General features: G+C 35.3%; 2 protein-coding genes and 2 pseudogenes across 2 annotated transcripts; all 4 read left to right on the plus strand.

Annotated features, from left to right (window-relative positions):
• The first annotated feature begins 4,645 nt into the window (after positions 1-4,645).
• On the plus strand, positions 4,646-5,605 carry LOC114082028 (olfactory receptor 6Q1-like). Its single transcript, XM_027923473.2, has one exon. It carries the CDS (start codon positions 4,646-4,648, stop codon positions 5,603-5,605), a length of 960 nt encoding a protein of 319 aa, XP_027779274.2.
• A 19,704-nt stretch (positions 5,606-25,309) lies between these two features.
• LOC114083660 (olfactory receptor 10C1-like) lies at positions 25,310-26,248 on the plus strand (annotated as a pseudogene).
• Positions 26,249-34,133: 7,885 nt separating this feature from the next.
• Positions 34,134-35,069, plus strand: LOC114083659 (olfactory receptor 2G6-like). The gene has a single exon (XM_071613845.1). It carries the CDS (start codon positions 34,134-34,136, stop codon positions 35,067-35,069), a length of 936 nt encoding a protein of 311 aa, XP_071469946.1.
• An 11,785-nt stretch (positions 35,070-46,854) lies between these two features.
• Positions 46,855-47,793, plus strand: LOC114083651 (olfactory receptor 2G3-like; annotated as a pseudogene).
• Positions 47,794-72,089: the final 24,296 nt, after the last annotated feature.

Here is a 72,089-nt window from a genome sequence, read left to right on the forward strand (position 1 = left end):
CCCAACATCTAGGCTGAATATAGTTCCAAAAGAGGGGCACTTGGAACTTCTTTCCAAACTTTCTTCCTCAGTTGATCTTTCTCACTGTTTTTCTATGGCAAAAACTGTGCCCTTTCTTTTTAAACCAGCTGAGCATTATTCTGGGCTCATTCTCATCATTGGTGAGTATTAACCTCTCCATTCCTGACCTCTGCCTAAAGCCTGTCCTTGATCATTCAAAACAGATTAGAAACATAAAGATGGAGTGTAATTAATGAAGGTGAGCCAGATAGTCTCTCCAATAGCTCAGAACTATTTTGAGCTATCCCTATTTTAGAAGGGAGGGAGGAAGAGAGAGAGCCAACTGAAGCCCAGAAAAGTCAGCATAGGATGCTTTCAAAGGATATTTGGAGCTTCACTGAACTGAAGAGGAGTTTGGAGTACTTCTTCCCCTATCTAGAAAAAATGTGAGGTGATTAATGAGAAAGAAAAAATCCCCCCCCCCATCAGTTGCTGAGGTGAGGGAGAGGGCTAAATTATACTCAGAAACTCCTTGTGCCCCACCCTGTCCATTCTCCAACAGGAAGTTGTACTTATCATCACTTGCACTGTAATATTCATGCCTAGAATCTGAGCTAGTAATTAAGGAATTGCACTTTCAACTCTCTCACGTTAGAGAATTCACTTTTTCTCTCATTCTAGTTTCCCTCTGAAACTTCTTCAGAAGTATAAAATAGATTACTTTTTATTTTGTACTTTCATTTACTATTTAATTTTTAAACCAGGTAAATATATAATTTTATTAAAAATTAACTTTAAGATATCTCTGAGAAAACAATTGATTATGTCACTTTTCTTTGCAAAACTGTGAAGAAAGTCAGATTAGAAGAGATACACATGAAAGCAACCACTGTTGAGCAATATAAGGTAAAGATTAAGCCATAGTTTGGTGGGAGAGAAATGAACAATGTAAATTTTCACATTTTTTTGCCATCCACAGAATTCTCTATGTGAGTTAACTCAATGGTTAGAGGTGAATTTTGGGTTGTTCCCTGTAAAACCACCTGACCTCACCCATTCTATGTCTGTACCAATCACTGGCCAGCAGTATCATTAAAAAGGAGAAAAAATATATGGAAGTGAAAAAATATAAATGGGGAAAAAAGTAAAAGTGTCAGGCACAAATCTATTCCTCCCATCCTGACTCTGGCAGCATGCTGAGAACCTGTCCCTGGAAAAAGAAGGGTCTTGTGAGACATGGATGCTGAGAAAATTTCCCAGTCCCATAGGAAAGACAAAATCATTCACGTGAGAATTAAAGATATGATTAAAAATAGAAGCCAACAGATAAACCTGGGGACCAGAAGAACAGAGGGTTCCAATTCTCACGTTAGTACACACCACTTTTATGACTCAAAAAGCCACCTACTTATTTCCTCTCTGGGCTTCAGGCCACTCAATATAGATGAAGTGGTTGGCTTAGAACTTGTAGGTCCAATTGCCAATCTAACAAACTCCATAGCCCTTTGTAAACACCAGAATATAAAGGTCATTGCATTAAGACAGCTGGTTAAGTCTTCTTAAATAAATCAAGAAAGATGGTTGCTATTTTACAAACCAAAGGGACTGAGGCTGGAAGGATCCTGTTGGTTCTATGAAGAACAAGAAAAGCTGCCTTTGACAATTATGCTTGCTGAATGTTAAATGTGCATCAGTGTGTGTGTGTGTGTGTGTGTGTGTGTGTGTGTGTAAAAATATGTAGGGTTTTTTTTTATTAAGGCATTTCAAGGTATGGGTTGTAAATTTGAAACAGTTTTATGTTTGTAATAACTGGCATAAGCTACACTCTGCTTGTTCCCTCTCTATCCATTGGATAGCTGATTTTCTTAATGATCCTCAGTCAGATTCCCTCATTTGTGAGTCACCTTTAGTTTAAAAGTATTAAAACTGTTAATAAAGCTGTCCTTTTCCTCTTTTTGTTAAGGTATAGTTTTGCACACAAAGATCTGTTTATTTTTAAGTTTCAATCACAATTTTTACTTTAAATTTCCTTTTTTTTTTTTTTTTCAATAACACCAGTCAACAGCCAGCACTAGCAGCTTGAGTACATAGGAGAGAATTGACCTCTCCTACCAGCTCCCCACACCCGCCTGGTCCTGGGAGTGAGGGGGGACAGGAACAAAGTATTGGTAAAGCTGCATCTCTTCTCTGCTGATGTCAGCTTCTGCTTTAGCTCTTGGGATGATTCACTTAGACAGTGGTAACCAGCTCCCATAGTCTTGGCCACCTACTCATCTTCATCTTCCAATTAAGTCTCAGCTACAGGCCTCGTACCAAATTCCTAATGCTTGTACTCTTTGATCTAAAATCTAGCACAGCCCTGAACTCATCTACCCTTCCTGACCCTAATTTTGGCCTATCCCTGTAGATAGAATTCATCTTCTATAACCTTTCAGACCCTGAAAAAGCAGTAATTCAAGGAATCAGGGCCTGTCTCTTTCTTCTCTGCCTTAAGGTCCCATGACATCATCTCCCATATGGCTCCTTTCTTGTTAGATACTGCTGGTAAGCAAGCCCAGTGGCTGAATGGTAAGAAACCAGGTAAGAAACCAGAAATCAGGCCTCCTTTCTCCACAGACTCCCCTTTTCTCTGGCTGGAAAGAAAAATTGAAAATTAATTCTCTTACCCCTTTGGAAGGGCAGAAGAAGGGATAGCCTGTCTTCACAAACCTTGCCTTCCTCATAAGCATAACCAACTTCTCTCCTCTCAACTCCCTCTTTAACACTTGGGGTCTGGAGAAGGTGGAGTCTGGGGTCTGGAGTTTTGTTTCTACTAACATATCACTTAGCAACCAATGCCAGGAGTGGGCAGATTGCTCAGGAAATGTGAATTTAGAATGAGCTTTGGGAAAACGAGAAAAAAATCCCACTAGTAAACCTAAAGTTACATTTTTATGGACATACAGGGTGAGGCCATATTTGCAGGGTCTACAAAGGACTACTAAACAAGGGAAACTGGTTGAAGTGCTCACCAAATTGGTGAAAGGAGAATTGAAAGATAATGAGCAATTAAGGTAATGTCTTTTTATGGTTTCAAGTGTGCATTTCTGTGTGGATATAAGCATGTTTAAATGCATGCATTCAAATTAAGTAGCCTGTAAATAAACACTCCAAATATAAACATTGCCAGTCACTGAATATGAAAATTTCAGGTGATACTTTTTTTTTAAACACTTAACAATATCTCTAGTCTTTTCTCTGTTAACAACAAATCTCTGACATCAAAATAAATAGTTTAATTAAAATAGACTCTGATGATATAAAAATGTCTTTATTATAAGATATTTGGATACAGAAACCTACATTTATTTATTTATTTATTTATTTTTTTAAATATTTATTTTTTAGTTGTACTTGGACTCAATATCTTTATTTATTTTTATGTGGTGCTGAGGATTGAACCCAGGGCCTCCCGTGTGCTAGGCGAGCGCTCTACCACTGAGCCACAACCCCAGCCCCCAGAAACCTACATTTAAAGTGACTGGTAATCTTACAATAATCTGACACCTTGAGAATATATACCAGATATTGGGTTTTGCATTGTATCACTTTTTCTCTTTACATTGTGTCAGAACAATTACCCATGATTTTTGATGTGTAGCATATAAGCCTAACTCCTAATGATGAATACTTTTCATGTTTCCATTTTTAGAGGCACTTCAAAGAAAGAAAATCAAGAATTGGAAATCTGGGTAAAACTCCTACTTTATAGTGTCAACACTATTATCTCCATCCTTCCCAATGTTAATGTTAACCCAAAAAGCCTGTTTCCTCTGAGTTTGCATTTCTGGTCTCTTTGAGTTTGCTCTCACATCAGTAATAGTTGTTTTCCCTTTAAAGACCCTAATCCATCCCCAAATTCCCACCTGAGAATCCCAGCCTGAATTTACCCTCTCCTCTTGAAACATGTTCCTCTTTTTACCCTTAACCAAGCAAGATCCTTTCTATTCCACCTGAGAGATCCAGAAGTCTCTCTGAAGGGCCTCTATTCCATCCATATTGAAACCTGTACAAAGGGCAGACACACTCTCCATCTTTACCTCAGGAGATCCAATGGCCATTGACAGAACAGGAGAATAACAGAACAGGAAGATTCCACATCCTCTACAAGCTTGATGGTGAAAGAATCTTAGGGTCAGAGAGGACACAAGGGTATACAGTAAGCAATATGTAGAGATTTCAGGATAATTCATAAATTGCTGGGGATTTTATGCCAAAGAAGTTGGCATCAACATATCAGCATATGATTCAATCTATATGTGGAAGTAAGGCATGTCACATGCTCAGTCTAGAAAGATCCATAGATTCAGAGCCTTCTCCTCTAATTTCTGGGAATTATGGGTACTCCTGGGAAATGTGGCATATCTATTTCAATTAGGGGAGAGAGATGGCTTTGAATATTCAGTATTCTACTTTTTAAGAAATATGGTACTTGTGACTGTTTAGAAAGTTGTAGGTAGCCAAGGAGTAAACAGAAGGGAATATTGAGAGACTGAGCATCCATAGTGGTTGACCAGAGATAACTAGATAACCACATAACCCAGGACATCTAAGATCTTCAAACACTCCCCTCCCCTTTCCTTGTCCAGTTGACTCAACTGGCTAAATGGAGAAAGTCAACCGCACATTGGTGACTGAATTTGTTTTCCTGAGATTTTCCAACTCCCCACATCTCCAGGTGCTCTTCTTCTCCCTCTTCCTCCTGGTCTACCTCTTGTCCTTAGTAGGAAATGCGCTCATTGTGCTCCTTGTGGCCCTGGATGGGCGCCTCCACACTCCCACGTACTTCTTCATCTGCAACCTCTCCTTAGTAGAGCTCTGGTATACCATAGTCACTCTGCCCAAGATGCTGGCCAACTTTCTAAGTGTCCAAGGGGTCATCTCGGTTCCCAGCTGCATTACTCAGTATTACTTCTTCTTCTTCTTGGCTGCCACTGAGCTCTTCATCCTCACCACCATGGCCTTTGACCGCTATGCTGCCATTTGTCGCCCTCTCCATTACCCACTGCTGTTCAGTCCCCAAACGTGTGCGACCCTGGCTGGAATCTGCTGGTTTGTGGGATTCCTCTGTCCCATGTTCCCCTCCTTCCTCCTTGCACAAATCTCTTTTTGCACACCAAACCAGATCAACCACTTCTTCTGTGATGCAGATCAGATTTTCCGCCTTTCCTGCACAGACACATATGTCATTCAAGCAGTGGGCTATGCTTTTAGCACTGTCATTGTCCTAGGAGCCCTGGCCTTTACCATGGCTTCCTATGCCCAAATCCTGGCCACAATCTTAGGTATGGCCTCAGCTGCAGCCCGACGCAAAGCCTTCTCTACCTGCACAGCCCACCTCTCCATAGTAACCATCTACTTTGGTATCCTCATCTTCATGTATGTCTGCCCGGCAGTAAAATATGAGTCAAACATCAATAAGATTGTGGCTATTTTCTACTCAGTCATCATCCCACTTCTTAATCTTCTCATCTATACACTCTGTCACAAGGATGTCAAGGAATCTCTGAAGGTGTTGGTGTCCCAGATCCAAAGAATCTGCCAGGCAAGCAAGCAGTCTCGGTGATGGGGCCACATAGGTAACCAGATGAAAGCAAACCTGGATGACTATCCAGAATAAAATCTTCTTTATTCATTTTCTTTGTCATGTAGCCTCTTTAAAAAATATTAAATTTATTTATTTGCCTTGTATGAGTTATCTGGGCATATTTTAAATGAAAAAAAAAAGTCTTCTCCTACAAAGCATACTGTCCATATGCTGCCTGCTCCTTCAGTTGGTCAGCTGTTCTTAGGGGGAAAGAAATGGATAATTTCACATTAATATTAGCATAATAAAATGGAAATGATGTTTGTAGTCCTTCCTCAGTAGCTTGCATCAGTTATCAATTCGTGAATCTGATAAGACTTCTGGGGAAGTAATAAAAGAACAATTTTAAAAAAGTAATAAAAATGTAACAAAAAACAATAAAAAATTCCCTCAGAAGACTGTTCTTGACTTAATAACATGTAAAGCAATGAACAAGTATTGATTCATTTGATTACATTAGTCTCCATCAAGCATAATTACAAAGATCAGCCCAAATATTCATTTTTTAACGAAATGCAGTTCTTTCTGGATATAAAGATAAAAGATGCTCATTATCAAGAAGTCAAATGATGCACACTGCATGACACAGAAAATAAAAGAACATCTTCTAATTTAATCAAGAAAGATTTTAATTTTTCAGTAGCATCCATAATGGTGACTGCAGGATTTTCAACTACTCACAGTAGCCAAGAATCAACCAAAGGATCCATCAATGGATAAATAAAATATGGTTGGTGTGTATGTGTGTGTACACTTGCGCATGTGTATATAAATAGTATATAATATATTTATACATATACAAATATTATTCAGTCCTTTAAAATCAGAAAGTCCTGTCATTTGGGACAACATCATTATGCTAAGTGAAATATACCAGATAAATACTACATGATCTCATTTATGTGAACATTAAAAAAGTAAAATTCACAAAAGCAGGTAGTAGAATAGCAGTTGCGAAGGCCTGAGGGTAAATAGGCAGAAATGGGAAGATGTTGGTCCAAGGATACAAAGTTTCAGTTAGGCAAGATGAATAAATTCTGGAGATCTACTATACAGACATTGACTATAGTTAATAAAAATGTAATGTATAAGTAAAAGTTACCAAGAGAGTAGATATTAAATAGTATAATCACAAAATTATGTGAAGTGATAGATATTAACTTCATTTAATCATCTCACAAAGTATATATTTATGTCTCAAAATATAATGTTATATACCATAAATACAAACAACTTTTATTTGTCAATTCTACCTTAATAAAGCGAAAAAAGAAAATAAGAGATAGTAATTTGAAAGTCTTGATTAGGAATTGCTTATAGCCATTTCAGTCAAAAAGAAAATTTAACTAAACAGTTTGAAATTTTTTAAAACTTGCAAATAAATGATTTTGTATTCCTATGTATAGTTACAAATATCAGTCAGATGAGCCTGAATTATTGAAAGATCTCTGTTCCAAAGTTTTCCAAACTTTGGAGTATGTTTATTAAAATACTAAACTTTCATTGAAATACTAAACTTCTGAAAGCCAGACTATATCACAGATAGGCACTTAATGTTACTATCCTTATTTCTTGACAAATTTTTTTTCTTAATTTAGTAATACAGAGCCCTGCTTATGCTAGCCTTTGATTGACTTGCAGATGTTGTGGGAAACATCTGCATTTCCAGAGCAGGCTGGTATAAAATGCAGTGAGTGACAAGAATGTGGGAGCTTCCTTCCTCACTAATTAATATCAAATGTCTTGTCAAACATCACAGAACTTCCTCCCAGCAGTGTGAAGCTTTCCTTTTCAACCTTTATTTAGGAAAAAAAAACTTACCATTTCCAAAACATCAATAGCCTTCATTTTTTTTTAATTATAATTCTCTGATAGCATCAACATGAGCAAGGCCAAAAGAAAAGAGCACATTGAGAGATGGCTACAGTTTCACCAGTTGTACACAGAAAAGCAATGTTAAGGTTGCTGTTCCTGAATTATCTATTTCAAAATGTTTAAAGAAAATGGCCTACACCAGGATAAATCTCCTCTTTAACAACTGAACAGCTACAAGTTGATATTCAGTTCTTACTCATAATCTGTCTCCCCATACTCAGATTAGGCAGCTGCACTAAAGTACTCCAAGTCAGGCTTTTTTATTGAGAGATCTGGAACAATCTGTGTGTGCTAAGAGAATGTTGCAATGAGAGCTGGTTGTGGCTCAGTGGTTGAGTGATGGCCTAGCATGCTTGAAGCCCTGGCTTCCACCTCTAGCACTGCAAAAAAGGAAGTAAATAAATGATTTCATCAACACGCATAAATCAAAGGCATTCCTGTATATCAGCAACAAAACTTCTGAAATGGAAATGAGGAAAACCACCCATTCACAATATCCTCAAAAAAAAATAAAATACTTGGGAATCAACCTAACAAAAGAGGTGAAAGATTTATACAATGAAAACTACAGAACCCTAAAGAGAGAGATAGAAGAAGATCTTAGAAGATGGAAAAATGTACCCTGTTCATGGATAGGCAGAACCAACATCATCAAAATGGCGATATTACCCAAAGTTCTCTACAGGTTCAACGCAATGCCAATCAAAATCCCAACGGCATTTCTGGTAGAAATAGATAAAGCTATCATGAAATTCATATGGAAAAACAAAAGACCCAGAATAGCAAAAGCAATTCTAAGCAGGAAGTGTGAATTGGGAGGTATAGCGATACCAGATTTCAAACTGTACTACAGAGCAATAGTAACAAAAACAGCATGGTACTGGTACCAAAACAGGCAGGTGGACCAATGGTACAGAATAGAGGACACAGAGACCAATCCACAAAATTACAACTTTCTTATATTTGATAAAGGCGCTAAAAGCATGCAATGGAGAAAGGATAGCATCTTCAACAAATGGTGCTGGGAAAACTGGAAATCCATATGCAACAAAATGAAGCTGAACCCCTTTCTCTCGCCATGCACAAAAGTTAATTCAAAATGGATCAAGGAGCTAGATATCAAATCAGAGACTCTGCACCTGATAGAAGAAAAAGTTGGCTCCGATCTACACATTGTGGGGTCGGGCTCCAAATTCCTTAATAGCTCGCCCATAGCCCAAGAGTTAAATACAAGAATAAACAAATGGGACTTACTTAAACTAAAAAGTTTTTTCTCAGCAAGAGAAACAATAAGAGAGATAAATAGGGAACCTACATCCTGGGAACAAATTTTTACTCCTCACACTTCAGATAGAGCCCTAATATCCAGAGTATACAAAGAACTCAAAAAATTAAACAATAAGATAACAAACAACCCTATCAACAAATGGGCCAAGGACCTGAACAGACACTTCTCAGAGGAGGACATACAATCAATCAATAAGTACTTGAAAAAATGCTCACCATCTCTAGCAGTCAGAGAAATGCGAATCAAAACCACCCTAAGATACCGTCTCACTCCAGTAACATTGGCAGCCATTATGAAGTCAAGCAATAATAAGTGCTGGCGAGGATGTGGGGAAAAGGGTACACTTGTACATTGCTGGTGGAACTGCAAACTGGTGCGGCCAATATGGAAAGCAGTATGGAGATTCCTAGGAAAGCTGGGAATGGAACCACCATTTGACCCAGCTATCGCCCTTCTCGGTCTATTCCCTGAGGACCTTAAAAGAGCATACTATAGGGATACTGCCACATCAATGATAATAGCAGCACAATTCACAATAGCTAGACTTTGGAATCAACCTAGATGCCCTTCAATAGATGAATGGATTAAAAAACTGTGGCATTTATACACAATGGAGTATTACGCAGCACTGAAAAATGACAAAATCATGGATTTTGCAGGGAAATGGATGGCATTAGAGCAGATTATGCTAAGTGAAGCTAGCCAATCCTTAAAAAACAAATGCCAAATGTCTTCTTTGATATAAAGAGAGCAACTAAGATCAGAACAGGGAAGAAGAGCATGAGGAAAAGATTAACATTAAACAGAGACGAGTGGGGGGAGAGAAAGGGAGAGAGAAGGGAAACTATGGAAATGGAAGGAGACCCTCATTGTTACACAAAATTACATATAAGAGTTTGTGAGGGGAAAGGGGAAAAAAAAACAAGGGAGAGAATTAAACAACAGCAGATGAGGTAGAGAGGGAAGATGAGAGGGAAGGGGAGGGGGGATAGTAGGGGATAGGAAAGGTAGCAGAATACAACAGTCATTAATATGGTATTATGTAAGAATGTGGATGTGTAACCGATGTGATTCTGCAACTTGTATTTGGGGTAAAAAATGGGAGTTCATAACCCACTTGAATCAAATGTATGGAAGATGATATGTCATGAGCTTTGTAATGTTTTGAACAACCAATAAAAAAAATAAATGATTTCAATGAATCAGCAAATCTATGATTTTAAGTATTCCAGTTTTTTCAGTTTGAGTGATCTTCACACACACACACACACACACACACACACGCACACCCCAAAATTTTATATATCTATATATCTATCTATCTATCTATCTATATATATATATATATATATATATATATATATATATATAGATAGATATAGATATATATATCCATTTTTGTGTGTTTTAAAAATAAACAGACCTGAGGTAGTCTTTCAATTTGTCTGGCTTCATGTTTCTATTCAAAAGAAATTTTCCACACTACACTGTGGCATTTGTATGTCTTTACCTATTTGTTAATACAAGTGAAATTCTAAAATGCTAAATTTTCATCAAACTTTCTTTAACATTTCAATTTAATTAAGTCTATAAAATATAAAATAGAGCTAAAATAAAATATTTATTCAAATCACTTTTGGACTAAATTTTCACATGGTTTTATCTACATTGAATAAGAAATTTCAATGCCAAATAAAACTACAGAATATTTTAAGTATCTTCTTAGAATAGTTAAATTTAAGCATTATCTTTAAGTAAGATATTTTAAAAATCAAAATAGGTACACCAAATAAAAGTAGTTTCATAATTTGTTTAAAGTTTAAGTTTTTTTATGGTTTAAGTGGGAGTTAAAATTGGGTTATATTATTTACAGTAGTTTACAAGCAGTGCCCTGAATGAATTTAAGCTACTGCTGCACATGCTTCTAAGTCTCTCTAAAATTAATGATCTCTATTTCTGGTGGTTCTCCATCTGCTCATGAGTTTATTTTTTAAATACAGGAAATTTTTAAAAGTAATATTGTAAGAACACAACTTGTACCAGTGGAGTACTAAGGATAAGGCCATGGGAGCAAGTTTGCTCAGATGTGGGCAATGAGGGAGTGCATTTTAAAACAATAACAAAACCAGCTGGAGTCAGTCTACTATGTCTTATATCCATGCAATGACAAAGATGTCAGTAACAAAATATTCCTCCCCACCTAGGAGCGCCAGCGCATGCACATATACATGCACACACACACGCACACACACACATGTTTCTTGTTGGGCCAACTTGCTACGACTTCTATTGAGTTTTTTCATTTATTACAAATTTTTATTAGAGCATATAATTATACATAGTATTTGAGTTCATATACACTAAAAATGATTTTCTAAAAAATTCATACTGTGTTGACTCCCCTTTCCCATTCCTCCACTCTGTCTCTCTCTCTCCTTTTTACGAAATTCTATCCTGCTATCCCTCTTTCCTTTATTTTACTCTTGTTTCTACACATGAGAGAAAACATTTGACCTTTTAGTTTCTGAGTGTGGCTTATTTCACTTAGCACAATATTCTCCTTTTCCATGCATTTAAGGGCAAATGCCATAACTTCATTCTTCTTTATTGCTTAGTACAACTCCATTGTGTGTGTGTGTTTTGTGTGTGTGTGTGTGTGTGTGTGTGATGACTTCTTATTCCATTTATCTATTGATGGGCACCTGGGTTTATTTCATAATTTAGTTATTATGAATTGTGCTACTATAAACACGGAGGTGGCTATATAGCTATAGTATGCTGATTTTAGATCTTTTGGAAAAATAACAAGGACTGGGATAGATAGGTCATGGGTGGTTCTAGCCCTAGTTTTTTAAGGAATCTTCATACTGTTTCCAGAGTAGTTATACTAGTCTGCTATGGGAACAAGTGCATGGAGTACTGCATACATGGCATATGTTAAGGGCCTCTGAGTGGCAGGCCACTCCCCTCTGCTAAGCGCGTGAACATCAGGACGCTCACCCCATAGGCACAGCCTTGGGTGTGAGGCCATGTGTTGCAGTCCCTGCACTTGCTCCATAGCCCACTCCTCATTTGGTCAAGGACAAGGACAGTTAGCAAAAATTGTATTGGTGGCTTTCTATAATCTTCCTAGCTACTGCCTGAGTATATATACATGGTAACTGTGCTATAAAATTAGACCTGCTTCCTGCTTGGTCTCCAGAGGTCTTGATTAGTTATTCCACAGCCATACTCTCCTTGTACCGTGCACCTCCTCCCTGGATGAGAGAAAGCCCATGCAGCCTGCAGATCAATCAACAGTAGACAAGTGTACATTTCTCCTCACAACCTCACCAGCATATTGTAGTTTGTATTCTTCATCCTTGCCATTCTGACTAGAATAAGAAGAAATTTCTAGAGTAGTTTTTGATTTGCATTTTCCTGTTAGAAATGTTGAACTTTATATATATGTATATGTATGTGTGTATATATTTGTTGGCCATATGTGTTTTGTTTTGTTTTGTTTGTTTTTTTGAGAAGTTTCTATTTAATTCTTTTGCCCACTTGTTGATTGGATTATTTGGTTTTTTGAGTTCTTTATATCTTCTGAATGTTAATCCCCTATCAGAGGAGTAAATGACCATGATTTTCTCCTATTCTGTAGGCTCTTTCTTCACCCTCTTAATCATTTCTTTTCCTGGGCAGAAGCGTTTTAGTGATTTTTGGAGTCTTGTTGAGGAAGTAGGTGCAAGCACCAATATGATGGAATTTTGATCCTGTTTTCTTATAGCAGTTACAAAGTTTCTAGTCTAATTCCTAAATCTTTGATCCATTTTGATTTGAGTACAGGATGAGAGACAGGGATCTGTTTATATTTTTCTACATATAGTTATCCAGTATTCCCAGCATCATTTGTTTAAAAGGCTGTCTTTTCTCCCAAATATATTTTTGGCACTTTTATTAAGTATCAGATGATTTTTAAGTATGTGGATTTGTCTGGGTGTCTTCTCTTCTGTTCTATTGGTCTTCATGTCTGTATTAATTCTAATACCATGCTGTCTTCATTACTACAATTTCAGATCAGGTATTATGATACCTCCTGCTTCACTTTTCTTCCTTAATATTGCTTTTGCTAGGGGCTGGGGCTGTAGCTCAGTGGTAAAGTGCTTGCCTCACATGTGTGAGGCACTGGGTTCAATACTCAGCACCATATTAAATAAAGATGCTGTGCATTCATCTACAACTAAATAAATATTTTTTTTAAAAAAAAATTGCTTTGGCAAATCTGGTTTTCTTATTCTGCCAAACAAATTCAAAAATGTTTTTTTTCTAATTTTGTGAAGAATGTTATTGGTATTTTGATGGGGATTTCATTGAATCTGTATATTGCTTTTGATAGTATAGCCATTTTGACAATATTAATCCTGCCTATTCAAGAACATGGGATGTCTTTCCATCTTTATAGGTCTTCCTCAATTTCTTTCTTCAGTGTTATATAAATTTTATTATATGGCTTTTTCCCTCCTTGGTTAGATTAATTCCCAAGCTTTTTGTTTTGCTTTGTTTCTGTTTTGGTTTTGAGTTATTGGGAATGAGGTGGTTTTTCAGATTTCTTCCTCAGCTGAATCACTGTTGGAGTATAGAAAAGCTATTGATTTATGGGTGTTAATCTTATATCCTGCTACATTTTTTAACTCATTTATCAGCTCTAGAAGTCTTCTGTGGAGTTTTGTGTGTCTTCTAGAAACTGGATAAAGTCATAGGTACACAAGGATATCTTGACCTCTTATTTTCCTATTTGCATCCCTTTGATTTCCTTTTCTTGCCTGTCACACTGGCTAGAGTTTCAAAGAATATATTGAGTAGGAGCGGTGAGAGTGAATAGCTTGTCTTGTTCCTGAATCTAAAGGAAACAATTTCAGTTTTTCTTTATGCATTATGACATTAACTTTGAGTGTCATAAATGGCCTTTACATTATTGAAGTAAGTTCCTTCAATCCCTAGATTCTCCAGCATTTTTAATATGAATAGATGTTAGATTTTATCCAAGGCCTTTTCTGTTTCTGTTGAGGTGATCATGTGATTCTTGTCCTTAATACGGGTAGTCCTTAAAAGTGAAAAATTACGTTTATTGATTTTCTTATGTTGAACCAACCTTGCTTCCTTGGAATGAAACCTACTTGATTGTGGTGTATTATCTTTTTGAAGTATTTTGTAATGCAGTTCGTTAATATTTAATTAAAGACTTTTGCATCTATGTTCATCAGGAATATTGATCTGTAATTTTCTTAAATTGATGCATCTTTGTCTGGTTTTAGTATCAGGGTTGTACTGGCTTCATAGAATGTATTTGGGAGTGTTCTCTCCCTTTCAATTTCATGGAATAATTTAAGAAAGACTGGTATTAGTTCTTCTGTAAAGGTCTGGTAGAAATCAGTTGAGAATCCATCAGGTCCTGGGCTTCTGATTTCAGGGAGGCTTTCAATTGCTGTTTCAATTTTATTACTTGATATTGATCTGTTTGGGCTTTTTATATCTTCCTGATTCAATTTGGGCAGGTTATATGTGTCTAGAAATTTGTCAATGTCTTCTAGGTTTTCTAGTTCATTAAAGTATAAATTTTCAAAATAGGTTCTGATAATTCTCTGGGTTTCAGAAGGGTCTTTCTCACCTCTAATCTATTTAATTTGAGTCTTCTCTCTCTTTCTTTTAGTTAGTTTGGCTAAGGGTTTATCAGTCTTATTTATCTTTTTGAAAAAGCAATTCTTCATTGCATTGTTTTGTATTATTTTATTATTCTCAATTTAATTAAATTTGGCTCTGTTCTTAATTATTTTGTTTCTTCTACTGGATTTGGAATTAGTTTGTCCTTTTTCTATGGCCTTGAGGTGGCATATAAGCTTATTTATTTGGAATCTCTCTGCTTTTAATGCTACTATTGAGTTTTAATAATATCTGTAAGCTTCAAATTAGTACATTGTTACACTTAAACTTTAGTAAACATTATATACTACATGGAAGTTAATTCAAATAATAATTACCTGCTAAATAGTAACACTGGTCATTTTGAACTCAGCTACCAAGTACTGGCATTAATTTAGAGTAAGTATGAAATGATTTGGAATCTCTAGTTCATTTCAGAACTGAGTCCATTTCTCTAAACCCCATAGTACCACCTTCTTACTTTGAAAAATTAGATTCTAAATAAACAAAGATGGTATAGTGACTTAAAGACAAGGGCAAAAACAAAATGTGACTTCAATTTCATTCTCTGCTGTCATTTGGAGTTTTTATTTGTGGTTAAAACTTAAATTAGTGAAACAGCATGAACTGTAAGGTGTAATTTTTGTGTTTCTAAAGTACAAATTCGTATGTGAAATAAGTATTTTCATTGAATAAATTTTACTAAATAATATCTTTTCAATTGAAATGTATTGTTTTTAATTGTTATTTTTTAATAGTTATTAAACAGAGGTTTTATTTCTCATTACTATAATAGATCAACATGTATGTACAAGTTTTTGCAAAAAAAATTAATATACTTCTTTCTATATCATTTCTTACCTTTTCCTTTTTTATTGTTTGACATGAATACATATTCAAAGTTCAGTAAAAGGACATTTCTCTACCTGCACCTCTTTTCTGAGCATTATGATGTGTGGGAGTCCAACCTTATGGGTGACTGAGTTACACTCCCCAGCTGGGTGCTCAGGCGCTCAGTCACAGAAATGGGTGTGTCTTGCTACAGCCCCATGGATGAAGCTATGCTCACTTGTTTCTTTGTAATATAACCCCTTGCCCTGTTTAGGATAGAATCTTCCATGGAAGTGCCTTGTGTGTGTCCCCTCCTCTTACTGTGCCCTTGGGTGTGGCCTACCCAGGTGTCCGTCAACCTACTGACAGTGGACATCATGAAGATAGACTCAGCCTCCTGAAACCTGACCCCTTGCCTCATTTGAATAGCTTCTCCTCAATAAAAGGGGTCAGCGCATGCTCTTGAACTCTCTCTCTTTCTGCAGACCCTTAAGGTCAGAGGAGCCGTCACAGCAACCCCAAAGAAAAAAGGTATTTGTGTCTCTTGTGTGGTTATTTCGTGCAGCCCAGTTATCCCAGTTTAACTAGAGTGACCCCTGAGCCTTTTAGTCGTGAGAACAGAAACCCGGCAATGATGAATTTAATTTCATGATTTTTACTGAAAATTTAATTGTACAAAGGGGAAGTATAACAATAATCCATTCTGATTAATTAATAAACTGTGTACATTATCAATTTTCATAACCAATGTCAACTTTATATCAAAAATAATATCAAAAAAGAATCTAAAAATAAATAAATAAATAAACCTCTGTTACCTATAAAACTTCCAACATTTTAGATAACCAATATAAGATCTGTTTTTCATCAGTTAACAAAAGTACAATGTTCCTTTCAACTATTTTCTTCACCATCAAAGTGTTGGAATTGGACTGGCACACTGTGACCCAGGAATCAATTACACAAGCCTATACCACCATCACAAAAAGTTAGGAATTCTCATTTAAACTATAACATTGGGCAAACTTTTTCTTAAACTCTGTACTTTTTTTAAACTTTGTATTATTTTTAAGGTAAAATACATCAACATTAAGTCTGCCATTTTAAATATCTTTAAGCATATAATCCAGAAGCATTAATTACATTTACAATATTGTGCCATGGTCATCACTATCTACTTACAGAATTTTCATCACCCAAACAAAATCTCTGTACCCATTACATCATAGTTACTCATCTCCCCTCCCTCTTGCCCACAGTAACATGGAATCTATTTTCTGTGACTATGAATATGCTAATCCTAGATATTTCACATAAACAGAATTATATAATATTTGTTGTTATTGTTGTTTTCTGGCTCACTCATTTTACTTTTTTTGACATCTTGAAGGTTTGTTCATATTGCAGCACATATCAGAACTTTATTCCTTTTTATGGCTGTCTAATTTGCTATTTTTATATTAGTCTAACAAACTTTAACAAACAAAAGGTGTACTTCTGTTCACATATTGATCAATAAATAATACTCAATTCAGAACATTATAAAATAATGTAAGTATCTCAGTCACTACCAATGTAGTATCTTATCACTCTGAAATCACTTGCAAAGTTGCCTGACAGCTAGCCAGCTTTGTACCTATCAGCAGCAACTCTAATAACTGCTAAAATTTTGAGTTAATACAAAAGAAATACAATTGATCAACAAATATATGAAAAAATGTTCAACACCTCTAGCAATGAGAGAAATGCAAATCAAAACTACTCTAAGATTTTACCTCATTCCTGTCAGAACAGCAATCATCAAAAATACAGGCAACAACAAATGTCGGTGAGGATATGGTGAAAAAGGTACATTCATACATTGCTGGTGGGACTACAAATTTGTGCAACCACTATGGAAAGCATTATGGAAATTTCTCAGAAAATTGGGAATGGAACCACCATTTGAACCAGCTATCCCACCCCTAGGTTTATACCCAAAGGACTTAAGATCAGCATACTATAATGACACAGCCAGAACAATGTGTATAGCAGCTCAATTCATAATAGCTAGACTATGGAACCAAGCTAGGTGTCCCTCAATACATGAATGGATAAAGAAAATGTGGTATATATACTTGATGGAATATTACTCAGCTTTAAAGAAGAGTGAAATTATGGCATTTGCCAGTAAATGGTTGTATTGGAGAATATTATGTTAAACAAAATAAGCCAATCTCACAAAATCAAAGGCTGAATATTTTCTCTAACATGTGAATGCTAATTCACAATAAGGGGGCGAGGAGGGGGGGCACTAGAGAAGAATAGCATTACCTTAGATTAGATAGATGGAAGTGATGGGAGGGAAGGGGAAGAGATGTGGGGATATGAAAGATAGTAGAATGAAACAAACATTATTACTATATGCATATATGTGAATACATGACCAATATGATTCTGCAACATGTACACTCAGAAAAATGAGAAATTATATCCCACATATGTATGACATGTAAAAGTGCATAAATGCATTCTACTGTCATGTATAAATAATTAAAACAAATTTTAAAATTTAAAAAATAATAACTATAAACAATATTTTGAGATATCTAAGTAAGTCTAATGGGATAAAAAGATTGTACTTTTATATTGGTAACAAAGTTACAGGTACTAATACTAATGTGTTTTTTTTTTTTGTCAAATTCATAAAGAATCATTAAATTTAAATAAATTTTAATAAGAAATAAAGATGTAATTTTCCCTGTTCAAGTTCATGAATCCTTACATCCAGTTTAATTGTTGTTGTTTTCACCATGCTAGGGATTGAAACCAGGGCCTCCCACATACAAATCAAGCACTCTACCACTAAACTACATTCTCACAGGGAGAAAGGAAGGGAAAAGTGAAATACTGGGGAGTAATATTGGTAAATTATATTGTTATATGGAGTAATATTGGTTAATTATATTGTTATATTGTGTGCATGTACAAATGTGTAATGATGAAGCCCACCATTATGTGCAACTATAATATACCAAATAAGAAATGAAAAACAAAACTATACCCCAGGCCTAGAATAAGTTTTGAGAGAAGCACTTTCTCACTTATGTAGCACATTCATAGTAATATAACAAGACTAACTTCAAATTTCAAATTTTTCTGAGAGATATATATATATATCTATATATCTATATAGATATATAGATATATATATATATCTCAGAAAAATTTAAAGTTTATAAAACACAGCACATTCCTGGAACACAGTACCACTCCAATATTCACTACAAGTATCCCTCTCAGTTTTAAATTAGTGGACGAAATAAGGCAGAACAAGCTTCAAAAGAGGCCCATAGTAAAATTATTTAATACAAAGACATATTTACAGAAACACAGAAAGCAAAATGCTGGATGCACCAAACGAAGGCCTGAGAGGGTGCTGCATGGGCTGTGGACTGCTGCTCACCATTCCCATCATGTGGCAGCGCTCACACTGTTATAGCCTCCTGATGGAACATGCAAGTGTGACCTGTTATTTTTAGCTTGTAGCACCTTTTGCAAGGGGTTTGAAAAAAAAAACCATAGTGAAAATAGGACTCATTTTAATTTAGCGTAATTAATATGCTACAGCTAATGTGAATATAGGATCCAACCCTGAAAAGAAAAAAAGAACAGAATCAGAGTGTATTGTGAATACACATATATGAGTCTTTCAAATATGAGTAAAGATACATGTCTCAGTTTATATCACAGATGAATAATATCATAAAAGAAACACAGATATTCTTGAATAAGGAGGAGGATAGAGAAAGAATGTTAACTGGCATTTGCTATGTCATTCTTTTTTTTTTTTCTTTTTTTTTTTTTATTGGTTGTTCAAAACATTACAAAGCTCATGACATATCATCTTTCATACATTTGATTCAAGTGGGTTATGAACTCCCATTTTTACCCCAAATACAAGTTGCAGAATCACATTGGTTACACATCCACATTTTTACATAATACCATATTAGTGACTGTTTTATTCTTAAGTCTTCAGTTTTACACCTGAAGTGTTAGTCAAAGTTGAAAGCAATTTTGTTTGATTCCAAATAGTATGCACTTTCTACCATCTCAAGTTGCTTCTTTACCTTTCAAAAAACATCATAGCTGATGCCAAATACAGGCCTATGTTAGTTCTGTAAAACATTTCAGCCCTCTTTTTACTCAATCTCTGACTTCCAAATTGGTAAAAATAGTTTCCTGCCCACTATCTCTACTTCCTCTTCTTTCAAATATTCTTTAATACCCTCAAATCTAGGTTTACCCTAAGAGTCACTGATAAGCAAGATACATTTCCAAGTTTTTTTCTCTCTTACCACCTCCTTCTATAGTGGATGGACATATATAAATAAGTGGTAAATTTAAAAAAACTCATCTATTTGAAATAAAAAAACAAAATTTTTTTTTTAACAAAACAAAATACAGTTCTACTTTTTAAGAGAGACAAATCTAAAACAAAGTGATTCAACAAGATGGAAAATTAAGGAAGGATCAAATATACATCAAGCAGATGAAATAACAAAAATTACAGGCACCATACTTCTATTGTTAGATAGATTTCTTCATATCATAGCAGAAGAGCACTTTATAATCCTAATGGATGAAATTTATAATGAAGTTATGGCAGAGGTGAGTCCCAAATCAAAAATATCAACACTCATAATGCAAAAAGGACAAGAGGATAAATTCATTAAGTTCCTAAGTTTTTTAAAGCTATAGAAGAAACAAAATAGAATTGTTATAAAATTTTTGTATAATTTGTCATAATATACTTATAATTTTTCATAGTGTATATTTAGTGAGAAAACATATCGTTGGTCTTTTGTACCCATGGGTTCCACATCTGGAGATTTGACTTAGTGTAGACAGAAAATATTCCTCTTCCTCCCCAAAATTGCATCTACATTGAACATATAGAGGCCTTTTTCCTTATCATTATTCCCTAAACAATAGAGTATGACAGCTATTTACATGGTGTATAAGCTATTTATATAATACTTATACTATTACAACTATTTATATTTTAGTAGGAATTATATGTAATCCAGAGATCATTCAAACATATAGGGGAGATATTCACAGTTTATATGCAAATACTGTGCCATTTTGTACAAGAGACTTTAGCATCCATGAATTTTAGTATGCAAAGGGAATCCTGAAACTAAACCCTCACAGTCACCAAGTGACAACTATATGATCATTGCTTCCATCTTCTGGCTCTTTCGTTTTACCTCTGAATCATCCTTCTTTTTTCAGACAGCTTCTGTTGTATCTAAGGAAATTTCTCAGCCTGCCTCCCACATAAAATAGTTCAGAGATCCAAAAGTTTTCCTTTGTTTAGTAATATATCTATCTTTTCAGCTAAGTTGATACAATTCCTTTAAAAACTTTATAGGCTTCCTGTGTCTCAATTTGTAATCCAGTTTTTATTGTATAAATAGTACTTAAACAGAAGTCCATCTCTACCTTAGGCTCCTTGTTAGACTGATGGACAACATCTCTACCCTAAGATATTTTGGCATAGATTAAATCTAAAACCCTACAAGACCTAGATACTGTATTTTAACATTTTGCTTGAAAATGGAAAAATCCCTTCTTTATTCACTTCTCTCTGTACTTTTGGTTAAAAGAACCCTGCAGGCACTTTCAGCATTCTAAGTAAAAAACTCTTAACCAGGCCTATCAGTTCACAAAGTCCATTTTTTTTTTTTTTTATTTCCACAGTGCTACATTTTCTGCTGCTACATACAAGGATCTTTTTCCTCCAGCTTCTGGTAACATTTCCCTCACTTGCCTTTAATATTTTCTCCACTGTCCTCAGTAAGAGTCTTCCAAAGCTCCTTGCTATTTCTTCCTGAAAACAATGCCACTGTAGACAGGTTGACAGGTAGGGTGTGGCTGGTGGTGGGTCACTGGTGTTAGGACAAATGATGCACACATGATGAAAGTGAGAGACAGGAAGCAAACCTGGGATCAGCAAGATTTTCTTTATTCAGTATTTAGCTGTGGATTCAATTGGTAGAACCCTGGTGCAGCTCATTTTCAGAGCAGAAAATGGCATGAATTGGAGAAAGCTTCTGGGTTAAACAGGCTTCTTTTAGGATGGAACTGGAAGGTAATTCCTGGGGTTCATTGTATTGGGGTCTACCTGATTCATTAGGGTTGGACAGGAAGGTGAACAGGGAATTTCCTGGGGCTTATTGTATTGGGGTCAGGTGACCCATGGGGGGGGTGTCAGTTAATTGTCAAGTGCAAGTTCCTTTTATGTTCCTATTCTGGCTGAGGCCTGGATTTTAAATGACAATAACTTGGGGAAAATGCCCTTGGACTTATTTTCCATATCTTTCAAATGAGGGCATGCCTTTGGGGTTTGCATTTTGTTCCTGATAAACTCTCTTGTGCTCACTCCCGAAACATTCCCCCCTGCTGATTTTCTCCTCCACCAATTTCCTCCTTCACATCTTTTCATCTTGTTGTTCTGCCTCAAAATTGGGCCCAGAGCATTGGAATTTGCCACATATGCATTGCAACCTCTGAATCCATGAGCTGCAAAATAAACTTCCCCTCCTGTAAAATTGTTCTTATCAGGTCTTTTGGTCACAGTGGTGAAAAAGCTGTCCACCACTCTTTCATAAGGGCAGCAATCCCACTCAGGAGGACCCCATCCTTATGAACTAATTGTTAGATCAGGACACAAGAAAATACCACTGACTTCAATTAAAATCAAATTAAAGCAAGCTTATTATTTCTACCAGCTGGGCTGCCTCTCCCCACAGAAACTGCGGGAACAAGACAGCACTGAATCTTTCTTACAGCCTAGCTTTATAGCCCAAAAAGTTACACAAAGGGGCTTACAGATAACAAAAAAAAAAGCTAGTTTACATTTTTGCTGGCCCCGGCATCACAATTTATGAAGGTCATCAGAGCCTCAGAGAGGGTCGGTATCTGGCCAGGGAAGGCCAAGATTTATGAGGCATCACTAAAGTTTCAGAGAGGACTTCAATCTGGTCAGAGAGCCTGGCATGGGTGAGTTCAAGGCAGGGGCAGGCATTCCAAGCTAGTTCAGGATTTGTAGTAATTTATAGTAAAGCTGGAATTATATTTTCATGGGTTTGTGGCAAGATGGCTCCCAATTTTAAGAGAAAATCAGGCTGGGTCTATCACTAATCACATCCCAAAGGCCCCACCTCCAAATCCTACCACACTGAGAGTTAGGTTTTAACATATGAATTAAACCGAGAGGAGAAAGAAAATGTCTACATAATGTCATTCTACAACAGCAAAGCAAAATGCCCTGCAATGTATGAGACATCAACTTGGAAGACTCAAAGACTTCAAAAGGTGGTTTGACAGCTGGGATCTAGAATCCTCTGGTTGGAATCATCACTCACATGTCTGGTATTGGTCTAAGATGATTTTTAAATTTGCTCACTGGAGTACCTCCTGTGGACTCTGCATGTGTCTTGGCTCCTCACAGCTGGACTTCTTACATGGTAGGTAAGGGGGTCCAAGTGTAAATATTCCAAGACACAAGGCAGAAGTGGCATCACCTTTTATTATCCAGCCTCAGAAATCACATATCATCCTATCAGTCTTGCTCTATGGGTTGAAATGATCAAAGCCCAAATGGATTTACACAAGTTAGGGGAAATAGGCTTCACTTTTTGATGGAGAAGAAACAAGGTGATATTATAGAACAGTATGAGGGTAAGAAAGAATTCTTATGGGTATTAAAAGATGAGTGACTCACCCAAGAAGGAAGTTCAACCAAAAGATTTTATTAGGGGGACTTCACAAAGAAGAAGAAAAGGAAAGGAATAGAGCAGCAGAAAGGAGAGGAAGAGAACAGAGAGCAGAGAGGAAGAGAGCAGAGAAAGAGAGCAGAGAGGGTGAGCTCGCAAGCTTCAGCTTAAGAAGGGTTGCTTGGCGACTTGGTGGGTGCTGATTGGCAGGGTGACTCAGGAACAGCAAGTGGACACTGTGTCTCCCAGGGATTGGTCCAGAAAACTTTTGATTTTGCACCCTTCAAAAAGGAGAGGGAGGGGTAAGGGATTATGTGATGTTTCTCTGCGAGACAGAAACTTAAATTCAGCGGGGAGAAACCCAATGGGGGAAATAAAACCAAAAAGGCAAGGTCTCCCACACACCCAACAGTATCTTTAGAAAGTACAATCTTCCACAATCCCTTTGAAGTTAGGCGTAGCTATGTGACATGCTCTGATCAGTAAAATAACTATTATCAATCAGCTCACTAGTCAAAATATGTTTATTTATCATCTATATTCTTAACTCTATGTAAAATAACTGAAATACATGAGATTCTGTGTATAGCTAAAAATAAATTTATTATTAAACTATATCAAATTCCGTAAGATAGGTAAAGTGGCATTATTACTTTTTGTGGGTGTAGTAGGACATTGACAGTGACAGAAGAAAAATTTGAGAAAGAAAAAGAACATAAAAATATCAACCCAGAGGTATTATGGGAGAGTTAAAAGAAACCAATATTCCTGGACATTGTCTCTGAAATATCTTGACAGGTCATCCTATACTTTTGGTGATCTAAGGAACTAAATCTAAAATAACAGATTAATTAGTTATTTCCCATTGGAAAGTCAAATATACTGGAGACTCAGGTTGTCAGAGACCTTACAGAGACACCAAACCTACGAGTATGTTTCTCATGAGGATCTGCTATGTAAAGAGAGGATAAAATAAGCAAATCATCAAAGCCACCTGCCTTTAGACTACTTATTTCTCCAAACAGAAAAACACTATTCCAACAATATCCTGGAAAACAGTGAACAACATGGAATAAACCAGAGATTCTCAACTGCAAAAGGATATCAATGTGTGCACTTGTATTTCTAATATGCATTCTTAAATATGGTTATTTTGCACAGAATTTGGATTTATGTATCTATTTATGTGTGTCTTTCTGTGTTAATATTTTTATGTTTAATGAGTTTTGACTTTCATTGTTATCTGTAATGAAATTCGTATTTGTATACAGTGTGTGTATTTGACTTTAAGTGAATCTAGCATCTGAGGATTTTAGGTTATTCACCTGTGCTTATATTTAGAAACACAATATGTTAGTGTATGCATATGTAGAGTTTATGTGAGTGGTCTGGGGATTTGCATATGTGTTATGATATAAAGGGATGAAGTTTGAGAGGCTATAAGATACAGAAATAAGCAACTAGAAAGGTCTTGTTATCTCCTTCCAGAACATTTTTTTAAAACTAGAAAGATCCTCTGGAAAATTGAACTGCTTAACTGCCTTAAAAGAAATGATCTATCCAACCCCTTCTCTCCCCACTGAAAACCGTGAAGTTCATCTCATGGTGAAATGATAGAAAAGGAAGAGGTTGAGGGCATCTGGTAACTGGAATAATAGCTGGAAAGGGGCAGGAAATAGAGAGGAAGAGGTAAACATTAGGCCAGAGAAAAGCCAAGTTGAGAGAAAAGAAAAACATGTGAAAAAAAGGAAAAGAAACACAAAAGGCTTCAGGAGAGAGGAAAGGAAAGGAAATCCTCTTTACTTGGAATGGGTTTTTTCATGTCCTGAACACAGAACAAAGTCTGGCTTTGAGCAGAAAAACATCTGCTGGGAGGGAAAATTCCATCCCCAGCCCTGCAGCAAGGCTAGGAAACGGAGAAAAGGGGGCTAGAAAGATCCAACACTTCACCCAGGAGAAACCAAACCAAATTCAATGCTTCATCTGAAGGTAGGCACCATCAGGAAGAGATCAAGACAGCTGGGCTTAGAGAGACAAATATTTGCCCAGGGTTCCAAGAGTAGGCCAGGGTGGAGGCAGTTGGGCTGCCTCATTTCAAAGACACTGAAAGCCTAAAAGAAAGGGAGTCCCAGGGCTTTGATCCAATGCAGAGAGAGGTCATTTTTGACCTCGTCACAATTCCACGGTGGCGACTCTTCTTTGCAGTGTCTTTTTCTTCCCATCAAAAGGGATGTGAGCAGGATGAGCATGAATGCTTCCATGGTGGTAACTGAATTCGTTCTTGTAGGTTTCTCCCGCATGGCCCACGTCCAGGGCTTGCTCTTCTCTCTCTTTCTCACGGTCTACCTGCTCACCTTCACAGGCAACCTCCTCATTGTGGTGCTGGCCTCACGGACCCTGCACTCAGGTCCCCCAAGTACTTCTTCCTCCGAATCCTCTTGGCCCTGGAGATTGGGTACACCTCGGTCACGGTGCCCCTGCTGCTTCACCACCTCCTCACTGGTCAGCGCCACATCCCCCGCTGGGGCTGTGCCCTCCAGATGTTCTTTTTCCTCTTTTTTGGTGCCACCGAGTGTTGCCTCCTGGCGGCCATGGCCTATGACGGCTAAACAGCCATCTGTGAGCCCCTCCGCTACCCGATGCTGCTGAGCCGCGGGGTGTGTCTGCAGCTCACTGGCTCAGCTTGGGCCTGCGGAGCCATGGTGGGGCTGGGCCTCACCTCCTTCATCTTTTCCTTGCCCTTCTGTGGTCAACACTATCCCTCACTTCTTTTGTGAGATCCAGCCTGTCCTGCAGCTGGTGTGTGGAGACACCTCACTCAATGAATTGCAGATTATCCTGGCTGCTGCCCTCATCATCCTCTGCCCCTTTGGCCTCATCTTGAGCTCCTATGGGCGTATCCTGGCTACTATCTTATGGATCCCATCTGCAGCTGGCCGCCACAAGGCCTTCTCCACTTGTTCCTCCCACCTGGTCGTGCTCTCCCTCTTCTATGGCACTGCCATCTTTATCTATATTCGCCCAAAGGCCAGCTATGATCCAGCCACTGACCCTCTGCTGTATCTCTTCTATGCTGTGATCACCCCTATCCTCAACCCCATCATCTATAGCCTGAGGAACACTGATGTCAAGGCTGCCCTAAAGAGAACCATCCAGAAAATGGGGCCTGCAGAGGTTTGACAAGGAGAGTGACAATGATGACTGCAGCCAGGACCCCTAGTCAATCTGAAAACACGGAGGAGCAAAGGAAGGGGTGGAGCAAAGGAGGCATGAGTCTCACCTGGGGTAGGACCACCCTGTCAAGAAGACAGACTTAGCCTGAAGAACTACTTGGAGTCAAGCCCCTGAAAACCCCCTTGGTATTCACATAATCTAAATAAACATGAAACTCAAGATAGAGGATCAATTTTACAAGAAGAACAATCTGAAAACTAAGAGAAAAGTTACAGCTCCACCAGACTGTCAAGGTAATAAAATTTTCAGCAATGATCCTTAAAGTCATTTAACATTTATACATTCTAGGGAAGACATTTGTTTTCTGGGTAATACTCCTGGCTAATATGGTAGCAATATGTAATTATCCCTAATAAAATCTATCACCAGGCAAAAAAAAAATCTCTTTTCAAAAAATTTTTATTGGTGCATTATAATTATACATATTAGCAAGCTCTCTTGTCACATATTTAGACATGTACACAGTATGATTTGGTCTATTTCATTCATCAGTACTTTCAATTTGCCTCCTTTCCTCCCTTCCCAATTCCCCTTCCTCTACTCTTTTGAACTCATCTATCTTCATGAGATTCCACCAACCCCCTTCCTTTTTCTTTTCCTTTTTTCTCTCTAGCTTACACATCTGAGAGAAAGCACTGGCTTATTTCACTTAACATGACATTCTCAGGTTCCATCCATTTTCTTTGCAGAAGACATAATTTTGTTCCTTATGACTGAGTAGAATTCCATTGTGACTATATACCACATTTTCTTTATCATTCACCCACTGACAAACACCTAGATTGGTTCCATACTTTGGTTATTATGTATTTTGCTGCTATAAACATAGGTAAACATGTATCACTATAGTATGCTGATTTTAATTCTTTTAGATAAATGCTGTAGAGTAGTGTAGCTAGGTCATATGGAGGTTCGGTTCCTAGTCAAAAAGCAAATCTCCTAAAATGTGAAGAAGGACCAGAAAACATTCAATGAAGGTAAGTTCATGTGAAAATCAGCAGGACACAGTGGTTAAGAGAATAGATTCTGATGTCAGATAGATTTGAATTTAATTTCTTCCAACAAGCAAATGATGTAATCTGTTTGAGCCTTAATCTCCTTATGCATAAAATCAAAATAACAATGGAGTCTATTTCTTTGTGGTTTTGTGAGAATTTATAGACTTGTAAGCACCAAGTTTAGTATGTGGCACAAACTAGTATCTCAAAAACTTCTCAACAATGAGTCAGACAGATCAGCACAGAGCATAACATCCAGCTCATATTTCATGCCTTCACTGGAGAAAGAAGGATATTCTTTGTATCAGTGGCACTGGGACCAATGAGACCCAAAGGAAGGTACAGAAAGAAGCTCCATAAAACAAGATGATAGGAAACTGCCACACAGCACAAAGGTAAGCTAGAAACAACCAGGATAATGAAGAGCAAATATAACAGCAATGAAATGCTCTGGAGTCAGCGACCCTCAGAACAAATAAATAAGCTGAACTAGTTAATTAAAAAAAAATGCCTTCAAACTTGGAATGGAACCACCATTTGACTCAGCTCTCCCATTCCTTGGTCTATACCCAAAGGACTTAAAATCAGCACACTACAGTGATGCAGTTTGCATGAATGGTGTGACTCTATATCATGTACAACCAAAGAAATGAAAAGTTGTGCTCCATTTGTGTAAAAAATAAAATGAAATTTTAAAAATGCAAAAAGTGAAAAAATACCCTCAAGATGCAAGAATTCATCCATAATTAAAAATATAACCCACATAATTTTTAGTATTCCCAACACCTTAATTTTGTGCCATTGCTCTGTTTGACACTGTAGTGAATACCAATTAAATACAGGAGTGCTTTTTCCCAGAAAGTCTTTTCTGATTGGAGAGAACACATTGATTCCTGTGAAAACTGTCAGAGAGCCACAAAAAGTAAGGAAATACTATACTCAAAACATTAAAGTGAAGGGACATAAATGGTTACTTCTTCCCTTCCCAGAGAGACAACACGGCCTTCTCTACTCTAATTTTATCAGAGTAAAACTTCAATACTATTGCTCTTCAGTACTTATCAAAACTCCCATAGATAGAAATAGCATTTAGAAAGAGTTGCCTATAGATTGCTAAAACAATAAGCTTTTCCTCTAATCACTGAAAAATCTAATCTCCAGGCTGAAGCAGACCATGGGAGAGCTGTATATTTAAAATGCATCATTTTCACCTCCTAATTATCTCCAGGTACCCACCCTTGGTAGAAATGTTCTTGCTCACAGGTGATTTGGCATTCTGCCACTGATTTCCATTGGTTGCCATTAGGGAAGATTACAAGAAGCAACACTGTGAAATTCTCAAGAGGAAAAGTTTATCCCACATCTCCATGGTAGAAATAACTGTACTTTTCCAGTCATATAAGCAATACCTTTTTTTCTTACTATTTTATGTATAAATTGCACATACTTAAATGCAAATTTTGTGTTGACTGTGTGTGCACTATGAAACCATCAAGCAATCATGAAAGAACATACCAGCCTCCCCAAAGCTTTTCTCATGGCCTTACTTCCACCCTAACCAGCATTCCTCATTCCCAACAACCTTTGATCTGATTTCCATCACAATAGTCTGCCTTTTCTAGAGTTTTATAAAGGAATCTTTCAGTCTATGTGTTACTGGAGATTGAAATGAGGACCTCACACATGTTAGACAAAGACTCTAATGCTGAACTACATCCTCAGCCCTTTTATTTTTATTTATTTATTTATTTTTTTTAGGAAGAAGAAAAAGTTTATTTTGGGCTCAAGGTTTCAGAGGTTCAGTTAGCCCTTTCATTCTGAGACAGGGTCTTGCTAAATTGCTGAGGCTGGCCTTGAACTTGCTATCTTCCTGCTGCAGCCCCCCCCCCCCCCACCCCCCGTAGCTGGGATTATAGATGCATTCTGCTGCACCCAGAAGTCTGACTTCTTTCATTCAATATAATTTTTTGAGAATCCTCCATGCTGTGGTGTATAGCAGCTCATTCCTTTTCATTTCTAAGTAATATCTTGTTGGAATATTCCACAATTTGTCCATTCACCTGTTAATAGAAATTTGGATTGTTTCCAATTTTTTATTCTTACATGTAAAGTTTCTATGACATTTTTTACAAGTTCTGTATGCTTTCATTGCTCAAATGAATATACAGAAGTGGATGGCTGCATGCATCCATCCAGGAGGTATATGCTTAACCTTTAAAAAGAAAGTAATCATTTGTTCCTCTTTGGGTGACAGCTAGTAAGTTTACACCAGAATTTGCAACTTGTCTCCCAGAAATATGCAGAATTCCTCAAACTAAGTTTGGAATACTTACCTGATTTCTGGATCCACGTTATTTTGTCTATTTCTTTTTCATTCTCTAGTCTCCCTAATTCTTTTTTCTACATATTTATGTAAGTCACATTAAAGTCTTTCTGGGATATGGCTTAGATCCAGCAGGCAAAAGAAAAAAAAATGTAGGGATTATTGGTAAATGGAGCAAGCCCCGGGTTAAGACTAAAGACCTGGATTTCAAGCTCCACTGTTACTAAAATTTTATATGACCTAGACCTAAATGCCATGCATTCTTTCTTGTTTTCAGCATTATCATAAACAGAAGAGCTGAATTAAATGAGCTGTGTTGGGTTACAGCTCCACGTTTCACCTTACTTCCCCAAGAACCCTCTGTTTTTCAAATCCGATTCTTTCACAGAGAACCAAAAAGAAGATTGTAGTGAATGCTCCTCTACTATCACTACCAAGAGATCTTGAACTGAATTAATCCTAATATGTATATTCACTTGGTGGTCATGGCAAACTGAAGTAGCAAGTTTCTAAATTCATAACTCTGACCCCAGCTCTAAAATTGAAGCAGACAAGTTTCTGTTTCTTTTATTCACAGATATTTCAGCAAAGAGCAATGTGCACATGCTCGTCTGTAAAGAAAAAGAGACAGGGAGGAACCACTTATTGGAGGGATCTTTGGGTGATCAAGGTCCAACTCCCCACCTAAGTTGAGATACCAAGGGATCAAATAAAAATAACACCCATTCCAAATATCCAATATGCTTTTTGCTCCATCTCTCTGGTGAATGTTCATTGTATCTATGAGCTACATCTAGTAGCCAGCAACTAATCCAGAAAATGCAGCATCTTAGATAGTGCCATCAGCTCAAGGCCCATAATTTATAATGTACAGTAACATTATATGCAAATCTAATGACTATAAATGTGGAATTTATACAAATAATTTGGTATACCCTTATAATGGAATGTTATTGAGGCAATGATCTATGGTTAATATTTTCTGACACTGAAAAAATATTTATACTTGTTAGTGAAAGTAACTGGCCTACAAAGGAGACATGGCTCATTTACTCAATTATGTACTTAACTTCTAATAGCAATGATACAGACTTCATCCATAGCACCCATAGCACCCATAGCAATGAACTAAAGAACATATGTGCATAAGAGGTCTGAATATGGGTAAGAGAATTTTTCTTTGATACGGTCTGTCAGGAAAAACAAACAAACAAAAATTTTCTGTCAAGAAATGCCTCCTTTACATGTCTCTCTTGAGAGAGCAAAGTTATGGACACTAATCAACTCCATGATAATTAGACATTTAGAAATATAGATCCCAATGGTCTTGAGAAAATTTTTATCCTGTGTATTTTTCATTTATTCTAATCTGAGTTTCTCCATGGAAAATTACTCAAGCCATATTTACTTTCACCTGGGTATAGGGCAGTGATATTCACTCCAGGAGAGAAACCTTATTATGCTAAAGTCATATCACCAGCAATATTCTCTACATGCCAATAAGTGTGAAAGGGAAAGAGAGACGACCTAGAGGACGTAAGTAACCCTCTAAATGTCTTGCATCGCCATGTCTTCCCACTCTGAGCTGCCTCTAATCACACTAGTCAGCACCAACTTAGTTAGCTACTTCCCTGATTGAGTCACTGTGTCTCTCCCTCTGCATGTTCATTAAAAATAACTGTATCAATACAATAAGAACGACCATAAAAAGGCTTGGGGAGTATAAATTTCTTCATCTTTTTGCCAAAAGAAAAAAGGATTTTTCTCTGGACAATTATTTTCCAAATAGTACTTCAGTCCTTTGTTCATACATAAGATTTGAAAAGATAGGTTTTTACAATTCTAATTTGGTTTCAACACACACACACACACACCCACACACACATTTCTGACCACTCTCCTTTCTAGGTCTTGTTCAGTGACTTCATTCAAGCCACAAGTCAGACTTGAACTGTGGAGAAAGCAAAATCCTACACATCCCATTTCAGAGTTAGGAGCTGGTTCTCAGGAGATTGGATAGAATAGTTACTCTTCAACCTAATAACCTAATCAGAATAAAAAATTAGAATAATGCATGGGTAGAAGTGGAAAGCTCTTCTTGAAAAATTACTTCTAATCCAAATGTTTTAACAATATTTTGAGTATTGTAATAGTAAAATGTGAGAGGAATAATTAGATTATTCCTACACATTTAAGATTCTTGTAGACTCATAAGCACATACACAAATGTTATTTCCCTATATAAAATTAAAATTAAATTGCTATTTTGTGGTAATCATATTACAATGTCTACATGTATCAAACATCATGTATATTATGAATATATTTAATTTATATTTATCAATAGTACTTCAGTATAGCTGTAAAAAATCACTGTAAATAATGTGGGATATGAATAGCAGAAACAAAAATGATCTTAATATTATATAATCAGGTTATAAATTCAATTGATTTTAACAGCACTTTTGAATTCTATTAATTTCAACAGATGTGTTGCATACTTGATTCTGCATTTAAAATCTTAAAAAAGGAAACAAACTAAAATTTTATATATAAAGTTGCTTTTAAACCTAACATCCTATGAAATTATGTAATTTTCAAATATAGAAAATTGGGAATTTCTGGATTTATGCTTATGAATAAACTCATATTTAAGAAAACATTACATTCTGAAAGAGTTCAAATTTAAGATGATTCTAAAGTTTTTAAAAGTATGTACTTTGTGTTATTTTCTCAAGGAAATGGAAAAAACTTATGCTTCTATTAGATATGAGCATTTGTTTAAACTACTGAATTAGTTACTTTAGTAACTCAAACTAAAAACATAACAGTCTGAGACAAATTACCATTTTATGTTAAGCAGCATTAGGAATATGCAGAATGTGTAACTCTGTGTAGCATAATATTCAGGCTTTCTGAGTAGAATTCTTTATTAGCTATGCATATCTATAATTTAGGTCCAGAATTTAAAGCATTAAGACATTATTCCCCCTGCATTCCAGACACAATTTTACTGTTTGAATACAAACACATCTGAATAAAACAACAACAAAAAAAAATGATCCTTCATTATTCCTAAAAGTAAATGAATCAAGAAGATGCTATCATGAGAGCAGAAAATTTAGGAGCACAAATGATAACATCATAAAAAAATAGTAAGTGAAGAGGCAGGGAGGATTGTGCTATGATCCAATCTCCTTTTATTTATTAAGCAGAGCAATGCAAAGTGAGTTGAACAAGATATGATTTGCCTTCTCATGATTTAAAAAAACTGCAAGCACCTTGTCTTTAAAGGAATTGGTTATAGATTTCCCCCTTATTTTTATCAAAAATATCTCATGCTTATCTGTCTCAAAATATGTGTGCACATCTGAGATTTTCTGCTTGTGTGTTTTCATAGGTATATATGACCTATTTTTTCATCACTTTTAAGAGGTAAAAGATTTTATGTAAGCACTCCTAAGTATGTTATTAAAGAAAATGTAGCTTTATTTAGGTTCCTTCTATATTGACACCTGTGTATAACCCCATATCACTCATATCAATTAATTAAATGTAAGAAACATCATCATAATTCACCTTGTCTGTGAGACAAAAAAAGACACAAAACACATTCTAGTTATTTTCCCGACAAAATTCTTCACTGTTATCCACTATTTTTTTATTGCAATTTCTATTACTATGAACAACGATCACCAACAATCCATTCAATAATAGCCTAAAATTAGTCTCAGCATGCACCTGTTACTCCCTCCCACTTAAATTGCCACTGTTATAGTTTGGATATGAAGAGTTTTCCAAAAAATCCTGTGGTAATGCAGGAACATTTAGAGGTGGAATGATTAGATTATTAGAAATGTAGCCTAATCTATTTTATGAATGAATCACTGAAAGGTCCACTGTACTGGGTGGTAATTTTAGGTATGAGGGGTATGGCTGGAGGTGGGTCACTGTTGATGTGCCCTTGAGGATTATATCTTGTCCCCCTGGCTCCTCTCTCTCTCTCTGCATCCCAGACACCATGAAGTAGCAAGTTTCCCCAATCATGCCCTCCTTCCATGATGTTCCACCTCACCTCAAGTCTAGAACCAGGGAGTTGGCTGATTGTGGACTGAATTTCTGAAACTGTAAGCTCAAAATAAACTTTTCCTCCTCTAAGTTGTTATTATCAGGTTTGAGTGGTATGTTAGATTTTTGTCACTGCGACCACATGGAAGCTTTTCTTAAGTAGATTGTCAATAATAACTTTTGACAAATAGGGGGAAGAGACAGTTCATGAAAAAAAAGAGGAGGTGTCAAATAGTTAATGTGACCAAAAAATGACACAAAAATGCCTTTTTATTAAAAGACGTTCCTAAATGTCTTTTAACAATTATATCTTTTCTTTTCTGTGTAATTTCACTGGTTAAAAATCTTACCTAAGATTTTATCTTAAATGTTGTAGGTAAATAGTAATAATGATACTTCTCTGGATTGAATTTCTATTTTTCTCTTTTGCCTTTGAAGACTGATGGAAGAAAACAATGAAACCTCTGAGGGAGGGTTTATTTTGCTTGGATTCTCCGACCAGCTCCAGTTGGTAATCATCCTTTTTGTGGTAGTTTTGATATCCTGTCTTCTGACCTTTGTGAGCAATACATCCATCATCCTAGTCTCCTGCCTGGATTCCAAACTCCACACACCTATGTACTTCTTCCTCACTAATCTCTCCTTTCTTGACCTTGCCTTCACTACCAGCATCATGCCCCAGCTGTTGTGGAACCTGAGAGGACCAGCCAAGACCATCACATCCACCGGCTGTGTCCTACAACTCTATGTGTCCCTCTCCTTAGGTTCCACTGAGTGCGTTCTCCTTACTATCATGGCATTTGACCGCTATGTGGCTGTCTGCAGACCTCTCAACTACATGACTGTTATGCACCCATCATTCTGCAAGGCCCTGGCAGGAATAGCCTGGCTCAGTGGAGTGGGAAACACTCTGATCCAAAGCACCATCACCCTGCGACTTCCTAGATGTGGGCACCGTTGCCTCCACCACTTCTTGTGTGAAGTGCCTGCCATGATCAAATTGGTATGTGTTGACATCCATGCAAACCAAGTCCAGCTTTTTGTGGCTACATTAGTTCTCCTCCTCCTTCCCATGGCATTGATATCTGTCTCCTATGAATTTATCGCACATGCTGTGATAAAAATTAAGTCATCCCAAGCTTGGTGCAAGGCTTTAGGGACCTGTGGCTCTCATCTACTAGTGGTGTCCCTTTATTTTGGGACCAGCTCAGTCATATACATCCAACCACAGAGATCCTTTGGCCACAGCCAGGGCATGTTCCTCACACTCTTTTATACTGTTGTGACTCCCACCCTCAACCCCCTCATATACACCTTGAGGAACAAGGATGTGAAAGGAGCCCTGAGGAGACTACTGAGGAGAGAACAAAATTTCTAATGAAAAAATCCAAGGGCAGTGACTTTCTGTGCTGGAAACTTACTAAAGAGTTACCATATTAAATAACTTCTCCCTAATGTGCAGTTCATGTGTGACTGATTGCCTCTCTAGCTGAATTTATGTACAGTGTAGCCCACATTGTCTCAAAAAAGAACATTTAGATTCAACTTCTGTAGCTCATGGAACCTTGTGTGTGTTACAGATATTTTCACAAACTCTCTTATTAAATGTATTTTATATGAATACATTTCATATAAATGAAAAGCTACACATATAGTAAGAATGGAAAATTTTGTAGATTTTCACTGCACATATATACATATATGCCTGAAAACATAATTAGGGAATTAAAATATTATTTATTATTTGAAAAGTTGAAAAGTATATATTAGCATGAAGAAATTATTGTAGTATTTCCTGTGTAGAACAATTCTCCAATAAATAAATAATTACCAAATTATTTAATAAATACTAAACGTTCACATAACCTAGTTTCAGCTTGATCCAGGCTCTTGGCAAAATCTTGCATTCAATTCTATGTAACAATCTCCTGCATTCCCAGTTTCTTTGTGGCTTTTGACCATGTAAACTCTGGAGCCACACTTTCTTATTTTGAAGGTTTGTTTTATTCACTTGCTGTTCATGACACTCTGCTCTTTACCTTACCTGTACGTTTCTCAATCACTTCTGACATGTTCAGTGACAATTAAATAAACTTAATTCATGCAAAGTGTCAAAAAGTCATAGCAGTAATAAATACTGAGTAAATTTAACAATTATTTAAGATATTTTAAAATAGAATGGTACTCAGAATTCTACATAGTCCTCCCACACAACTTCTGTCATTCTCAACATGCGCTTCATTGTGTGGTTTGTGTTTCTTTTACATTTTATATTAATTGATAGATTTTATTTGCTAATTTATTTATTTGATTTTATTTATTCATTTGAATTTTATTTATTTGTTTATTTGATTTTTCCTGGAAACACTAAAACCAATCAAAATCTCTCTTCACACATCTTTGTGTCACCACCAATTTGCAATCAAGTACCAATTTTGACTTTGGAATCTTTGCTCTAAAGAATATTGTTGAAACTTTGAGTCTGAGTGCTTGGGTTCAAACTCCAGTCCTATGAAACTAATCAACTAGAATAATGTTTAAATACATATCTATATTACGCCAATTCACAGTTTCCACAACAGTACAAGAATGAGAACAATAGTTCCTAACTTACTTGACTATTGTGATATGTAAATCTGATTGGGATACAGTTAAGCTCAGAGCTATCTAGTATGTATTACTAACAACCACCCAATAATTGTTAGCTTCTTCTGAACCACTTATACTATTCCAAACTTCATAACTTGATTGACCTTACTGATTTAATGATTTCTCTATGTCTTCATTCAATTCCTAGTATTATTTCAACAACATTTAACTATGCCAAACTATTCCCTATCTTTTTGGTAACTCCTCTAACTTAGTTTAAAGTTGGAATGTGAATCCTGCATTATATGTAGACTTTCCTTATCATCACGGCCATAGGAAAATATTCTCCAAACTATTCCTAGTGGTGTCTTAACCCATTTCATCCATCACATTCATGTTGCCACTGCCCTAGTTCAAATCTTCTATCCTGCTCCTTAAAAAGATTCAAAATATATAGCTCTGAGCAAAAATGGTTTTACAGGCATGTTTGATTTGGAGGACAAGTTTAATTTAGTGACTGTGAATGTACCCAAATGTGTAATAGATTTTCTGCCTTATAGCCTTCCACACCTGGCCCATGGGCTCCATGTGGGTCACCTTCTAGCTTTTGAGACACTTATAAGTGTTGGTATGTTTGACCAAATTTTTTAAATGTCCAAATTGTTCTCTTCATGGCCTTTCTAAATGACAACTTTGATATTCTAGAATAATTGCATTCTATTTATGACTATGCTATTCCAATTTTAAATGACACTTAAATGTTACAGAATGAATTTTATAGTAGCACAAAATCTCAGGTTCTCCATTAATTGAATTTGTCTTTTCCTTACGCTGTGTAATTCATATTTAAACAGCAGTTTCTGAATATTTTCTTTTTATTAACCTTAGAATATTTACTATATCAGCTTCTCAAAGCCAAACTTAAGTCTCACCTATTTCACATAAATGTCCTCATTCAATAACTTCTTTCTTTTCTGTATTGCCATATCACTTTTCATGTACTAATTATTAATAAATATATGAGAATAAAGGGCTTTTTTAGGAATTCAAGTACTCCATTATAGTTAAGGGAATAAGAGTCAGAAATCATAGGAGATAGTCTTGGAATTGTGAAGTGAACTGAATAGCTTAAGGATTTGTATATTATGTGAAGAAAAATGAACATTCCTATGAATTCTAGAAGAATATCTTGTTTCTTCTACGGTTTTGGACACCAGAGTCACACCAACTTAGTTCTAACTCCTGGAATGAGTTCCTTCATCTCCAAATCTACATAACAGAATAATAGTGCAATTTCATGATACCAGGGTGAGGAACAAGTGAGACAATGCATGTTATGGACCTGACATCTAGCAAAGCTCAAAACACACCTGTCTATTAACAGTGAGATTCTTCAAGGAGCACTATCAAATCAGAAGAAGCATTACTTCATTCTTTTCTCTGCCCATACCAGAGTGTGGCTCTTTCCATGCCCCTGGAGAGAGTCTTAGAATGCACATGAGTTTTCTGTTTTTTTTTTTTTTTTAATTAATTTTTTATTTGTTCTTTTTAGTTTTACATGATAGTAGAACATATTTTGACATATCATACATACATGAAGCATAAATTCCTATTTTTGTGGTTGTACATAATGTGGAGTTGCAATAGTATTGTATTCATATATGAATAAATAAAGGAAAGTTCTGTCCAATTAATTTTACTGACTTTCCCATTCTCATCCCCTCTCCCACTCTCCTACTCCCCCTGTCCAATCTGGTGAACCTCATTCCTTCCTTCCTGCCTCATGCCTATTGTGAGTCACCATCTATACACCAGAGAGAACATTTGGCCTTTGTTTTTTTGTGATTGGTGTATTTCACTTAACATGATAGACTCTTGTTCCACCCATTTACCATCAAATACTGTAATTTCATTCTTCTTTATGGCTGAGGAATATTTCATTATGTATTTACAATTGATAAAAGAAGGCACTTTTCCTAATAAAATATTCTTAGATAAATAGTTAAAATGTCTGCTTTCAGGTCACAAATAAAAGAATATTAAATAATAGTAAAGAGTTTACAAATGAGAATATTGATAAGATTTTCACCTTATTAAAACGTACTTTTTGGTACAATTTTGAAAGAGTTGAGCAAAATTGATAAACTGTTAGCAAGATTATCCAAAAAAAAAGAAAGAACAAGAAACCATTAAGCATAATAATATAGCCAGTATTAAATAAATTCTAAATAGAATAAAGATAATAAATGAGCATTATGAACCCCTGCATACTTCAGAACAGGAATGTATTTCCATGAACTTTGGGACTGATTTGGAGCAGGAAGGGATTTTAGCCTGGCAGGCATGAATGGTTGTGTATGGGGTGGGGGGTGGGGGAGATTGACAGAAACCCAGGAGAGTATGCTGCAGCAGTCCTGCTGCAGCAAAATAACGGGGGTGGGGGGGGTGTGTGTGGGGTGTGGGGGCGTGGTATTGACGAACAACTTGTGTAGATTGATACAGCAGGAGTGGAAGAGTGGAAGCCCTTTATTGCAGGACAGGAGCAGTATTTATACATTCCTCACAGCTTATCTAATTAGCATAAACTAGATACAGCAGTCAACCAATCAGGAATCTCCACACTTAATGGCTTGCTTTTGTTACTTCTCAAACCACTCCCTCTGGCATTTTGCCAGGCACCATCCAGACTTGTTTACGAACTCTAGCATTCCCCTGGCAAAATGCCAGGTGTTATTTTGACTTGTTTACAGACTCTAACATTTCCCCCTTTTGTTTAATTTAAATAACGACCATAGTGGTTTTTACAGAAACACCATAAATAACCTGCTACAAACAGAAAGGGAGGATACAAAATGCCACAATACCAAGCCAATTGATGGCTCCATGCAAGAAGCCCTTGGAAAAATTATACCAGCAATGACACTGTTAGCAAAGATACCAAGTTACAATTTGTTATAGATTACAGTTTGTTGTCTCAGTCCAGTTAAAGCAGTGTCTCAATAGATTAACTCACAGTCCAGGTAAATCACAGTCCAGGTAAGTTCTGCAGGCAGCTAGCTTAAATCACAGTCCAGGTAAGTTCTGCAGGCAGCTAGCTTGATCTGAAGTCTCGTCCTGTTTTCAGCTGAAATCTCAGTCCAGTTCTCAGCAACACTGGAAATTCTTCCACCTTTGTCCTCACTGGCACTGGGACGAAGGCAGGAACTCAGGATGGCTAAAGAAAATCCTGTAGTATTCCAGCAGGTGCTAAGAAAACAACCTTCTGAACAATTTAGTACATTATCTCAAGGTTTTTTACATTTGAAATAAGCCTTAATAGTGCTTATTACTCATTAGCTTCCAGGTGTGGGAGAACCATTGTAGTTAATTGGCATTGAAAATGACCAAACATCAAGGACACCAGTAGCGTCTTCTGCTGGCTGTAGTGCCTGGGCAGCCCCAGATGGCCCTGGGGAGTGTCCCGGACTCAAACTGCTACTGGGCACAGGGAGCAAGAGCCTGCAAGAGACTGTGCCTCCAGGTCAGGTCTAGATTTGGGCTCCCGGCAGTGGAAGAGCCAGCTCCCCGGCCAGGAGGCAGGGAAGGGCCAGTTGCCACTGCCTCTTGGAAAATCCTTGCTGCGCTGTGACTGGCTTGCACACTTGGCAGCTGCCTGTCCGCTTCACGCACCCTCCAGTAACGAAAAGTATTTAGTAATAGCCTTTTGCTGCAACTTTTTTCCTGATAATCTTTCTTCTTCTGAACTTTCTTTTTCTTTCTGACTAGAGTTCCTGGGCTTCCATCAACACATGCCTTAACTATTCTTGGTTCCATTTGGGTGCCTCTTTCCCTTATCAATTTACTTAACACCCCTTCCACATTTTCATCACAAAGACAATACAACATTTCAAGACAAAACAAGACACAAACATACTGTATCAATCTTCTCCATTTTCTCGAAATGGTCATTTTTCCTCTCGCCCTATCTGCCTAGGAACGAGCAGATTTGCTCCCGTCCTATCTATGGATGGGCAGCTTTTTTTTTTTTTCGTCACTTACCCCCGAGTGTCCCGGGGGGCTCCCCGTAATGGGCCACCATCTGCCACAGTCCAGCTGCAGCAAAATAACCGGGGGGTGACGAACAACTTGTGTAGATTGATACAGCAGGAGTGGAAGCCCTTTATTGCAGGACAGGAGCAGTATTTATACATTCCACACAGCTTATCTAATTAGCATAAACTAGATAAGCAGTCAACCAATCAGGAATCTCCACACTTAATGGCTCACTTTTGTTACTTCGCAAACCACTCCCTCTGGCATTTTGCCAGGCACCATCCAGACTTGTTTACTAACTCTAACATTCCCCTGGCAAAATGCCAGGTGTTATTTTGACTTGTTTACAGACTCTAACAGTATGCAAACTGAGAGAAAGAAACAAAAAGAAAGAGAGAGAGAGAGAGAGAGAGAGAGAGAGAGAGAGAGAGAGAGAGAGAGAGAGAGAGAAGGAGATATTAGAGAAGGAAGCTAGAGGGAAGGGAAAGGATATACAAACCAGTATGGGCACGGATATGTATACAGTAGGAAGATTTTCTAAGAAGAAGTATACTGTGCCAGGAAACAGCAAGGTCTTTCCTAAGAATTCAGCCCAAGGGCAATGACAAAGCTTTTCAGTAATTTCAATATAGGCAAATCAATCAAACTTTTCCTCCATGGTTTGATATTTCAATAATTTACTGATTTTTTAAGAAAGCATTCCTGTGATGATGTCATGAATATATAGCTTTTTTCTTTAATTACTGGTTTAATAATCATCTGGCAAGAATATTTATTGATGGTGTGATAGCAGTCACATGTCTCCTTTTCCATATGAATGATTAGTTATTACAGTAGCATCTAATGAAAAAAAAAATTATTCCTTCTAGTGACCTGAAAAGCCAAATTTTTAAAAAAGTTTAGAGTGTCTTATTCTACTCATAGTTTACAAAAAAACAAAATATTTTTGTGAACCTTGAATTTTATCAAAAGCTGATTTGGGATCTAATGATATAATTATGTAATTTTCCCTTCCTTAATTCTGTTATTTTGGTGAATTATCATTATTTTTTGACTCTGGAATAAATTCAATTTGGGCAACGAGTATGATTTATTTCATAATGGACTTCATAATATTTCAAACCCGTGTTAGTTTGTCAGACTATCCTTTAGTTTTCTATTGTTGCTGCCAAAGTTACACTTGACTAAAACAAGTATTTGAATTTTCCTTTTCATTCTTCAAACTTCTGATATATATAAATTTTTTTATTGGTTGTTCAAAACATTACATAGCTCTTGACATATCATATTTCATACTTTGGATTCAAGTGGGTTATGAACTCCCATTTTTACCCAGTATACAGATTGCAGAATCACATCTGTTACACATCCACTTTTTTACATAATGCCATATTAGTAACTGCTGTATTCTGCTACCTTTCCTATCCTCTACTATCCCCCCTCCCCTCCCCTCCCCTCCCGTCTTCTCTCTCTATCCCATCTGCTGTAATTTAATTATCTCCCTTTTTTTTCCCCTTTCCCCTCACAACCTCTTATATGTAATTTTGTATAACAATGAGGGTCTCCTTCCATTTCCATGCAATTTCCCTTTTCTCTCCCTTTCCCTCCCACCTCATGTCTCTGTTCAATGTTAATCTTTTCCTCCTGCTCTTCCTCCCTGCTCTGTTCTTAGTTGCTCTCATTATATCAAAGAAGACATTTGGTATTTGTTCTTTAGGGATTGGCTAGCTTCACTTAGCACAATTTGCTCTAATGCCATCCATTTCCCTGCAAATGCCATGATTTTGTCATTTTTTAGTGCTGCATAATACTCCATTGTGTATAAATGCCACATTTTTTTTTATCCATTCATCTATTGAAGGGCATCTGGGTTGGTTCCACAGTCTAGCTATTGTGAATTGTGCTGCTATGAACATCGATGTGGCAGTATCCCTATAGTATGCTCTTTTAAGGTCTTCAGGGAATAGTCTGAGAAGGGCAATAGCTGTGTCAAATGGTGGTTCCATTCCCAGCTTTCCCAGGAATCTCCATACTGCTTTCCAAATTGGCTACACCAATTTGCAGTCCCACCAGCAATGTACAAGTGTACCCCTTTCCCCACATCCTCACCAGCACTTGTTGTTGTTTGACTTCATAATGGCTGCTCCAGTAAGATGGTATATAATTTTTTTTTAGAAATCAACTTGGAAAAAAAAGACCTAGAGACTTGAACAAGTATAATACATAAGATCTCTCAATGAATTTTAAACAAAATAATCTGGTCAATTTTATTAGTCATCAGGTTTTAGAGTCTGTAAACAAGTCAGGATGGCACCTGGCATTTTGCCAGGGGGACTGGTTTGTGAGGTGGCTTCAGGGAGCCTGTATCTAGTTTATGTTAATTAAGATAAGCTGTGTGGAATGTATAAATACCTCTGTTGTCCTACAATAAAAGGCTCCCACTCCTGCTGTATCAATCTACACAAGTTGCTCCTCACCCCTGCCCCCCCCCCCCCCCCCCCGTTTTTTTTTGCTGCAACCAGACTGCAGCAATCAGGGGAGTACAAAATTTAAATAGTAATGGAATATCCATTACTTACTACCAGATGAATAAAATTAAAAGAACACAAAACACTGAGTGTAGGCATAGATGTGGAACAATTGGACTCCCAAGCCTTGAGAAATATAGGTGTTTACATCAATTTCCAGGGTTAATGGTATCTATTAAATCTGAATATAATTTATGTCTAAACAATTCATCAGAAGATAATTTACATTTTTGTTTACCCAGAGTTATATGCAAAAATATTCATAGCGGCATTGCTCATAAAAGATGAACCTGAAAACACTTAAATACCTACCAATACTACAATGGCTAAATATGGTGTGGCATATTCACACAATGTAATACAATGCAGGAATAAAAATTGTAATTTGCTGATACAAGCACCATAATAATTAAATCTCACAAAGGTAATGTTGAATAAATGAAGGCAGAGGCAAAAGTAATAGTGATGCATTATTTTGTTTATATACCTTTCAAAAATCATAATAAATGTTACACGTGATAAGTAAAAGTATTATATGAGGGTTGTTCTGGAGTGTGGCTTGTTTTATTTCTCCATCAAAATGTGTTTATAATGTAAGAATTCAGCAACCTGCATCTTTATGCATTGTTTGTTTGTTTTGAGGGGTATCAGGGATTGAACTCAGGGGCATCCAAGCACTGAGCTACATATCCAGCCCTATTTTGTATTTTATTTAGAGACAGGAACTCACTGAGTTGCTTAGCACCTGCCTTTTGCTGAGCCTGGTTTTGAACTAACAATCCTTCTTTCCGAGCCTCCAGAGCTGCTGGGATTACAGGCATGCACCATCATAACCAGCTGAACTGTTTATTTGTATATGAAATAAATTTATATAAATAATCAATAGGCTTTCATAAAATCCAGATTCTATTGAGCATTATGAGTATTTTTTTTTTAGTTCTGGGGCTCAATACACAGAAAATTGATCAAGTTAGGTGAACTGTGTTTCCCTCAGATTCCGTATGTGCTGTACAGTTTGTCCAAGTTTCTGCTACTCTTTTAGTATTGGGTACACGCCTTAGCTAAATGTGGTTGCCATCCATCATTACATCACTGCAATTGTTTTCTTAGACCTGTCATTCATTGGTATCATCTGGCTAGAACATGAATGTGCATGCATTTTTCCTCAAACTCTGAAATATTGGAAGAGGAGTCAGTAGCCTTAGCCAAATGAAGTTCACCTCCTCTATTGAGAAAAGTATGCTTGAAGAAAAGCATAAAGTATGGGATGAATATGGTGTACTTATAGGCAGCAGGCAGGAAATTAATGGGATTTCCACCTGGGGCCTTTGTTTGGTCTTATATCAGAATAAGATAACCTGTGCAGGGATGAGTGGGAGGATTTAATAATTTTCCCAGTTTTCTGTAAAAGAGAAGAACAACAGGACACACCTGGAATGATTTCTGGGCAGACCTAAGAGGCTATTTGAATAGAGACTGGGAATTTTAAGGGTGTGATTCCACAAAATCATATGTTTATCTCCATCAAACCCAGTGCTTATAAGAAATGAGGAGAAAAGCCCTGTAAAAATGTTCCAAGTCTGAGTTTTCAGGGTAGATGTAAAGAAAGGATAAGAGAAATTTTTAAGGTTACAATGAAATTATCTGCCAGTAGGATGTATTTATTGTTTGTTTGTGTGTGTGTGTGTGTGTGTGTAATACTAGATTATTGATGGAAATTTAATATGAATATATCCAAAATGGAGTGAGTCAATACTGGGAGATTATTAAAGTAGAAGTTAAATGTCTTTGTGGTTTTGTCTAGTTTAATCAGTACTGAAAGGTTATAATTTCTTTCAGAATAATCTCCTGGGACCATTGACTTTGGATACTACAGAGCCTGAGATTAATTGCCATATTGGGAGAACTCTGTCCATGGGAAATTTTTGGATTCAATGGCCTGTGTCCTCTCCCAGCCTCTCTTCATTTGCTGGTCTTCAGGGATCTTCAATCTCAAATAGCAGTCCCTACAACCAATACATGGGCCTCAGACATTGATTTATCACTTCAAGGTAAAATTGTTTTTGCTTTGTTGCTCAAATTTCCTTTTGTTTTAAAATGTGATTATTGGGATAAAAAATATGAAGAACTTCTTCTCTTTTAATATATTCACTATTATTAATGCCTTGATTTTATATCTGACTTATTCCCATGATTCTTAACATTTAATAATAAATTGATATTTGGGGTTAAAGTGATGTTCATCTGGATAAAGGGAGATAATATGGAGCACATGTAATTTCAGATTTTGCATCAGAGTTAAATACAATTCTATGAATCTAAAATGAACACAGTCTTATAAGTAAGAAACTTTCTCATGACAAGAATTAATCTCTTATTGCATTCTTTTGATATTGTATATGTGTAAGAATGTGTGTTTAAAAACTCTACTAAAAGTATCATTTGGCCAAGATGGGTAGAGGCTATAAGCAGGATTAGAATTAGAGTAACATGTCTGAATTTATTTTATTGCATTGGTAGAAGTAAAGTGAAAAAACTGAAAATTATGCATACATGTATTTGTGGGTTTTGTATGGATATGGATATGTATAAACATCTTTGCAATACATTTTATGTATAACATATATATATATATATATTACATATACATAAAATTATGTATAATTATGTGTATGTGTGTATATCTAGGGCCTCCTTCATATTCTTTTTTATTATAGTGTTCCCCTCTCCCTATCTCTTGAGTGATCCCTCAAGGACTTCATGTTGTATTTGATGTCTCAACCCTACCACTCCCTTGATTTTGTTTTTACTGATTTCAGCTAAATATCACTTTTATATGATAAGTGAAATTACTATAAGGTATGGCTTTTGACAATTATTTCACATATTTTATTTTCATGATTAATTTTCACAATAAAACTATCACAGGGTATAAAATTATTATTGAAGGATTTCAAGGCCTGAAAGGTTTTTTTTCACATCCATGTAGAAAGTGTCTATTTGTCCTAAACAAAAGATATGATTATGGTCTTTAGGTATATTCATTGAATTGGTGAATACATTTTAAACTTTTGCATTCATAAATATTTGGAGTTTTTAAAAGCTGCTCTTTAGCTTCCTGAAAGGTAAAAATTCTATGTAGGTTTTAATGCATATTGAGGCAGCACTTTCATTCATTTGATGTGCCCTCATAATGATAACCCCCACTCCCTCCTTTCAGACTTAAACATGTTTTTATTCAACATTCCCTTCCCTAGTACCACATACCAAAAAACAAACAAACAAAAAAACAAACCGAGTGTTGTTTTGAATGTGTGTGCTGCATGAATCTGTATCCTCAATAAGCTGATGGAATAAATGAATTAACTAATCCCTAAAGGAAACATGCTTCTGATATTATGTGTCCACATTATTAAACAGTTAGATATAAATAATAATATTATGACTTTATTAACCAAGTGTTTACCATTTTACAATAAAAAGAATCTTTATAGTCTCCATAACCCAAAAGTCATTCATATAAAGAAAATCATCAAAAAAGAATTCCCAACTCAAAGTTTATGCTTGAAGACTGGAAATACTATGTATGCATAATTTGTTATATTAAATATTTATTTTATTGAATTTTTTTTCCATTTAATTTGAATGATTCTTTATAAGCATTTAACGAATTTAATGTATTTTTATCCTTTGGCATTTTCTTTCTTTTTTTTTTTTTTTTTTTTGTCCTTCTGTGGAAGATTTTATCTGAGCTTCTAATAGTTCTTTCTCAAGGAAAACCTTTGTTTCCAGAATAAGCTCCAGGTGCCTCTCTGTAGAGGGTCTTTAACAACATCTTCTGCAACTTTTGAAGGACACTGCACCAAAATTTATTCTGTGAGTCACTGTAATTTGTCTGAGTGAGGATTTCAAAGAGTTATTTTATAAATTTCGATGTTGTCATTAGTGACCAACACATTATACTCTCTTTAATTCTTGTAATGTTTTCCTTCTTGTCTGAACAAGGTAATGGGCATGACCAATAGCAGTGCCAAAGAAGACTTCGTTCTGGTGGGCTTCTCAGACCAGCCCCAGCTGGAAAAGATACTCTTTGTGGCTGTTTTGATATCCTACCTTCTTACCTTGGTGGGAAATTCACTAATTATTCTGGTTTCTTCCATAGACCCTAAACTCAAAATACCCATGTACATTTTCCTTACTCACCTCTCCCTAGTGGACATCTGTTTTACCACCAGTATTGTCCTTCAGCTGCTATGGAACCTCAAAGGACCAGCCAAGACCATCACATCCTGGGTTGTGCGATCCAGCTCTATGTCTCCCTGGCATTGGGATCCACTGAATGTGTTCTCTTGGCTGTGATGGCTTTTGACCACTATGCTGCAGTGTGCAGACCTCTCCACTATACAGCTGTAATGAACCCATGCTTGTGCCAGGTTCTGGCAGGGTTTGCATGGCTGAGTGGAGCAGGAAATGCTCTCATCCAGGGCACTGTCACCCTCTGGCTACCTCGCTGTGGATACCTCGCTGTGGACACGGCTCCATCATTTCCTCTGTGAGGTCCCCTCCATGATTAAGCTTGCATGTGTGGACATCCATGCCAATGAGATCCAGCTCTTAATTACTTCATTGATCTTGCTCCTTTTGCCCTTGGCACTGATATTGATGTCCTATGGACACATAGTCAAGGCAGTTATAAGCACCAAGTCAGTGCAGGCCTGGCAGAAAGCCATGGGGACATGTGGATCCCACTTGACAGTAGTATCCCTCTTCTATGGGAGCATCACAGCCAACTACATCCAGCCCAACAGCTCCTATGCCCACACTTATGGAAAATTCATCTCCCTCTTCTACAGGGTCATCACCCCAACCCTCAATCCTCTCATTTACACCTTGAGGAATAAAGAAGTTAAAGGTGCACTGGGAAGAATATGCCACAGAGACCTACGTGTGTAAAAAATGAAGCAAAATACAGACTGGTCAATTTTTCATCACAAGTCTCTTAAATATCATCTCATATAGTCCTTCACCAGCCTAAAAGCACAGCTGTAACCTCCACAGTTTGCATGATTGTACTTCACATGGCCTCACAACTATCTGTCCTCTCCAATCTTTTCTCAGGCTTCTTTTGGGCCCCTTTATGGGCATTATTTTCCCACACTCTTTGATGTCCATTTTCCTAAAAATTTCCATTTCTAACCGTTTCTTACTTCATTTCTTCTTTTGTCACCTCCTGCCTTCCTTTTTATTCCATCCTTTATTCCTTCTTTATATCCCATTTTGGTTTTCAGTTTCTTGTAGTACTGGAACCCAGGACCTTGTTCATGCCAGGTAAAAACTCTTATCATTGAGCTACATCCTCAGCCCTTTTTATTTTATTTTGAGACAGGGTCTGTTTAAGTTGCCCAGGTGGGCCTTGAACTTGTGACCCTTCTGCATCCACCTCTCAAGTAACTTCGAGTATAGGTGTGCAGCTCTGTGCCCAGATTTTTTTTACCATTTGTATGATGTGCTTTGTAACTGTTTTTCCTCATGTCTCTATGTTATAGCTCTTCCCATTAATATTCTAACAATTCCTGAAATTAATTTCCTCAAAACAAAACAAAACAAAAAAATAAACCTTTCCTCTTTTGTCACAGTAAAAGCTATTGTGAAAAAATTTGAGAATTTGGATTTTGAATTCCACAACTTCCTTTTTGAGCTAACACAATTTTATTGAACTTTTTTGTATCCAAGTTTATGTATGATTTAAAAAGTAATCAGCTTTGTATACAAGACCTTACTGTAACAGAAAAGAAAGGTGATATCTGAAGCAGATAAATTGGGTATAAATTTCTGCTCTTAAAGAATTGATCTTAGAGTATGGCTAAACAACTATATATGCAATATTAAAAGAATTTAATTTTGTTATTATGTCTTGATTTGATTGCAGTTTTGTTCCTATTTATAATTTCTTCCCTTCATTGGTCTGTTTGTATCCATACCAAAATAGAATGCAAAGTTCATCTTTTAACATTTGACATCATCTGCCTACTCCCATTTGCACAGCTCCTCTGTCCCTCTTGATGATTGTGGTATCTGATCTTCACTAAATTGGCTGAAGTCACATGGTTTGCTCCAAAAATCACTATTGATACCACTGAAAAAACAAGCCAGCAACAAGACAGTATTGAGAGGTTGGCTTGCTCCCCTCTCTTCTAACAGCATGTTGATTATAAGCCTTTATTGATCTTAAAAATCTGTCAGACAGAGTCATACATTGGGTTATTTTTTATATATAAGTATACACAATATTTCAAATTGCAAGCAACATCTCGGTAGATTCAAACTTTCATGCTGTTATCTAAAACATTAAAAATTTGTAAATGTAAGAATAAAATGCACTTAGATATTTAAAATGCATGAATAAGGAAACCCATTGGTGTTGTGCTTTTCTTGTATATCAATAATTAACCTACCCTCATGTACAGAATGAAAATTTTCATTTGGGGTTTTGTTTCAAGAAAATGTATTGTCATGTCTTTGAGAATAAGTTTTATTGTCTCCCATTAATTGGTTTCAAACTAATATCCATTTATAGATTTTAACTCCAAATTATACCTTATAATTAAACTACTTAAAAAAGTAATGACCTTCATTATTAATTAAAAGATTTTAAGTGCAACATAAATGCAGTAACTGATAATAAATGATCAATCAATATCAATTAGTATGTTTTCAAAAGTCTACTTTCCTGGTCATAATATTCCCTCTATGAGGAGTCTAATTTAGGCTTCTTTTTTAAAATTTGATCCCATAAAAATTGGTATCTAGTCTAAAATTATTTATCTGCTTGTGTTTACACCTGCTTGGAAAAACAATACCTTGAAAATCTAATAGAAAATAATATAAAATAAGTTAATTCTTACCTTTTCTTTGTAATATGGAAAAATATGATTCTTTTCCTTCACTAAGTTATGTAATGCATGGTACATTTGTTTTTAATGGTGATAGTAAAGTTAAAAGTGTTATTTTTGAAAGGACAGTTACTGTAAATGTAGTAGGAAAAAAATGTGTTTGAACCAGGAGAGACCAGAGTCTCAGTTATTGTGTTTCTAACATTAGGAAAACCTCAAAGTTTGTGGCATTTCAGAGGTTAGAAGACATGTAGTAAGAACTCAGTATATGTCACTTATGCATTAATAAACCATTGATGTCAGATCAAGTAGCCATTTTTTTTTCTGAGAGAGAGAGAGAGAGAGAGAGAGAGAGAGATTGAGAGAGAGAGAGAGAGAGAGAGAGAATTTTTAATATCTATTTTCCAGTTCTCGGCAGACACAACATCTTTGTTTGTATGTGGTGCTGAGGATCGAACCCGGGCCACACGCATGCCAGGAGAGCGCGCCACCACTTGAGGCACATCCCCAGCCCAGATCAAGTAGCTTTGATGGCAAATATACATATGTTTTCCAGGCCTAAATTATTCGAGCAGTCACTAGTTGCTATTAATTCTCTACCAAGTTCACTTGCAATAATCAAATGAATTCTGCTTTTGACATGTAAAACATATTTGTTTATTGCTTATATAAACGTCTCTCTTTTTTATAGACAGGACAAAAATAGTGTATTGCAATATAATGATTTTGACTCAGTTGTGAGCTAATATTTGTTACAAAATTCTAACATGTTTTTTTGCTTTGATTTCTGTGATTTTCCATTTCCATAATATGAGGGGAAATTTATTTCTCACATTACCTTAAAACTTAAAGATATTCTTACCAAACATTGTGTAGCACACTTCATTTTTAGTCATACATCTAGTTAACCTCCCAATCTACCAGGTGGGTTTACCTACTATACCTATACCAGGTATGCCCTGACTGGCCATGTTCTCCTGAAAAGCTATACTATCAAGGTTCAAGTCTCATCTACATGACCATCCATATTTTAATTTTTATTATATTTAATTTTTAAACCTATGAGTGTCTTTTTCTATTATCTTCAGTTATTCTTTGGGTTTCACAAAATTCCTCACATGAAATGAATGAAAAATAAGTTTACATGAAAGACAGTGAACTAGTGATTACTGACCTTTAAGAATTATCTAAAAATCATGTGAGCAAAGGACTGATGGGTCAAATCACAGATCAATATATCAACAATATGTTCATTTGTTATTCAATCAGTAAGAACTTATGAACCATGGTATGTTTATTATTGTGGCACTGCCAACAAGTAATATATAGTGCTGATGCTGGCACTGCCAACAAGTAATTTATAATATTACTATAAAAGATATTTCATGATTTAAGAAAAAGTTAAAACCAATATAAGGTTATACAAAATGCACAGTGAAACAAGAATGCAAGTACATTGATTGAGAAGATCATACTAACTATGGATCAACAAACTACTGAGTATTATTTTATAGGCATAGAGATAAAACTATAAATGTATTTGAGGAAAGAAAAATGCATCTCTCATGAGAATGTGAATGTGATAAGGATCAGAAGTCACATTTCTGAAGGATGAAAATCAGTTCATTGGCTTCTAATGATATACATCAGGAATAAAAGTTATATGGCATCTTACATTTTTATACTGTGAACATATAAATCTTTATTGAAATGTTCTCATTTAATCTTAAAAATCAGCAACATAAATAGTTTAAATCATAATAAGTAGTTATGATGAAACAGGTTAAATTAAACAGAAGTGATTGTTCCTATTCCTTTATAAAAGGTATTAAAATTCCACTACATTAAAAAAGGCTACAAATGTATTAAAGACTAATAGGACTGAAGAGAAGCTAACAGCAGAGACAGGACAAATAAGCTTTTGTCATATGCAAAATTAATGAAAGGTAGTAAATGGCTTCAAGAAGGGGAAAAGAGGATGAAAAAAAAAAAAAACTGCTTTTAGAGGATTCTGACATGGAAATGGAGAAGCCAGTAAGAATAAATAAAATTTCTAGTATAGAACCCTGGAGTATCAACAGAGGTTTAGAATGGTAAATATTGTATGTCTTAGAAATCAGACTGTGGAGTGACACTAAAATAAGAGCAATTTAAATTTCTGCCAAACAAGAACAACTAAAAAAAAAAAAAAAGCTTTTCTCCAAGCCACACAATCAGATGAGGGCTATTCTAATATCAAAGCAGATAAGAATAGTTGTCATCCTTAAAGAGGTGAGATCAGGGAGATTCCAGACACTAACACAACTGAGATTTGACTGTGTCACATCAATAAGCAAAGAATTGTATTAGATGCTGCATATGGCATCCTTCCCAAGTATTTTCCTCATCTTGATCTCAAAACACAGGAAGCCATTCTTATAACTATATAGGTAGAGCTATAGAAGTGCTAATGGAGAATGTGGAATCAAGACCTGTTCAAAAATACCCAAAGAATACTGACATTTGTTGTACTCTAACCAAATGCATTTATCACCCTGTCATGAAACCCCATTTAGTAAACTTAAGTCAAGGCATTCTCTATCAATTTTCTTGTGATTACATCATCTCACTTATATGTAAAGCTTCCAACACAGAGAATATTATAACATAAGCAGAGAAGCAAACAAAAAGGAAAAAAAAATCATGGTCCATAAATTTTCTTTAATCAGAGAATTTTTGTTACAAATTCAATGTGGTTACTAATTGTTGGTTTGTTAGATTTGTTTTTCATGATTCTATCTTGATAAGATGTATGTGTCCAAGAATTTATTCATTCCTTTTAGGTTACCAAATTTGTTGGCATATATTTTTACCTCTTATTGTTTGGATATTAATATACCCAAAAAGCTCATAAGGCAATATAGGAATGTTTAAAGGTAAAATTGTTGTAGGGACAAATGAGGCAAGGCACTGAAGATAGCAGGAAACAGTTTTATTTGGCTGCAGCCAGGTTCAGAGGGCACAGGTTTTGCTGTAATCAATCTCCTGAAGCACAAGTTCAGGTAGTTTCAGAATTTTATACCCAGCATGTAAGGGGAGGGGCTCAGAAGTTCACAGTCTGTGGAAGTTCACATAAAAGCAGCTTTTTTCTTTCACTGTTCTGGGTAAGTTAACCCTTCAAGTGCAACACTTGAGAAGGGGAGAGCTTCTTCTCCCTTTTCTTTCCTCCCCCTGCCAGCTGTTACCATGGAGCCCAACTGGTAACTTCTCTTAACTTACAAATGTAGATGTCTCTGTGAAGCCTCAGCTCAAGGCCAGAGGCCTTGTTTACACAAGTGCTGATTTCTTCCCAGCCAGTGGCCAAGTAAGAAAGGGCAACATGAAAATAGGAAGTTTATCTACATTGAACTCTTTTGTAGGGACTCTTTTGCTGAGGGTCCTAAAATCAGCCATGGTGAAGATTTCTGAAGAAGCCCAATTAAAACTTTTCTTTGGAGAAAGGGAGTGCCACTACAAAATGATTAAATTTTGACACATGTAACCTAATCAATATGTTAATTCATTTAATGGATTAAAAATTCAAACAGTTTACAGAGTGTTAACTATAAGCAGTTGGGGCACACCTCCAGAAAGGATGTCACTAGGGTGTGCTCTTGAGGATTATATTTTGTTTCTAGCTCCTTGTTTTTTTTTTTTTGTTTCTCTCTTCTCTTTCTTCTCTTCTCTTCTCTTCTCTTCTCTTCTCTTCTCTTCTCTTCTCTTCTCTTCCTGGCTGCCATAGGCTGAGCACATTTTCTCCACCATATTTCTGCCATGATGTTCTGCCTCACCTCAGGGCCACAGCAATGGAACTAGTATAATCATGGACTGGACCTCTGAAACCATGAACCCAAAATAAGCTGTTCCTGTCAGTTATTTTGCTCACAACAATGAAAAGAAGATTAATAGTACATAACAGTACGTAATAGTATCTAATGATCCTTCATATTTCTGTGGTATCAGTTGGAATGTCTCCTTTGGTTTCTGATTTTATTTATATGAATCTTCTTTTTTTTCTTGTTAGTTTAAGAGTTTATTATTTGTGTTTATCTTTTCAAAAACAGTTATTCATTTTATTGATCTTTTATGTTTTTTTTCTTTTTTATTAGTGCATATTAATTATATAGATTAATGGGTTTTCTTTATTTTTTTAAATCTTTTTCATTTATTTCTGCTATGATCTTCATTATGGTTTTCTTTTGTTTAACTTTTCATTTGACTTAATTTTTTCTAATTCCTTGAGATTTAATGAGACCTGAGACCTTTCAATATTTTGAATGCTGGTTTTGATGCTATAAACTTGCCTCTTGTTATTAGTTTTTCTGTATCACATAGGTTTTGGTATGATGTATTTCTCCAGTCACCTAAAGAGTTAAAACTGTCTCTTTGCAAAAGTTACTTTTTGCTCTCTTCCCTTGTTTTATATCTTAATGATTAACTGCAAGGCTAACTATTTCTGAAAATATAGGAACTTTCCAACCACTGACTTTTCTTTAGAATTACAGAATCCAAAATATCTGGTGACCTTCAGATGACAGCAGTATGTACATGAGAAAAGCAGACTAACCAGGAAATTTATGATCACCTCTGAATCCACTTGTTTAGACTAAACATATACTCACCCCAAGTCTCTACATAAGCCTTGTATCTGGAACCCCTAAGCAAGATGGTTCTTTCGTTTTTTTTTTTTTTTTTTTTTTTTTGGTGAGGAGAGACAAATGTCTCCATCTTACAACTTGCCAACTTGTTGCCAGTAAAGCTCTCTTCCACTGTCATTTTCTCTCTTGAGTCATTGTCTTCATCAGGGAGTAGTGGTATGGGAGTTCTCAAAGTTATATTATCTGTAACTGTATCTGTTATCATTTGTTTCAAGAAATTTTGAATGTTTTTTTGATGTCTTCACTGACCCACTGATTGCCCAGGCTTGTGTTGTTTAATTTCCATGTGTTTCTACAGTTCAAAATTTTCTTATTGATTTCTAGTTTTATTTCATTATGGTCAGAAAAGATACTCAATATGATTTTAATTTTTTAAATTTGTTGAGATTTGTTTATGACCTCTCATAGGATCTATCTTGGAGAAAATTTCTTGTACTAACAAAATTCTATAGCAGTTACGTATATGTTGTAGATGTGTGCTAGATTTAGTCTAGGATACAGTTTAATCCTGCTATTTCCTTGTCAATTTTTTTTTCTAAAATATATATCCATAGTGGAAAACAGTGAATGAAAGTACTCTACTATTACTGTGTTGAAATAAATCCCTCCCTTTAGTTATATTAATATTTTGTTTATACACTTAGGGGCTTTGATACTGAGTGAATGTGAATTTCCCATTGTTACATCCTTGCTATGTATTATAATCCCTATATCTATATCATCATATAAAGACTCCTTTTATCTTTTTGTTTTTGGTATTAGGGTTTGAATTCAAGGGTGCTTAATCACTGTGCCACATATCCAGCCCATTTTTAAATTTTATTATTTGTTTAGTTTTGTTTTGTTTTGAGACAGGATCTCACTGCATTGCTTAGGGCCTCACCAGGTTTCTGAGTTTGGCTATGAATTTGTGATCCTCCTACTTTAACCTCCTGGCACATGCCACTGATCCCAGATACTAACTTGTCTTTTTTTTTTTTTTTTTTTTTTTTTTTGCCAATTATGATTTAAAGTATTTTTTAACTGATCTAAATGTAGTTAGCTACTCCTGTTCTTCTGATTCCATTTTCATAAACTATCTTTTCCCATACATTCACTTTCAGTCTACACATTTCAGTCTATACAGTTTGAGTTTTTTATAAGCTGTATGTAGTTAGGTCTTGCTTTTCTATCTGTTCCATTACTCTGTGTCCTCTAATTGGAGAATTTAATTTACTCACAGTTAAAGTAATTTTCAATATGTAAGCCATAGGTGACTTTTTTCTAGTTTTGTGTTAGTTTCTTTATCTTTCTCCTTCTCCCATAGTTTTTATTTGTGATTAAGTGATTTTCTCTACTGATTTTTTACTTTTTATATTTGGTATATCTATTGTAGTTTTGTACTTTTGTAGATGGAATGAGGCTTATAATAGTGTCATTCATTTATAGCAAGTTATTTTGAACTGATAGTAACAACTTAGATTACAAATATATGTAAATACACAGGAAAAGAAAAGAGTAATAACAAAAATTTTCTACACTTGCATTCCATCCTTCTCTCTCATATTTTGAAGTTTTGATATTTTATTACACATCTTCATATATCACCTCTTAACTAATGTAGTTATTATTAGTTTTAATTTTTCTTTTTTAATGTTTATACTAAACATATAAATATTTTATGTAGTATGGTTATAATAGAGCACATTCTGAATTTGTATAGTTACATCTGAATGAGTTTTGTACTTTCTGATGTTTTCTTATTATTCATTCATTTCTCTTTCTTTCAGTTTGAAGACTTTTCAGCATTTCTTATAAGACAGGCCTGGAGGTGATAAATTCTCTTAGCTTTTGTTTGGGATATGTCTTTATCTCTTTGTCATATCTTAAGGATAGGTTTGCTGGATACAGTATTCTTATAGGCAGATTTTTTTTTAAGGCCTTCAGCACTATGAATATATACCCCACTATCTCCTGGCCTATAAGATTTCTGCAGATTTTGTTTAGGGCCTTTAGCACTTTGAATATATATCCTACTATTTCCTGGGCTATAAGATTTCTGCTGAGGAGTCTTCCTTCAGGTGAATTAAAAACATCTAAATGATTTGTTTCTTATCTCTTGCTGCTTTCAGGATCCTTTCTATATCTTTCATCTTTGGGAGATTAATTATTAGTTGAGTTGAATCTTAGTGGTAAGATTGGACCTTCCTATACCTGGATATTTGTATCCTTCTTTGGTTTGTGAAGATTTCTGTTACTATCTCTTTTAATAAGCTTTCTGCCTGAGAATATTCTCAAGGGAATTCCTATAACTCCAAAAGTTGTTAATTTGATGTTCTCCATAGTTCTCCTCGCTTTCTTTATTCCTATTTCTTTTTAACTTCACCTTGTATTTTCAATTATCCTCACTTTAAGCTTACTGGTTCTTTCTTTTGTTTGATTGATTCTGCTACTGATGTTTTCTACTGCATTTTTGTTTGTGAGTTTTATTTCTTAGCTTCATTGTTCCAGATTCTTACTTCAAGCTCCCAAAGGGACATGAAAGGATGACAACCTATATATTTATATGTTCAACAAACACTAAGCCCAACCCACCTTCTCTAAGAGTAGTGGCTTTCAGAGCTCTGAACCTCCCACTCAGTACCTGGGAGGTTTCAGAATTGTCCTAGGCTATCTAGATGAGGACACTTTGAAGTGTCAGGTCATAGAATAATTCATTGGCAACAATTGGGAGAAGGCCATAAAAGAGCATAGGTCATCAACAATATGTCTAAAGATTGAACACCTGCATCTCCCTTGGAATGATGTGGACTAGTAACTTTGCTGTCTTTGCTGCCTCTTGATGATGCTTCAAAATGTGGCTGCCTAAGACTGCTGTTCAAATGGCCAGTAGCCATCTTGATCCCTGCAGTTTGTTTCAGCTTCCTGTGTCTTTAGGCAGTTCTTTGTCCTTCCTTGGCTCAGTTTTGGACATAAACTAGTTGACAACATTCCTTCTCTTCAAACTTTTGTGGCAGTTCTTTTAAAAAAAGCATTTTTCACATGAAAAAGAAAAATAAACTTATAGTACAGCAATTAGAAAAACATGAAATACTTATATTTGTCTTCTGATGTGACCACCTAAAATCTTTGCCTTTAAAATTTAAACAATGAAAGAAGGTATTTTCATTTTTGTAAGTGTGGATTTTAATTTCTACCTAAAATAGTTAACTGAATTTGACTACAATGCTTAAAACTGAGATTTGTTCTTTCTTTAGACTTTTGTTTTAAAATTGAAGAACAAATTAAAATGCTGTACTAGTGACACAATTGTATGTTTGCAGATGTTTTGGTGTTTATATTATATTATTTGTTATTTGTTCTGCATTTTTCTAGTAGCACATCTTTATAGTTTAATAAAAGATAATGTTCTCTTACTAAACTTATTATCTGATCATTATTATTGTTTAATTTTATGATTATTTCTGAAAATAATATTTTCATATAGGAATGATTTAAAATTACCTTTAAAAGGTGTCAATTGGTCCATAACAAATGAAAGACACAAAAATATAGCATAGTAAGATTGAAATCATGAGCAATCAAGCAAAAAATAAAATAAAATAAAAAGTTTTGAGTAAAGACTGAAAAGTCACATATTAAGGCTAAGTAATTAAAATGACATTTCAGTTCCTAAGGGGAAAAAATGGAAACTAAACTATAATGAACCAACAATTTTAAAATGTTGAGAGATGTTTATTTCTTTCTTAAAATTCTGTGCTTAGACAAAATATCAATTAAGTAAATATTATGAAATATTAAGAAATTTTTTGACATGGATGCTCTCATTTTTTGTATTTATTCTTGGCCTAGTACTCTCAAGAAAATATTGGGTACCATGCTTCACTAAAAAGAAAGAAAAGTAAGGAAGTAAAAAAACAAAGAATTGGAAACAAGGGACTGAATACAGGAAATATAGGGGAAATCACCTTGGAAGGGAGTAAAAGTGAAGGCCAGGAAGACATCTAAAGAGAATCCAGTTTGGAGCAAAAGAAATTTAGCTTTTGCTTCTAGCAAAGCCAATCCAAAAAAAACGTGCTGATCACTTGATGTCTTTGATCATTCGGGGAGGAGCCTTATAATTTTATGGACTATATTAAGGAAAAGTACAGAGAAAAATCACTCATACTTATACATAAACTTGCATACACACACATCTTTTAATTCAATGAACAACCAAAAGCTATGTGAGAAAGGAAAATGTATCACAGTGAACTACGCAGCTTAGCTGCTAGAACTCTATTATCAATATAAAACAAACACTGGATTATTTAAAATTAATATCAGACCCCTCTCTGAATCACTATCATCGCACTTCTATGGACTGAATATTTGTGGCCTATTCACTTTCCTACGATGAAATCCTAATCACTAATATATTAGTATTATGAGGTGGGACATTAGGGATGTGGTTAGATGAGAATAGAATTAATGTACTTAAAGAACAGGCCCCAAAGAAGGAGTTCAAAGAGCTGCCTTTTCTCATCTACTATATGAGGATAGAGTGAGAAGTCTTCTTTTATAAACCAAAAAGCATGTCCTCTATTTGTAAACTGAAAAGCGTGACCAAATGCAAAATCTAATGGCATCTCGATCTTGGACTTACCAGCCTCCAGAACTATGAGAAATAAATTCCCATGGTTTATAAGCTTCCCAGTTTGTGAACAGCCTAAATACTCACATAAATTACTGTTGTAGCCTTCTATTTGCTCTAATCACTTCAAATATTCCAGGAAATTCTAAACATAACAGTTTCATCTGAAATGAAGTTACATAATGTCTCTCTTCCGTCCTTTAAAACCCCAATTCTCTAAGTTCTTGCAATGGCCTGTGGAGTCCCACCTGATACTCTCCTATTTTGGTAGCATCTCCTGTATCTCTCTTCTTGGTTCCCTCTAATGGCCTCCTGATGGTTATTAAAATGCACTAAGATATCTCCTGCTATAAGGATTTGGCTGTTCTTTTTCTGGAATTCTGGACATCAGATACATGCTTGGTTAACTTCTTTACCTTCAGGTTTTTGAATCACATCTTTTCAAGGAGATCTCTCTGGACCACTTCATTTAACTGTTACCTCACCCACCTGATATTTCTTATGCCAATATGTGGTTTCTTACATCTGTAGCACTGATCATCTTCTAACATACCACATAACAAATTTTAGGCTCATTGCTTACTATCTTCATTTTCTCCTGGGATTTTAACCTTTGAGAAGGAGGATCTTTTGTTTGCTGATGCATCCCAAGTGCACAGGAACAGCACTGGCACTTAAAAGAACTGTTTTGGGAAATGTTAAATTAACTTGGAAAATTTTAAGAAACTGACAAATAGAAATCGAAAAGAGCCCTGAAATCTTACTTTGTGAGAAGAGGAAATTGAGGTGGAGTAGGGGTTGCATACTAACTGTGGTTGTTTTTAAATCCATGTAGAACTATTTAAATTATGTATTCATATTTCTTAGAGAAATAAATTTAAATGTGAAACCATCAAGTATAAAAAGAGGAGAGATGTACAGTAAAAGATAATAAGAAAGGTAAAATCTTGTTTTTTTAACTGCAGATCTTATGCATTTTTTTATAATTATAATTACACTGTACATAAACTCCTCAGGAAACCTCCCTGAAAGGTTCTGTAGTACTGTTGTTTTGTCCTCATTATATTTGTAAATACAAAAAAGCATAAACATTATCAGATAAGAAATACAATAGAGATATTAATGGAAAAAAAAATCACATCTCCACTCTTCATTTTTCTACATTCACCACCATTTCCAACATATCCTGGAATATATTAGGATACATGGGGAGCTTGAATGTATATACAAGTATGTTTTTATAAATGTTTCTTTATATATGTATGTTGATAACAGATAAAAAATGTGTTATGGGGACAAGTATATGGAGTACTGCATACATGACATACGTTAAGGGCATCTGAGGGGAAGGCCACTCTCCTCATGTTAGGCTCATGATGGGCAGATCACTTACCCTGTTGGCACAGCCCTGAGTGGGTGAGGCCACGTGTTGCAGTCCCTGCTCTTGCTCCACTGCCTGCTCCTTGACTGGTTGCTGCAAGGACAGTTAGCAAGAAAGTGTATTGGTGGCTGCCTATAATCTGCCTAGATAACTGTGTGATAAAATCAGACCTGCTTCCTGCTTACTCTCTGGAAGTCTTGAATAGCGACTCCCTAGCCACACTCTTCTCTACCCTGTTCTTTGGACCTCCTCCCTGGACGAGAGGGAGCCCACATAGCATGCTATCAATTTTATATTGTAATTTTTTTCTCCTGAAATACATATCTTGGAAACCATTCCAGTTCTGTAACTATGAACACCCATCATTATTTTAATGAATGCGTAATATTAAATTATAGAGGTATTAACAACTTCAGAAATGGTGATAATTTATGTCTAGCTTTCTGCTAATGCAAAAAGACATTTCAATGAAGGTTTTGTGCCATTCACTTTTTCATGAATATGAGAGAATCTTCACTAGGTGAATGTGTAGAAATTAATTAAGCAGGTTCAGTTTTACATATGATATATAATTCTAAGTTGCTTTACAAGAAAGCTAAAGCAAAATGGTATTCTAGCATGACATAAAATAAAATATTGCTCTTTGTGAATTCCAGAGGTTAAAATTGTATCTCTTGTGGTTTTAATTTGTATTTCTTGTACACATAAGTATTACCTTTAATTTACACATGTGAAAGTAACATAAACCTATCTCCTGGTCCTTTGCTTGTGTTTCAGGGAACTGTTGGTCTTATACAACAAACACATATATTGAGGAAGTTGGCCTTTTTTTATTTCACATGCTTCACAGTTATTCCTTTGGAGTTTGTCACTTGTGTTTTTGTTTTACTTTATGATATTTGTCGCTGCCAAAATATTACTTTAACATTTAAAATACATCAATCATTTTAAGCCTTCTGAGTTTTTAGTGATCTTAAATCTTTTGAGTAATTGTAGATATTTCATCTAACATTATTACACTTCTATATTTAAACTTTTATTTTAATAAATGGAGCTTTGTGATAAAGAAATGCAAAGCCCTATATTCATTATATATAAACAGATTTGGTATTTGTAAATAATCTTAACAGTTTTATGTCATTACATTTTTAATATTCCATGCAAATTATTAAAGAGAAAAGCCAATATAATGGAGATGATAACCAAAGCAGGCTGAATTTTAATTTTCACTCTTAATCTAAGGAGTCTAGATTAGTTATGCTCAATAACTTGAAGGAGAAAATTTGGAATATATCAAATTTGGCAACATCAATTTGTATCCCTAGTTTCTGAGTGTGTGGGACCTTATTAATTTTGTTGATGGTTTGGAATTGTGGCCAGCTAAATAATAAAACAAAGAGTATACTTTGTTAATTTATACAGTGGCAATGTTTATCAAATAAATAATATATGTCTAATGATTATAAAGTAGCATATTAATATTAATGGAGAGTGAAAATAAAGAGCTATTGTGGTAAGAAGCACAAAATGTAATATTTTATAGAGATTTTCAAATTTTTATGTAATTGTCCTATTTTTCTCAGCATAGCAACCATATACGAAGGAATTTTTTACCTATTTTATAACCTATATTGTAAAAGTCTTCACAACCTCTGAGATCTGGTCTTACTGGAATTGATTTAATTTCTTCTTAAGTGACTCTCTAAATTTGAGGGTCCAAAGCATGTGTTTTGCCAGAAACCTTTCAATGATTGCTTCCAAAATTTTCTCACCTTGTAGAGTCCCTCTAGTTCTTCTCTCCTGGACATGTTGGTGGAAGCAAGTACTAATTATGCTGAATCTCAGAGGCTTAAGTAGAGGATGAGTCTAAGACAGTAATGGTAATGGAAACTCATGGGAAAGCTCCCTGTGGATCCACAGGTTTTATGGATGGCCATAAATTAGAACTGGTTTCTTAAAGTTGACCTTCCAGTAAGTCTAAGAGTGCCTGGTTAGTGGACTGGTCTGAGGATCATGTTTGAGCCACAGAACAGTTTTCTATCACTCTCCAAATCACAACCCTGAAAAACTGATGAACTACAACACAGCACCATGTAAATGTAGAAGGGATTCAGAGAGGGAAGGTTAGTCAAGACCAAAGTTATCTTACCTTGACAGGCTTCATGGTATGAGCTAAAAGGATTATTTAAGGTTAGAGCTATACAGTAAAAAAATTTGAAAAAATATTAAAAGGTTGATTCTATAAGTCACCTGTACTTTTGCTTGAGAGAACAATAATGCAATTATGAAGAGAATTCTGATATAAAATTTAAAATTTGATGTCATTCAAATATTTATTTCTGATTTTACTAGATCCATTAATTTGAGGAAGTACTATAACCTCTTTGTACTTAAATTTTCTCTCTTTAGTTAAAAAATATTCTTACCTTGGAAACTTATTAAGGGAAGCAAATGGATATACTATTAGGAATATTGTATATATATATATATATATATATATATATATATATATATATATATATATATATATATATATGAAATTGATTACAATTTATGCTAGTGGAAAATTTGACATCAACATTTTGCTATTTGCATATCCTTCTAATACATTATCTTTTTATGATGACAGCTATGGGAAAATACATGTGTCAGTATTTATTTTATTTACCTCTGGAAACTTGTGCTTTCTTTTAAATATTTTAGGTATATATCTTTCTACCACTTTTTAAAATTAAAATTGCTATTTATATTATAAAGTTGTAGATACTATAACATTGATTTTTGTGTAGAAACTGATTTAGCTCTGAAACACCTGTTATTCAGATAAACCAAAGATTGTTTAAATCTGTGACAATTTAGAATAAGGGAATCCAATAGACAGAGAGCATGGAGTTAAAACCATAGCAAATATCTAAACTGGGTTAGGGGTAGAATGAACACCTAATTATTGTTCCTATTTTGTCTTATTAACACATTATATCAGAATCATGTTTATGAAGTTAATAAAGACCATATTAGAAATGTACACCTTCAAAATAAGGAGCTCCACAATTTCTTAAGCCATATGGTCAGATACTTTTTCCCTCCTCTCCCTTCATTTCTTTGCACACTTAATTTTTTTAAGACCTATAGATACTTCTGTCTCTTGGCTCCAGTTTCTCACCCTCATGAGAATCAAAAGCATATTTTTTTACTTCTTATTTAGGTAAATTAAGCTCTAATCCCTGTAATTTTCTTATTCAGCCAGAAGGGCAAGAACTCCCTATAGTCCTTTCTGGGAAAATAAACTGAATTACCTAAATTAGTCTTACACCTTTAATCTTTATTTCCCATTTTCTTCTATTTCTTTTTATATTCACATATTCAGCAGATACTTAACCTAAGTGTCTAATGTTGTTAGACAGAATATTGCTGCATTTATATTTTTATCTTTTTCTCTCATTAGTTTTCTTATTCATTTTTTTGAGTTTATTTTATCCTTGCTCAATTTACCCCATGTGCCCATAAATCTCCACTATTTAGGCATGTATCGACTATTCAGAAAGTCAAAGAAATATGCTATGTATTCCTGTCTAATAACTTAAGTGTTGAGTGAAGTATGTAATTTGATTTTCTCACAAAAATGCAAGCTTATCTCAGATAAAGGAACAAATAGCTATATCTTTTTAGACAAGGGTGTCAGGAAAATATGAACATTGTGAAAATGTTACAGATTTTTTTTAAAATATAGTAGAAGAAACTTAGATTTCTTCAGGTTTAGAAAAACATTATCTGACTAAAGGTAATTGAATAATGATATTCTGAAAGAGTTTAGCAAGAAAGAAATCCAGATAAGACAAAGGGAATAATTCACAATTGTCCTTTTAAAAATTCTAATTAGGTAAGGAATTACTTGAGTGCTGATTAAGGGATATCCTTCTATAAATAATTCTGCAACACAGAAGTCTTCCTATGACCATGATAGATAAGGCAAAACTTATTCTAAATGTATAAGAACAAAATTATTTCACAACTGCATATCAAAATCTATTTCTATAATAATTATCTAATCCAGTGACAGTGCTATCAGTCCCATTTCTTTGGGAATACAACATATTAATTATTATATATACAACATATTGTTATATTTCTAAGGCAATATTTTTTAAGACTTGGAGTCCCAGGATGAGAAATTGGGGGAGAAGAAAGGAATTGGATGGGACCAACATGAAATGAAGGGTGTTATAGCAAGAAATGATGAAGTTAAAAAAAGGGAAAAATCTCAAGAAAATAGTCTTCCACAGAGGATCACAGGTACCTGGAAATTTCTAAAGTCATTCCTATGTAATTTTATCATGCAAGTAATTCTATTACTATTGCTGCTGCTCCTTATTCTCTTTGTATTATGTATCATACTGTATAGCTTTTTCTTTCACTTACAAAGCAAATTCACATCCAATTGTCATGAAAGTATGATAGAATTTATATGCAAGTATTTTGATTTCCATTATTGTTATCCTTTTAGAAATTCTGAAGGAATTACATGATTTGGATGAGAAAAGAGCAGGACCAATGCAACTCAAATGGTAGAAACAGTGGAGAAATTTTTAAATGTGTATGTGCTGGTCATAATCCTGAGCAAATTTCCCCAAATTTCAGGAATATACATACTTTAAGTTATTTCTGGTAAATTTTATCAGAGATTAAAATTCCTCCCAAATTTTCCAGATAATTTTAAAGTAGTATCATAAGTGCAAGCAAATTTTTTAAGTTCTGATTGTTTCTGTGTTATCTTGCCTGAATGTTTTATTTTCTATCTCTATATTTTATATTTCTAAGTAGGACCCAAAATAAATCTTAAAAGGTGTAAAAGAGTGCTGATATGCCATCATCATGCAGATTTTAGGAAGGACTAAAGTCCCCATGATGCCTCTAACCAGGTTCAGTGTGATGAAGATGAACATGTCAGCTCTGCCTCAGCTTCAGATTTACCTGCCTTCTTCCTGCTGTCCTTTGTTCAACCTGAAGTTCTGCCTTTTCTTAATTTGTTTGATCCCCTACTCTGTCATCATCACTAAATATCTGTGACATGTAGAGTTGATGGTAATACTATTACAACTTTTTAGAAGGGAAGATATCAAAATCCAGGGTCCTGCTATGTCCAGTCTTAAGCTGCTCCTCCTTTTATGGGTCTCAAATGAAGGGGTTGCATCACTGGGTGGTCTGTGTCTTGAATAGGCTTGTGGGCCTGTTTTTTCCAATATGAGTTTGATACACCTATGCATCCACGTGTTCCTGATTAATTTGATAATTTCACAGGTGGGCATTCTTACTAGCATGATAATTTATCAGTTTGTGCCATACAGTTGTGCCAAGCAGATGGTGGTTTTTCACTTGTACATCAAGGTTTAGTGTCATTCCACATCAGCAATTAAACTCAAAATGCAGTAGCTTGTGGCAAATCACTGCTCTACAAAAGGGAGTGACTCAAGTTTAGGCATAGCCTGAAAACTGATATTCTGTACATCAAAGAGTAACTCAAATCAAGGCACAGACTTCTCTCCACTCATTCTCCCTAATTTTTCTACTTCAGCCTTCCTTTCTTCCTTTAAAGTAAGCTTTATTGATGATTATATTGTCCAAAGTGTTATCTTTATATAAATGAGTCTAATGATTTTTATGCACTTTACTTCTCTGTAGTTTATTCAAAATAATGGGTTAGGATCCCTTAATAAGATGTTGCTTAAGGTCCTGATAAACATGAACTGAACAATCTTCTGAAAGTCCTTCAGTGAATTTAATTGGACTCTTTAAATAAATGCTTGGATGGTGTGAATCCTGGGACCTAAATTAAATTAGCATGACTGGAAATATTAATGATTTACCTGGGTCGTATACTCTCGGAAATTATGAAAACCTAGAAATGCAAATATTTAAGATAAGATCTATACAAAACATGGACAAAATCTCGACCAAAAGTAAAATATTCTAACAAATTGAGATTACTGCATGTCATAGGATTTTATATGAACTTCTCCTTCTTCCCCACACATCAGTATGACTTTTGGGATTCCTCCTACTAACATATTCATTTGCATCTGAAAATTGCTTCTTTTTACAACACTGATTATCTCCTAACACATAAGCTGCCTTTTCCTCAGATGGGTCCCATTAGAACACCTTACCATGTAGCAATACTTTTCAAGAAAAGTCCTTCTCAAGTTCATGTAATATTCATGTTTATATTCTGCTTCTCAATACCAGCCTTTGGACATGAACATTTAAAAAAAAGTCTTCTGAAAATACTTTTGAAGGCCACATTTTTTTTTTTTTTTTAGTTCTAGTATGATCAAAAAAAGGATCCTAATTATTACAATTTTTTATTTTTTAGTCAGAGAGTTTCTCACACAACTCATTCTTAGATGGGACTCCTATCAACATGAAATATAATATAAAATGTATCCTAATATGTATTAAGCAAATCATGTATTGTGTTAATTTATGTGTTCTGTTAAAGCAGTATCATCCTCAGAAGGCATGTGTTTTAAGGTATATGAGGACACTAAATAATTTTTTTTTCATTTGAATAAACATGCATATGCTACATTATAGAAATTGCATTAAATTAAACAAAAACATGAGTCTTCAAAAAATATTTGGCTGCTGTGAGAAACTGTTCCAGGTGTGTCTCCCAAGCTTTAGGAATATATTTTGACTCACCTTCAAAATCACAGTCATGTCAAAAGAAAAACCTGAGAATTTTGAAGTTTTAATTTTATAATGGCAATTAATATTTCTTCATGGATGCTTCCTGAGATTTTAGGAGGTCATATGCTTAAATACATAGCTAAGTGAATTATAGTACATTGTTGTCAAGCCAGCAAATAAAAATAGTATAACACTGAAAACAAGACTAATGAAGAAATACTTTAGTGTTCCTGAAAGTAATTTTACAGTATTGTAAATGTTTAAAATATTACATTAGTAAGTTTTTCAAGTATCCAATAAGCCATTAAATAGAAATGTAATTTTTAACATAGTTGGAACAGTAGGAAAATGTATTAAATAAGGTAAAAATATTCATATTAGAACAATTATTGTCATCTTTTTTACTACAAAAACACTAGAAAATTTAAAAAATGTTGGGAATGAATACAAATTTCCTATTCTCAGCACATTTTTTTACTATTGTTTTGGACCATCTATCTAATGTTACTGAAACTATATTACTAGTAAATTATAGGATAAAATTCAATATTCTTCCATACAAAAATGCTGAACAAATTAGGTATAGAATAAACATACTTCAACATAATGAAGATCAGGTATAAGAAGACAATTTTTTGCATTACACTGAGAAAAAATTGAAAGCTTGATTTCAAAGATCAGGAACAACACAAAGATAGCTATTATTATTGTTTACTAATATAGTGCTAGTAGTCTAAGGCCAACTAATCAGATAAGGAAAAAAATGAAAATAAAGAGCAAACAAAATCAGAAAAGACTTCTGCACTCTCATGTTTATTGCAATGCTATTCACAATAGCCAAGAAATGGAAGCAAGCTAAAGGTCCAAACAAGCTGATGGATCTCTAAGAGCACATGATATGTATACACAGAGGTCATCATGTTAAGAGAATTCAGCCAGGAAAGAAATACACATACTGTGTGATCCTACTCATATGGAATCTAAAACAGTGAATATCCTAGAATTAGAGTATAGAATGCAGATTACCAGAACTGAGGAGAGAAGTGGTAATGTAGGAATAGAGAAAGATTGATCAATGGATGCCAAATTACACTTTGATAGGAGTACAGAGTTCTGGGGTGCTATTACACTGTCAGGTGACTATAGACAACAGTTATGTACTGGGTTATGGTTTGGATGTGAGATGTCCCCAAAAAGCTCATGTATGAGAAAATGCAGGGATGTTCAGAGGTGAAATTATTAAATTCTGAGAGCTGTAACCTAATCAGTTGATTAATCCATTTGTTGGATAAAAATTTAAATAGATTAATAGGTGCTAAATGTAGGCAAGTAGGGTGTGGTTGGAGGCAGTAGGTCACTGGATTAAGCCATTGGGGATTATACTTTCCCTGGCTGTCCTGAGCTAATCAGCTTTTCTCCACCATGTCCTTCCACCATGATGTTCTACCTCATGTTAGGCCCAGAACTTTGAAGTTAGCCAACCATGGACTGAACCTCTGAAACCATAAGCCAAAATAAATTGTAACTTTGTCTCATTGGCCAACCTTTCCTCATCCCCTCCTCTTTCCTACCATTTTCAGCCTCTGGTAATCACTATTATACTCTTTATTACTGTAAGATCCACTTTTTAGATTCCACATATGAGAGAGATCATGTGATATTTGTCTTTCTGTATCTGGCTTATTTCACTTAACAAGCCTCCAGGCTTATCTATGTTGTCAGAAATTACAGGATTTCATTCTTATATGTGGCTGAATAACATTACATTATGTATGTATACTACACTTTCTTGATCCATTCATCTGTGAATGGGCACTTAAATTAATTTCATATCTGGACTATTGTAACTAGTGCTGTGGTAAACATGGGAGTAGAGCTCTCTCTACAATAGCTGATTTCATTTCCTTTGGATATATAGCCAGTAGTGTGATTTCTGGATCATACAATAGTTTAATTTTCAATTTTTTGAGAAATATTTCATCCCATTAGTGGGACTATAAATTAGCTGTACTAATTGGCTGTTCTAATTTATATTCCCATTAATAGTTTACAAAAGTGTCTCAGGCTGGGGATGTGGCTCAAGCGGTAGCGCACTTGCCTGGCATGTGCAGGGTGCTGGGTTCGATTCTCAGCACCACATAAAAATAAAATAAAGATGTTGTGTCCACCGAAAACTAAAAAATAAATATTAAAAATATTCTCTCTCTCTCTCTCTCTCTCTCTCTCTCTCTCTCTCTCTCTCTTAAAAAAAGTATCTCTTCCTCTATTTCTTTGCCAGAATTTGTTACTTTTTTTTATAATAACCATTCTAATAGGGGTGGGATGAAATCTTATTTTTAATTATTTCATTATAGTTATACATAATATTAGGGTGCATTTGGGCATAATTATACAATCTTGGAATATAATTTGCTCCAATTCAATCTCCAGTGATTTCCTTTTCTCTCCTTGCCTCCCTCCATCTTTTCCCTTCTCCTTTACTTCATGGATCTTTGTTCTCTTTTTTTACAGCTTTATTTAATTAGTGCATTATAGACATACATAAAGGTGAAATTCCCTCTGGCATATTGATATATATACATAGGAAAGTTTCATCCTATTTAGTCCATGGTTCCTCCCGTTTTCCATCTCTCCTCCCCTTACAGTTCCTTTTCTCTACTCCACTGATTGGTGCATGTCTGTAATCCCAGCAGCCTGGGAAGCTGAAACAGGAGAATCATGAGTCCAAAGCCAGCCTCAGCCAAGAGTGAGGTGCTAAGCAAATCAGTAAGACCCTCTCTCTAAATTAAAAAAAAAAAATACAAAAAAGGGCTGGGGTCGAGTGCCCCTGAGTTCAATCTTTGGTACAAAAACAAAAAACAACAACTACGCAATTTATTTGTTTTAACTGAGCTAGTTAAAAACAGCTTGTCTCTAGTCCAATCAAGATGGTTCAAGATTTTGATTGGGGAGCCAGCTGAAACTCTTGGCTGGTTGTTGATTCTTCTCTTTTGGTCCTTTGCACATGTCTAGAGTGAGCTTCTCGTACCAGAGCATGCATGATGGCTTGATTCCAAGAATTATTAGAAGAATATATGTCCTGAGAAAATAAACCACTAGTTTAAGAGCTTACAAAGCTCTGCTTGCATCTGTCACACTGGCCAAATATATCACGTGACTAAATACAGAGTCATTTGCAATGGATATAAGTATCAGGAGGATTGGGTTATCAGAACACACTAAAGTAATATTCCATCCAAAGCCCTTTAACTGAATTAAAAAAGTGTTCTCCTATTTGAAGTTTGCTGTTTTCCATTATAAATTTATGTTGACTTGCATGCAATTAATCTATTGAGATCACCATTTTTTGTTCTTTAATTCATCTTTCATTCAAGTTAATTTATTGGTATTCCATTGAAAATTTAGAAATGAAAACAAATTTCCATCCTTATGGTGCAGTGTATTGTGGGCAAAAAACTATTAACAAATAAGTATGTAAAAGTGGACTATGTTAATGACACATGTTACAGAAATTAAGAAAAAGAGGCAAGTAAGGTAGTATAGAAAATTAATTATTTTATATAGTAAGCCTTTCACCAACTGTGGGGACAAGTGCCTGGAGTACTGCATACATGGCATACATTAAGGATGTCTGAGTGGCAAACCACTCCCCTCATGCTAGGTGCATGAGCAGGGCTTACCTCCTAGGGACAGTCCTGGGCGTGAGGCCTTGTGTTGCAGTCCCTGTGCTTGCTCTGTGGCTCAATCCTGATTGCTCGCTGCAAGGACAGCTAGCCAGAAATTGGTAGCTGCCTGTAATCTGCTTAGCTACTGCCTGAGTATATATACATGGTAACTGTGCAATAAAATCAGACCTGCTTCCTGCTTCATCTCCCAAGGTCTTGATTACCGATCACAGTCACACTCTACCCTGTTCCATGGAACTCCTTGATGGATGAAAGAGAGCCCACGCAACTAATACCAATGAAAATGAAAAACTTAAATGATAGTAGTTAAGTAGATATATAGAGAAGAACATTCTAGCCAGAGAAAACAGAGTACAAAGGCCTTAGGTGGAAGTCCCCTCAGAATGTGTATATCATAGTAAGGAAACTAGTGTGCTATTTCTTCTTCAGGGTTATTAAGTCATATCAACTGTTTAAAAAAATATTGTCATGAATTTCCACAATTTTTTATAACTTTATATTTACATGAATTACCACTTTTAAAACACTCATAAATTATCAATGTGTATATTGTCATCTTTAATTAGCAATCTTGCTAAAAATTTCAACATTTTAACAATAATTTAGTGACAATTTAAAATACCCTTTATTTACTTACTCATCTATTTCAACAACTTCTGTTCTTATATCAATATGTCACCTGTACTTGGAGATTTGTTATATCTAATTCTTTAACTAAATTTGTGGTTTTTCAATATTTTTTCAATTTTTTTCATTCCTAATATAAATATTTAAGACCATATCTTATCATCAAAGTATCAGCTTATATGCTTTTCACACTTTGATAAATAATACTTTTATAATTAAAATCTCAGTGTTTTCTGATACTCTCTATTGCTTATACAATTGGATTAAGATTAGCAAGATAAACCATTTGGAATATTTAATTGCAATTAGGATTTACTTTAAAGAGTTCTAAACATTTAAAATTAATAATCATCAATAAGTTTTAAAATTATGATCCAATATTATAAGTTCTCAATTTTAATAAAATATAATTTATTTATCTTCATCTTTCTGGTTCACGTATTTTGTGCCTTAAACACTTTTCTACTCCATGATTATAAAGTTTGATATTTTTTAGGAGGATTTATGTATTGTTTTAGCTCTCACTACACTGAAATTGCCTTTTATGAAGAACATGAGATAGAGAACATGGCTTCTTTCCATATAGATATTCAGTTGTCCCAGCAAAGTTTATTGGAAAGATAATTTTTTGTTAGTCGGTTTTCTATCACTGTGACATAATTCCTGAGATAATCAACTAATGAAGAG

This window comes from Marmota flaviventris, chromosome 6 (genome assembly GCF_047511675.1).
Source record: "Marmota flaviventris isolate mMarFla1 chromosome 6, mMarFla1.hap1, whole genome shotgun sequence".
NCBI classification, from domain to species: domain Eukaryota; kingdom Metazoa; phylum Chordata; class Mammalia; order Rodentia; family Sciuridae; genus Marmota; species Marmota flaviventris.

Coding starts and splice junctions, on each gene's coding strand:
- LOC114082028 (XM_027923473.2), top strand. CDS start 4,646: ATGGAGAAAGTCAACCGCACATTGGTGACTGAATTTGTTTTCCTGAGA.
- LOC114083659 (XM_071613845.1), top strand. CDS start 34,134: ATGGAAGAAAACAATGAAACCTCTGAGGGAGGGTTTATTTTGCTTGGA.